This window comes from Zea mays, chromosome 4 (genome assembly GCF_902167145.1).
Source record: "Zea mays cultivar B73 chromosome 4, Zm-B73-REFERENCE-NAM-5.0, whole genome shotgun sequence".
Lineage (NCBI taxonomy): Eukaryota > Viridiplantae > Streptophyta > Magnoliopsida > Poales > Poaceae > Zea > Zea mays.
In genome coordinates, this window is record NC_050099.1 from 49,914,361 (window position 1) to 49,985,246 (window position 70,886).

A 70,886-nucleotide genomic window follows, 5' to 3' on the forward strand; every position below is an offset into this window, starting at 1 on the left:
TATTCACTAAGTGTAAATATTTACCAAACCCCATTAATCATAAGGTAACATCATCTTGAACCCACTTAAGTGAACCACTTGAGTCCAAAAAGTGCACAATTTATTCTTCATCTTTAAGTTCATTTATCATGTGAGGGTCCAAACTGCTCTTAACTATGAGCACGGCTGATATATCAGTTTTACACTCTACAGAGGTGTTACAAATTTACCCACAAGTCGTGTATCCCTTCTATCCTAGGTTTGCAAGACCCGTATTCACTACCGAGGTGAATGGCTATGGATCCATCGCAGGGTCTTCACAAAACATACTTAGTACAAAGCCACCCGCTAAGGTTCCCACGTCAGTATTGGTGACCCTCAGAGTGAGGTACCTTAGCCAAGAATACAACCCCATGTTAATGTGAGCTGCCACCAAACTACTACCACCCCCTCTTGTCCATATTTTAGGTAGGGTTGCTAAGAACTAAGCATATTAAGTTAATTACCAAAGCCAGAGCCATGATACCACTCATGATTGCACAATTATCTTGGGTGGTCACTCCATGTTCCAATTAACTCATATGATCTTGTTAATTATCAACAACGTAACTTCAACTTTGGAACATGAGCATCATTAAAGAGAGTGGCATCGTCAAACTTAGTTAAAAGCAGTAACACACTATTATAGCAAAGCATAACTCCTAGCTTGAACAAGGTATTAGGGTTGGTAAATACTATGCATTGCTAATAGGTAATCCCTTCAAATTATGCATATCACAAAAAAGTAAACTTAGTTGTCATGGCGCAATTGTGATCAAATAGAATATGTAGGGGCAGAAAGTCCACTTGCTTTCTTCACAAAATTCCTAAGGTTCTCCTTTAAACTGATCTTGATTCTCTATCACAGAAGCGTCTTCTAATAGCAAACATACAAAATAAAGAAAATATACAGCATTCAGTAAAACATACAACATTCAATAAACAAAAGAAGGTATAAATAGTTATATAAAATAAATCAAATTTTAGTTATGGTAAAACCGTTGTAAAAACTATCCTAAAAGGTTTGGGATGGTTTTAGGAAATTATCAAAACAAAAACCAACTTGTTTGGATCTAAACATTGGTAGCACCGCAGGGGCATCTTTAATTGAAATTCCTGAAATTATTAAGAAAGATGCTTCTACTTCTTGCTTTGATTTAATTTATGATTCTAACCCCTGCAACCAAGTTCTTGTTGAGAATATTGTTGTAGAAATATATTCGGATGAGGTTGCAAAGGAAAATGAGCAATTAAGGCAAGAAGTGGCTCGCCTTGGCAAGGCTTTGTATGACAAGAAATGCAAAGCCAAACAAATCCAACCTCCATAGGATAACACCACTGCGGGAGTGACGAGCCTATGGAGGGCAAAACCGTGATTTGTAGGTTATGCCACAAGGAAGGCCATAAGTTTTTCCAATGCAAGGCAATGACCGGGGATAAGCAAAGGCAAAAGCTCAAGCAAAAGCCAACAAGCAAAATTTCCAATACCTACATCAACAAGATGGACAAAAAACCTGCTACACCATATTTGATCAAGAAGAAAAAGAATGGAAAGGTGATAGCAATCAAGGCCAACAAGCAAGCCAACAAAGGAAAGGTGGCCAAACGCATCTGGGTGCCAAATGAAATAATTACTAGGCAACACCGTGCGCTCCTCGCCCTGACCATCTAAAGAGGGCTCGCCCTCATCTACAATAAGGGGAGTCGATGACACTTTGTCTAAAAGCACAAAGTACGCCAACTCGTCCTCAATATCTGAAGATGCCTCCTGATGAGGACACCACTCCCATACAAACAATGCATGGACCGACAACATGAGCATGTGCATGACAACTAAATCTCTAGGTTCGTTCTTACCAAGTCAATTGTGTTTTAGAGCTGACGCTTGGTGCCATGGATGTTTTGATGATTAGGAATCTTAAAGGACCAGCAAGTACTTGGGAAAGGACAAGATGTCAAGGAGGAGAAACTAGGATGTTCACAACAAGAGAAAACCAAGTATGACTCAACTTTGTCTCCACCTTGGAGTTCAAGACTAGTCTGCACTAAAATAGACGCCCATGATGCATCCAAAATCCGATTAGGTTGGGCTTTATATGGATGGAAGCTAAGGAGGTAAGATTTCCAACCCAACTAGAACCACCTTAAAATCATTCGGAGTCAAGGGAAATCGTCAAAACAAAACAACATTCAGATTCTTTTTTGGTTCTTCGACACCGTCTGTTGTGATATTGGGTCGTGTATCGTGTTGGAGCCCATTAGGGGAGCGACCAGGGGTCACACATGTCCCTAAACTCTATTTTATCAGCAGTAGTCACCACATTTGGGTTTGGGTTTTGCTTAGATCATGTCTGTCGTCGAACAGTGTCGTCGTTCATCTGTTTGTGAGACCCCACCTCGTGATCAATGCAGTTTTGATTACGTTCTTCCTGTTCTTGCTTGTGTTCTTGATTGCGCTTGCAAGGATAAGCCTTCATGGAAAGGTCACTCGTATGTTACATGTGACAACCAATGGAGTAGTGGTGTAGTGATTGCGAGGATCCGCTCACTCAGAGCCTTGGATCATGAACGTAGAAATCTCCACCCAATCAAGTTATCCTACCACACGGAAGATCAGGCCTTGCTTCCTATCAAGTGGTATCAAGATTTAGGTTGCCTGTGAGGTATAATCCTACCTTTAGATTTGCTTTGTTCATCCTATAACCCACAAAAAAGCTAAAGAGAAAAGAGTCCTAACATTAGATCATATCTTTAAAATCATTAGTGTATCCTGACCTACAAACTTTGCCTTAGCCTTTGCACAATGCAAACCATCCTCATCTGGATCCTTCTCCTTGACTTTGAAATCCACGAACATGAAGAAGGCATGTGGCACCATAAAGCTGGTCGCCGGTTCATGTTGGAGCAAGGATGGACCTACCCCTCGATCACAACCCCCTATATTTACTAACTCGCTGCCTAAGTGTTCGACGCAGAGCTGTCGATTGGTGAAAAGGTGAAGTCCGGCTTCGAGGATGAAGCCTTTGTTCGTAGACTATCACAGGAGTCGAAGGCCACTTTCCTCAGGAACCGCAGTAGATGGGCCTTCGACTGGCAAGGGGCCGACCTGCCAAGGCTAACGAAAGGCGAAGGCCACAACAGTGCCCACCATTAGGCGAGGACCACATGGTCGCACTCCTAGGTGAAGGCTGTGCAAATGCGAAGGCTTCAAGACAGCGTCCAGGACTTAGCGACTATGGACAAGCACTAAACTACTCTAGGCCCACCTATCAGCGACTGATGAGGGTGTCGATTTTGTTGTAACAGGGAAACTTGTACTTGTAGCCCTGTAATTACCCCATTGTACATTGTATGTCGGGAATATAGATGGTGGCCGGGGGTAAAACTATACTTAGGTCCACCAACTCCCGGCTACCCCTATAAATACCTCTGTCTTATAGATGGACAGGACACACTTGACAAGAAATTTACGCTCCTAGCTTACTTATATGTCGTGTCATCGGTTTTTCATCCTCACAGTATCCTATATTTTCTGAACAATAAAGGGCCCAAGTTAACGAATCTATTTTAGAATAGAGACATATATTGTAGCTATTAATTCTATCGGCGATTTACCGTGACAATGAAGCATGCTCTATGCACTAATCTGTAATGGAATACTGTCGGCGTTTCGACCCCGGGGGGTCCCTGGACCGACGAGTAAATTGTCGTCGCGTGCCCTAGCCCAGATGGGTCGGCGCGAGACGGAGCGCGAAGGGGGGGAAAAGCCAGAGGGAGACAGGCGTAAAAGGGGAAACCCGCGACCTTCGTGTTTGTCCCGCGCCTAGGTCGGGTGCGCTTGCAGTAGGGGGTTACAAGCGTCCGCGCGGGAGGGAGCAAGAGGCCTGTGCTCGCGCCGTCCCGTCCTTCCCCGCGCGGCCAACCCTCCGTAAGAGGGCCCTGGACCTTCCTTTTATAGGCGTAAGGAGAGGGTCCAGGTGTACAATGGGAGATGTAGCAGTGTGCTAATGTGTCTAGCAGAGAAGAGCTAGTGCCCTAAGTACATGCCATCATGGCAGCCGGAGAGGTTTTGGCACCCTGTTCGTGTGGTGTCGTGGCCGTCGGAGGAGCGCTGGAGCCTGGCGGAAGGATATCTGTCGGGGCTGTCGAGTCCTTGCTGACGTCTCCTTGCTTCCATAAGGGGGCTGAGAGCCGCCGTCGTCATGGAGCATGTGGTGCGCCATCATTACTTGTTTACCAGGGCGAGCCAGATGGGACGCCGGTCTTGTTCCCCGTAGCTTGAGTTAGCTTGGGGTAGGGTAATGATGGCGCCTCCTGTGACGTGGTCGGTCCGAGCCCTGGGTTGGGCGAGGCGGAGGCTCCTCCGAGGTCGAGGTCGAGTTTGTCTTCCGAGGCCGAGGTCGAGTCCGAGCCCCTGGGTCGGGCGAGGCGGAGACCATCGGCTGAGGCCAGGGCTAAGTCCGAGCCCTGGGGTCGGGCGAGGCGGAGTTCGTCGTCTTCCGGGGCCGAGCCCGAGTCCGAGCCCTGGGATCGAGCGAGGCGGAGTTCGTCGTCTTCCGGGGCTGAGCCCGAGGTCGAGCCCTGGGATCGGGCGAGGCGGAGATCGTCGTCTTCCGGGGCTGAGCCCGAGTCCGAGCCCTGGGGTCGGGCGAGGCGGAGTTCGTCGTCTTCCGGGGCTGAGCCCGAGTCCGAGCCCTGGGGTCGGGCGAGGCGGAGTTCGTCGTCTTCCGGGGCTGAGCCCGAGTCTAAGCCCTAGGGTCGGGCGAGGCGGAGCTTCCTATGGCGCCCAGGGCCGGACTTGGCCGCTGTCAGCCTCACTCTGTCGAGTGGCACAGCAGTCGGAGTGGCACAGGCGGCGCTGTCCTCTTGTCAGGCCGGTCAGTGGAGCGGCGAAGTGACTGCGGTCACTTCGGCTCTGTTGACTGAAGGGTGCGCGTCAGGATAAGGTGTCAGGCCATCCTTGCATTAAATGCCCCTGCGATACGGTCGGTCGTCATGGCGATTTGGCCAAGGTTGCTTCTTGGCGAAGACTGGGCCTCGGGCGAGCCGAAGGTGTGTCTGTTGCTTGAGGGGGCCCTCGGGCGAGACGTAAATCCTCCGGGGTCGGCTGCCCTTGCCCGAGGCTGGGCTCGGGCGAGGCGAGATTGTGTCCCTTGAGCGGACCGAGCCTTGACTTAATCGCACCCATCAGGCCTTTGCAGCTTTGTGCTGATAGGGGTTACCAGCTGAGATTAGGAGTCTTGGGGGTACCCCTAATTATGGTCCCCGACAGTAGCCCCCGAGCCTCGAAGGGAGTGTTAATACTCGCTTGGAGGCTTTTGTCGCACTTTTTTGCAAGGGGACCGGCCTTTCTCGGTTGCGTTTTGTTCTGATGGCTGCGCGCGAGCGCACCCGCCGGGTGTAGCCCCTGAGACCTCGGAGGAGTGGTTTGACTCCTTCGAGGTCTTAATGCGTTTCGCGATGCTTCGGCCGGTCCGGTTGTTCCCTCATGCGAGCTGGCCGTAGCCCGGGTGCACGGTCGGGTCCCAAGTTCTCGGGCTGGTATGTTGACGCTGTCAACGGTTTGGCCGGAGCCGGGTTTGCGAGAGCAGCCCTTGAGCCTCCGCACAGAGCGAGAGGACGGTCAAGGACAGACTCGACTTTTTTACATACGCCCTTGCGTCGCCTTTTCGCAAGGAGGAGGGGGGGAAAGCGCCATGTTGCCCTTGGAGGGTGCCGAACATGGTGTCTCCAGTGAGCTGCTAACGGGTAATCCGAGTGGACGCCCATGCCCCATTTGTTAGGGGTCGGCTAGTGGCCCGGAGGCGCGCTCCAAAAGTACCTATGGTGATTTGCCGGACCCGGTCCCCTTTTGACGTGGTCCGATGGCTCGATGCCTCCCTCTGATGGGATTCCGTTACAAAATCGTTCCCGTTGGTCTCGGAAATGTCCTAGGGTACCTCGGGAGCGTAGCCCGAGCCTTGGTTATGTATCGAACGTACCCAGGGTCATCGCTCGCTCTGTGTCTGAGGCGGCTGTCGAACCCTTTTGGGGGCCAGCCTACGAACCCCTGATCAGTAATGGGTGCGGAGCCCGAGTGGCCTGAGGCGGCCGTTGAACCCTTCCGAGGGGCCGGCCTTCGAACCTCTGACCAGTAGTGGGCGCGGAGCCCGAGCGCTCTGAGGCGGCTGTTGAATCCCTCCGAGGGGCCAGCCTTCGAACCTCTGATCAGTAGGGGGGCTCGGGGCCCGCTTCCTTCGCGGAGAAGGATCCCTTTCGAGGTATCCCCTTTCCCGGTCCCTATTGTAAGAGAGAGAAAGAGGAAGAGGAAAAGGATACGAAATCGAATGACGTGGCGCACCTTTTTTGACGTGGTCATTATGGCGGAGGTGAAGCGTCGCCTGCTTTGCCTGCCAAAGGCGCCGCAGAGTTAATGCGACGGGACGAGTGGTTCGTGGGGCAGCCGTTGTGCGTGCGTGAGCCGTTCGAGGAACGGGACACAGGCACGCCGTCTTCACGCCGTAGGAGAGGGTTCTCTCGCTGTCCCAGGAGGGGACGTGAGCGTGGCTGGCGACTTGACCGCTGCTTCCGCCCGCCTGCCACCGCCATTACTGTCAGCCCATTTTTGGCCGTATCGACCGTCACGCCTTCTCCCGCGGCTGACTGACCTGTGACCGATGTGCCGGGTTGGCACTGTTGGGTCGTGCGCAGGGTTGCCTCGAGTCGCGGTACTGGTTCCGCAGTCGAGGAGGCACGGTAGTGGCGCGAGTGGCGGTGCAGTTTCTTGCACGTAGCAACCGGCGCACCGGTTACATGACTTGTGGGCCTGGGCCACCATGCTGGACCCGTTGAAGTCAAAAGGGTGCGCCCCCTTGGTGCGGTCGCATGCCGCCTGCATGGCGGTCCGCCCTTTCACCCGCTGGTCTGGGCGAAAGTGGAGGAATGCTTGTAACCGCTGGGCAGTTGCGCGCACCTCGCGCGGCGGTTTGGCTTCTTCTGCCCTGGGCCAGCTTGCATGACGCGTGGGACCCAGCCCCCGTGTCGTCGGGGGAGGACCTTGGAGCGTGTTGGAGAAGACTCAGCCCACGATGGCTGAGAACGCAAGTGGGGAGAGTTGCCTTTAAAAGGAGGGTGACCCCCTTGAAAGGCAACCATGTCTTCGCGCTCCCCTTATGCATCGCGTCTTTCCACCTTCCGAGCCCCCGGATGGGGAACACTCATAGTCTTTCCACCTTGTCGTCGGAGGAACGCAACTTCGCGGAAGTTGGTACCTTTCAGCCATCGTTCGGCTTCAAGGATTTTCATCAGGCAGCCCGGCCGCATCCCCTCACCAGTGGTCACCCAAGACGGTGACCACCAGTTCGATGGTGGGGAGAAGCGAGCCGGGCTGCGATCTTGGTCCCGCCCTCAGCTTCAAGGATCTTCATCATCCTTGCTGGGGCGGAGAGCGAGGTGAGCCGGGGCTCTACCTCCCGCACGGGTCGGCTGGCCACCTCTTCTTCCAGCTTCTGGTGGTGGAAACCATCCTCCAGCTCTACGGAGGAGGCGTCCTCCAGCCATGCCGGGGAAGGCAAACTGTTGCTGCCCAGCTAGGATGCAACATTCCGTCCTCCTCCTCGCTTTCGTGGCGAGGACGGGAGCGAGGACCTGCCGGTGCGCTTTGGAGCGGTCCACGCTCGCCGGTGCGGCGTTGGTGGAGAGGCGGACGCCACCATCGGTGCTGACGTGGTGGCAGCTGGAGGAAGCTTCCCCACCGTCGAGGCCATCAGCGCCGCCTACGGACCGACCTCCGGCTCTTTGGCTTTAATGTCTGGTTCGCATCCCTTGAGTGGGGACACGAACGAGAGCCTTCTCGTGGCTGCGTCCGTCCTAGGACCATGGCTGCTGCTGCAGAGGTCGCTAGCGAGTCGCCCGGAGCTTGTCGCCCCATAGGCCCCCCGGTGTGGAGGTTGTTCATACCCGCGGGGACGGAACCGGAGTTCCGTTTGTAATGGCAACTTGAGTGCCGGTGTCTGTTCATTGTGGCTGTCGGGGCCTGAATACGTATGTATCTTCGGCACGGAGCCATGTTTTTTCCTCATTTCGAGCACTAGGACTCGCGTGTCGGCTAACTGAACCGCTTAACCAAGTGTGAGTTGCCTTGTGCGAAGGTGACGAGTGAGGTATCCGTATCCCGGAGGCGTAGGAGTCCCTCGGCTCGGTCGGCCTTGCCGCCCGAGGCTTCTCTTGCTTAGTTAAAGGAAACCCTCGGCCGCTCTTCGATGAGCCAAAGCTGGAGGCAGCGGTGTCAGCACGGACAGAGGCGGAGTTGGCTCGAAAAGATGACTTCGTTGGCCGAAGCCTGGCCGGGCCGTCCACTGGCGGGACCGACGCCGGAGTCGAGTTGCCGAGGCCACGAGCCGGGCTGATGTCCTCGGGGGAAGCTGGCTGAGGCTTCAGGGTGGCCGGCCAAGCTGTCTGCTCGAGCCGGATTCCTGGAGAAGACCCTGGCAGCGATGGCCCGGGCGCGGTGCTGATGTCGTCCTTCGGAGTGGAGATCCTCCGACCGCGTTGCCGTCCGAGGCTAGGTCGGACTTCGCCGAAGGTGTTGTTGACGCCGAGGGTGCTGCTGCTCCCCCTCCGTCGAGGTCCGAGCCTGCAGGATCGGTTTATCTTGTAGTGTGCGTATGTTTTCTGCGGCCGCCGAGGCCCAAACATACTGTCGGCATGTTGTAAAGCTGCGTTTCTTTTCCTCTTGTTTCGAGTATCTGGACTTATTTGTCGGTAACAGAATTGTTTGTCCGAGCGAGAGTTACTTTTCACGGAAGGTGATGAGTGAGGTATCCGTATCCCGGAGGCGTAGGAGTCCCTCGGCTCGGTCGGCCTTGCCGCTTACGTGTACTCTTACTAGTCCGTAGGATTCTACTATCGATATAGTCGAGAAGGCCCGAAAAATCATTTCGGCAGAAGAGTTTTCGAGCGTGAAGACTTGTTCGTTCCGCGGAATCACTTATCCGAGCGTGAGTTACTTATCGCAGAAGGTGATGAGTGAGGTATCCGTATCCCGGAGGCATAGGAGTCCCTCGGCTCGGTCAGCCTTGGTTGCTTACGTGTACTCCGTCGTTTTCAGGATCCCACTTTCGAAGTAGTCGAAAGGCACGAAAGACATTCTGGCAGAAAAGATCTTTTCCGAGGAAAATTTTGGCGCGGAGGGGGTTCCCCCCTTCTAGCCCCCGAGGGAGGGTCGGGCTTTGCCGAGGCAAGGCTGACCCTTCCTTGATGGTTATACTTTGTGTGTGAATGAGGTGTACGAACGACTTGAAAGCATCTTAAGGGTAGAAGAGACGTAGCTGTCGGATGTTCCAAGCGTTGCTGTAGACCTCGCCTTGACTGTTGGCCAGCTTGTACGTCCCGGGCTTCAGAACCTTGGCGATGACGAACGGCCCTTCCCAGGGAGGCGTGAGCTTGTGCCGCCCTCAAGCGTCTTGTCGCAGCCGAAGCACCAGGTCGCCCACCTGGAGGTCTCGGGACCGAACCCCTCGGGCGTGGTAGCGTCGCAGGGACTGCTGGTACCGCACCGAGTGTAGTAAGGCCATGTCCCGAGCCTCTTCCAGCTGGTCCAGTGAGTCTTCTCGGTTAGCTCGATTGCTTTGGTTGTCGTAGGCCCTCGCCCTCGGAGAACCGTATTCTAAGTCTGTGGGCAAGATGGCCTCGGCCCCATAGACTAGAAAGAACGGTGTGAAGCCCGTGGCTCGGCTCGGCGTTGTCCTCAAACTCCAGACCACCGAGGGGAGCTCCTTCATCCATCGCCTGCCGAACTTGTTGAGGTCATTGTAGATCCGTGGCTTGAGTCCTTGCAGAATCATGCCGTTGGCACGTTCTACTTGCCCATTCGTCATGGGGTGAGCCACGGCGGCCCAGTCCACCCGGATGTGATGATCCTCGTAGAAGTCCAGGAACTTTCTGCCGGTGAACTGGGTGCTGTTGTCGGTGATGATGGAGTTCGGGACCTCAAAGCGATGGATGATGTTGGTGAAGAACGCCACCGCCTGTTCGGACCTGATGCTGTTTAGGGGTCGGACCTCGATCCACTTGGAGAATTTGTCGATGGCGACCAGCAGGTGCGTGTAGCCCCCGAGTGCCTTCTGCAAGGGGCCGACGAGGTCCAGACCCCACACAGCAAACGACCAGGTGATGGGTATCGTCTGCAGAGCCTGAGCGGGCAGATGGGTCTATCTTGCGTAGAATTGACACCCTTGGCAGCTGCGGACAATTCTAGTGGCGTCGGCCACCACGGTCAGCCAGTAGAAACCTTGTCGGAAGGCGTTTCCAACAAGGGCTCGAGGCGCTGCGTGATGACCGCAAGCCCCCGAGTGTATTTCTTGTAAGAGCTCCTGGCCTTCGGCGATGGATATGCATCGCTGGAGGATGCCCGAGGGGCTGCGGTGGTAGAGCTCCTTCCCGTCCCCAGCAAGACGAACGACTTGGCGCGCCGCGCCAACCGCCGAGCTTCGGCTCGGTCGAGGGGTAGCTCTTATCGATGGAGATATTGCAGGTATGGGGTCTGCCAGTTTCGATTAGGCGCGACCCCGCTCCGCTCCTCCTCGACGCGCAGTGCCTCACCCTCGGGGGCCGAGGGTGCCTCGGGCTGAGCCAAGGGTGCCTCGGGCTGAGCCGAGGCCTTCTCGGGCTCGGACGCGTCGTCGGTCTTGACGGAGGGTTGATGCAGGTCTCGGGAGAAGATGTCCGGGGGAACTGTTGTCCGCCCCGAGGCTATCTTAGCCAGCTTGTCCGCAGTCTCGTTGTATCGTCGGGCAATGTGGTTGAGCTCGAGCCCGTAGAACTTGTCTTCCTGGCGCCGAACCTCATCGCAGTAGGCTTCCATCTTTGGGTCACGGCAGTGGGAGTTCTTCATGACTTGGTCGATGACGAGCTTCGAGTCACCGCGAGCGTCGAGGCATCGGACCCCTAGCTCGATGGCGATGCACAACCCGTTGACCAGAGCCTCGTACTCGGCCACATTGTTGGACGCCGGGAAATGGAGGCGCAGCACGTAGCGTAGGTGCTTCCCGAGGCGCGAGATGAAGAGCAGGCCCGCGCCTGCCCCTGTCTTCATCAGCGACCCATCGAAAAACATGGTCCAGAGTTCCAGTTGGATCGGAGCTGTTGGGAGCTGGGTATCGACCCATTCAGCCACAAAGTCCGCCAAGACTTGGGACTTGATGGCCTTCCGAGGGGCGAACGAGATTGTCTTGCCCATGATTTCCACCGCCCACTTTGCGATCCTACCCGAGGCTTCTCGGCACTGGATGATCTCCCCCAGGGGGAAGGACGACACCACAGTTACCGGATGAGACTCGAAGTAGTGTCGCAACTTTCGCCGTGTCAGGATCACTGTGTACAGCAGCTTCTGAATTTGTGGGTAGCGGATCTTGGTCTCAGAAAGTACCTCACTGATGAAGTAGACTGGCCTCTGGACGGGCAATGCATGCCCCTCTTCTCGTCTCTCAACCACGATCGCGGCGCTGACCACCTGAGTGGTAGCGGCGACGTAGATCAAGAGGGCTTCTCCGGCAGCGGGGGGGCACCAAGATGGGCGCGTTTGTGAGGAGCGCCTTCAGGTTCCCGAGGGCTTCCTCGGCCTCAGGGGTCCAAGTGAAGCACTCGGCCTTTCTTAAGAGGCGGTACAGAGGCAGGCCTCTTTCGCCGAGGCGCGAGATGAAACGGCTCAGAGCCGCAAGGCATCCCGTGACCCTCTGTACGCCTTTCAAGTCGTTGATGGGTCCCATGTTGGTGATGGCCGCGATTTTCTCTGGGTTGGCCTCGATGCCCCGCACGGAGACGATGAACCCCAAGAGCATGCCTCGGGGGACTCCGAAAATGCACTTCTCAGGGTTGAGTTTTACGCCTTTCGCCTTGAGACACCGGAATGTCGCTTCAAGGTCGGAAAGGAGGTCAGAGGCTTTCCTCGTCTTGACTATGATGTCACCGACGTAAGCCTCGACCGTTCGACCGATGTGTTCGCCGAACACGTGGTTCATGCACCTTTGGTATGTCGCACCCGCATTCCTCAAACCAAACGGCATGGTAACATAGCAGTACATGCCGAAAGGAGTGATGAAAGAAGTCGCGAGCTGGTCAGACTCTTTCATCCTGATTTGGTGATACCCTGAGTAGGCATCGAGGAAAGACAGGGTTTCGCACCCAGCAGTGGAATCCATGATTTGATCGGTGCGAGGCAGAGGGTAGGGAACTTTTGGACATGCTTTGTTTAGACCAGTGTAGTCTACACACATCCGCCATTTCCCTCCTTTCTTTCTCACAAGCACAGGGTTGGCGAGCCATTCGGGATGGAATACCTCTTTGATGAACCCCGCCGCCATTAGCTTGTGGATCTCCTCGCCTATGGCTCTACGCTTTTCTTCGTCGAATCGGCGGAGAGGCTGCTTCACGGGTCGGGCTCCAGCTCGGATGTCCAGCGAGTGCTCGGCGACATCCCTCGGTATGCCGGGCATGTCCGAGGGACTCCACGTGAAAACGTCAGCGTTTGCGCGGAGAAAGTCGACGAGCACTGCTTCCTATTTGGGATCGAGCTCGGAGCCGATCTGGATCTGCTTGGAAGCGTCGTTGCTGGGGTTGAGTGGGACGGACTTAACCGTCTCCGCTGGCTCGAAGTTGCCAGCATGGCGCTTCACGTTTGGCGCCTCCTTGGAGAGGCTTTCCAGGTCGGCGATGAGGGCCTCGGATTCGGCGAGGGCCTTGGCGTACTCCACGCACTCCACGTCTCATTCGTACGCGTGTCGATACGTGGGGCCGACAGTGATGACCCCGTTGGGGCCCGACATCTTGAGCTTGAGGTAGGTGTAGTTGGGGACGGCCATGAACTTGGCATAGCATGGCCTCCCCAACACTGCGTGGTAGGTCCCTCGGAACCCGACCACCTCGAATGTGAGGGTTTCCCTTCGGAAGTTGGAGGGAGTCCCGAAGCAGACGGGTAGATCGAGTTGTCCGAGGGGCTCGACGCGTTTCCCGGGGATGATCCCGTGGAAAGGCACCGCGCCTGCCCAGACCGAGGACAAATCGATCCGTAGGAGCCCGAGGGTCTCGGCGTAGATGATGTTGAGGCTACTGCCCCCGTCCATGAGGACCTTGGGGAGCCTGACGTTGCCGATGACGGGGTCGACAACGAGCGGGTATTTCCCCGGGCTTGGCACGCGGTCGGGGTGGTCGCCCTGGTCAATGTGATGGGCTTGTCGGACCAGTCTAGGTAGACTGGCGCCGCCACCTTTACCGAGCAGACCTCCCGACGCTCTTGCTTGCGGTGCCGAGCTGAGGCGTTCGCCACTTGCCCACCGTAGATCATGAAGCAGTCGTGGACCTCGGGGAACTCTCCTGCCTTGTGATCCTCCTTCTTATCATCGTCGCGGGCCCTGCCACCTTCCACAGGTGGCTCGGCCTTGTGAAAGTGGCACCGAAGCATGGCGCACTCCTCAAGGGTGTGCTTGACGGGCCACTGATGATAGGGGCACGGCTCCTTGAGCATCTTGTCGAAGAGATTGGCGCCTCCGGGAGGTTTCCGAGGGTTCTTGTACTCAGCGGCGGCGACAAGGTCCGCGTCGGCGGCGTCGTGTTTCGCTTGCGACTTCTTCCTGCCTTTCTTCTTGGTGCCGCGCTGAGTGGACGCCTCGGGGACATCTTCCGGCTGGCGGCCCTGGGGCTGCTTGTCCTTCTGGAAGATGGCCTCAACCGCCTCCTGGCCATAGGCGAACTTGGTGGCGATGTCCATCAGCTCGCTCGCCCTGGTGGGGGTCTTGCGACCCATCTTACTCACCAGGTCGCGGCAGGTGGTGCCGGCGAGGAACGCGCCGATGACATCCGAGTCGGTGACATTGGGCAGCTCGGTGCGCTGCTTCGAGAATCGCCGGATGTAGTCCTGGAGAGACTCTCCTGTCTGCTGGCGGCAGCTTCGGAGATCCCAGGAGTTCCCAGGGCACACGTACGTGCCCTGGAAGTTGCCGGCGAAGGCTTGGACCAGGTCGTCCCAGTTGGAGATCTGCCCCGGAGGCAAATGCTCTAGCCAGGCCCGAGCGGTATCGGAGAGGAACAGGGGGAGGTTGCGGATGATGAGGTTGTCATCGTCCGTTCCACCCAGGTGGTAGGCCAGCCAGTAGTCCGCGAGCCACAGTTCCGGCCTCGTCTCCCCTGAGTACTTTGTGATAGTAGTCGGGGTCCGGAACCAGGTCGGGAACGGCGCCCGTCGTATGGCCCGGCTGAAAGCCTACAGCCCGGGTGGTTCGGGCGAGGGACTCCGATCCTCCCCGCTGTCGTAGCGTCCCCACGCCTAGGGTGGTAGCCTCAGCACACCTTCTCGTCGAGGTGGGCTTGACGGTTGCGGTGATGGTGCTCGTTGCCGAGGCGACCTGGGGCCGCAGGCGCTGTGTTGCGCGTGCGCCCGGTGTGAACCGAGGCTTCCCGCATGAATCGGGAAGTCGCGGCGCGATGCTCCGAGGGGTACCCCTACCTTCGGGAGGCAGAGCTTTCAGCCCGTCGGACCGCGGCATCCTCCAGGAGATTCTTGAGCTCTCCCTGGATACGCCACCCCTTAGTGGTTGATGGTTCCGGCATCGCGCAGAGAAGTATTGCCGCTGCAGCCAGGTTCTGGCTGACCCCACTGGAAGCCAGTGGCGGCCTTGCCCTGACATCGTCGGCGATGCGGTGCTGGATGCCCAGGGGTAGATGACGCGCTTCTCTAGCCGGAGGTTGGCCTGCCCATTCCAGCCCGATGTCCCTGTGGAACGGCTCAAGTGTTCCTACTCCCTCGTCGAGCCTGGCCTGTATCTCGTGGATTTGCTCGAGCTGTGAGTCCTGACCCCCCACAGGGACTGGGACCACAGCTAGCTCCCGAAGGATGTCAACGCGAGGCGCAGGCCTAGGGGGATCACCGTTTTCCGGTATACCAAGATGGTTGCCTTCGCCGGGACCCCCTAGATCGACGTGGAAACATTCACGACTTGGGTCGTAGTCCTCGTTGTCGAAGCTGCGGCTACCGTCGGAACAATCGGAAAGGCAGTAGTCGCATGCGGTCTTGAAGTCCCGCATGGCACTGGGGTTACCAAGTCCGGAGAAATCCCAACAAAAGTCGGGGTCGTCATCTTCCTTGGAACCCGAGGGCCCGTAGGTCGAGACGGCTGTCAACCGGTCCCAGGGTGACTGCATACCGTACCCCGGAGGGTTTGGACTCGCCTCTATGAAAGCGTCCACCGAAGCGAAGTCGCTTGGTGGGTCGAGGCTGAATCCAAAAGGCTCGAGATGGAAATCGGTCGGTACCTCTTGGTCGGCGGGCAGTGACGAAGTCACGTCAGAGGCAGACTGCACCGTCGTCTCAGGTATGAGGGTGACGCCCAACAAGCCCTTCAAGAGCGTGCTGGCGTCATCCGTTCTCTTGGAGTTGGCGTGTTGCGGGGAAACGGCGCTCGTCTTCGTCTCAGACGCGCGGTCGATGCCCGACGTGTCCCCCGTTGGGGCGCCGGCGCTGTCGACTCGCTCGACAGCCGACGAGGTGCCGCCTCCTGCTTGGCCTTTGTTGCCCCGCCTCCTCCTCCGTCGACGGGGGAGGCGACGGGACAAACCCGAATGTTGTTCTTCCGCCACGTGGCGAAGACGTCGTCGATTCCGCCGCCGGCGGGCGGGTTGTCGGCCGCCATTGTCGTTGTCGCGTGGCGGGGGAAGGAGTATCATGTCGTAGCTGCCATCGAGGGACATGAACTCAAGACTCCCGAAACGGAGCACCGTTCCGGGCTGGAAAGGTTGCTGGAGACTACCCATCTGGAGCTTGACGGGAAGCTGTTCGTCAACACGCAGCAGGCCCCTACCTGGCGCGCCAACTGTCGGCGTTTCGACCCTGGGGGGTCCCTGGACCGACGAGTAAATTGTCGCCGCGTGCCCCAGCCCAGATGGGTCGGCGCGAGACAGAGTGCGAAGGGGGGGAAAAAGCCAGAGGGAGACAGGCGTAAAAGGGGAAACCCGCGGCCTTCGTGTTTGTCCCGCGCCCAGGTCGGGTGCGCTTGCAGTAGGGGGTTACAAGCGTCCGCGCGGGAGGGAGCGAGAGGCCTGTACGCGCGCCGTTTCGTCCTTCCCCGCGCGGCCAACCCTCCGTAAGAGGGCCCTGGACCTTCCTTTTATAGGCGTAAGGAGAGGGTCCAGGTGTACAATGGGAGGTGTAGCAGTGTGCTAACGTGTCTAGCAGAGAAGAGCTAGTGCCCTAAGTACATGCCGTCGTGGCAGCCGGAGAGGTTTTGGCACCCTGTTCGTGTGGTGTCGTGGCCGTCGGAGGAGCGCTAGAGCCTGGTGGAAGGACAGCTGTCGGGGCTGTCGAGTCCTTGCTGACGTATCCTTGCTTCCGTAAGGGGGCTGAGAGCCGCCGTCGTCATGGAGCATGCGGGGCGCCATCATTACTTGTTTACCGGGGCGAGCCAGATGGGATGCCGGTCTTGTTCCCCGTAGCCTGAGTTAGCTTGGGGTAGGGTAATGATGGCGCCTCCTGTGACGTGGTCGGTCCGAGCCCTGGGTTGGGCGAGGCGGAGGCTCCTCCGAGGTCGAGGTCGAGTCTGTCTTCCGAGGCCGAGGTCGAGTCCGAGCCCCTGGGTCGGGCGAGGCGGAGACCATCGGCTGAGGCCAGGGCTGAGTCCGAGCCCTGGGGTCGGGCGAGGCGGAGTTCGTCGTCTTCCGGGGCCGAGCCTGAGTCCGAGCCCTGGGGTTGGGCGAGGCGGAGTTCGTCTTCCGGGGCCGAGCCCGAGTCCGAGCCCTGGGATCGGGCGAGGCGGAGTTCGTCGTCTTCTGGTGCTGAGCCCGAGTCCGAGCCCTGGGATCGGGCGAGGCAGAGTTCGTCGTCTCTTGGGGCTGAGCCCGAGTCCGAGCCCTGGGGTCGGGCGAGGTGGAGTTCGTCGTCTTCCGGGGCCGAGACCGAGTCCGAGCCCTGGGGTCGGGCGAGGCGGAGTTTGTCGTCTTGCGGGGCCGAGCCCGAGTCCGAGCCCTGGGATCGGGCGAGGCGGAGTTCGTCGTCTTCCGGGGCCGAGCCCGAGTCCGAGCCCTGGGATCGGGCGAGGCGGAGTTCGTCGTCTTCCGGGGCTAAGCCCGAGTCCGAGCCCTAGGATCGGGCGAGGCGGAGTTCGTCGTCTTCCGGGGCTGAGCCCGAGTCCGAGCCCTGGGGTCGGGCGAGGCGGAGTTCGTCGTCTTCCGGGGCTGAGCCCAAGTCCGAGCCCTGGGGTCGGGCGAGGCGGAGTTCGTCGTCTTCCGGGGCTGAGCCCGAGTCCGAGCCCTGGGGTCGGGCGACGCGGAGTTCGTCGTCTTCCGGGGCTAAGCCCGAGTCTGAGCCCTAGGGTCGGGCGAGGCAGAGCTTCCTATGGCGCCCGGGGCCGGACTTGGCCGTTGTCAGCCTCACTCTGTCGAGTGGCACAGCAGTCGGAGCGGCGCAGGCGGCGCTGTCCTCTTGTCAGGCCGGTCAGTGGAGCGGCGAAGTGACTGCGGTCACTTCGGCTCTGTCGACTGAAGGGCGCGCGTCAGGATAAGGTGTCAGGCCATCCTTACATTAAATGCCCCTGCGATACGGTCGGTCGTCGTGGCGATTTGGCCAAGGTTGCTTCTTGGCGAAGACTGGGCCTCGGGCGAGCCGAAGGTGTGTCCGTTGCTTGAGGGGGCCCTCGTGCGAGACGTAAATCCTCCGGGGTCGGCTGCCCTTGCCCGAGGCTGGGCTCGGGCGAGGCGAGATCGTGTCCCTTGAGCGAACCGAGCCTTGACTTAATGGCACCCATCAGGCCTTTGCAGCTTTATGCTGATGGGGATTACCAGCTGAGATTAGGAGTCTTGGGGGTACTCCTAATTATGGTCCCCGACAAATACGAAATAATTAAAAATGTATAAAGTTAAAAATATAAGATGGCATCAAGGGAAAAATATTAGAATTAATCTCCACTAGTATGACCAATGCCAATTGGGCCTTTGACGACATCGCGACCTGGGGGCGTTTAGCATAAGACAAGGCTGGTGGGCTCCCGTTGCGTAGCCCTATACAAGACAAGGAGTGGGGACTAGTGGCTTAGGTTAAGAGGTTGGGAGCAGCTGCCTACAGTTCTCCACCTGAAACCCTAGACCGATTTAGATCGAGCGAGATTGTCAATAATTGGAAGTTCATTACCTTCACCGCCACTACTTCGAGCTTGTTTCCCTAACCGTTGCTACCATAACGCAGAGTTTTACCGACAAACAAAATGGTGTGACGCCAAGATTTAATCAATTTATCAAGGATTCCAAAGTTAATATGGATTGTTATAAAATTAACCTATGACTGAACATAGTAATCATGCATGTCGTGCAACAAAAAAAAATGGCAACACGTATTTTAACACTCACTCTATATATTAGGATTGCTGTCACTATCGTTGACATCTACTCGTGCCTCGAGCAAGGCCATCCAAGTTTCCATATAGTAAGAAAGCTAGAATATATGCTGCTATCCAATTAGAGAATAAGATGTCCTGGAACAACAACAAAAAAAAGGAAAAAATGATACGGTTCTCTCTACGAGATACATGTATAAATAGATGTTCCATGGAAGGAGCACAACAGACCAGTCACAGAAGCTACCAAGCTAGCTAGAGGTGACAAGCAGAGCAGAAGCCTTACATGTCAATAAGGGCCTGCCTCTGATAGCCAAGGATGACTTGCCTATGTCCTTTGTTTACAAAGGATCAGAATTGTGGACCTTTGTGTTGGTTCGTAGGCAGTCTCCTTGGCTAGCCTGAGTGGCCCCTATTGCTCATGCTAGGCTCAATCGAGACTCTTTGACTTGCTGCACACAATTAGACACAGGAGCCTCCTCGACCTGTGCATGGGTGCATACAATTACCGTGTGATTGGTTGCCCAGCTCTCAACGCCTAGGCTCCTCACGAGTGTTGACTGCGCCTGCATTTCTGATTGGTTGGCTGCACGGCTGCGCCCGGAATGTGCGGGTGCAAGCAAATCTATTTTACGCTCCTCGGCGGCTGCCGGCAACCAATCAAGAGGTTAGACACGACCTTTGTCATATGCATGTAGCTGTGTTTCAGTGTCCATGCATGCTCCATTCCTAGCATTTTCTGTTTGAAAGGGCAGTATAGCGTGCCAGTTTCTCTGGAAACAATCAGCAGCACACAATGTTCTTGACCTGATTTTTTTATCTATGCATGCACATGCACGCTGCAGAATACGTACGGATCTATAGTATGACCAGCATTTTGAAACAGCATCATGCCTTAATTGGTTCTCTCAGCTTTTGCTATTTCAGTCACATGAACTTTTTTATCTTTCAGAGCCAGTTGATCCCTTAAACCCGGAAACTTTTGCAAGAACATATATAGATCGCTAAACAGGACCTGATATAACTGCAACTTTTAGCTAGTTTACCTGCATCATGTCTTTGTTCATCTTGGGGGTGAAAAACAGCTAGCATCCAGTTTTAACTTGTGGTCTTTTGCCATGTGCGTTAATAAAAACGAAAGGGCCTAAAGTAGAGCAGATTAACATTTCGGTGTCTCGCCAATTTGCAGAAAGATGCTTCAGGCGGAGAGTTTCACTGCTCATCGTGTCTACTGATCTATTGTTATGTTGCTCGCCAGCCCCTTTGGTCACCGAAGTCCAAACCCTAAAGCTGTTCAACAAAGAGTTGTACTCCCTCCCTCGGTTCCAAAATAAAATTCGTTTTAACTTTTTAATTGATTCATACAATAATTGATATATTTGTTATATATATATATATATATATATATATATATATATATATATATATATATATATATATATATATATATATAAAACTAATATTTTAGAACGGGGGAGTAACATTTACAAACTCACACAAGTCACATGAGATGAGATCCAAGAAAGAGGTGTATGTTATGTGACATTCCAAGAGCTAGAAATGTATTTTAAAAGTTCATGGATCTAAGTTACATCCCTTGACAAATTTAGTTCCGTTTATCAATTGAACTCATATTAAAATCAGATGATCTAATCTCATGCCACCATCAAAGAAGGCACTTGCCATATAGACATGGGTATTTTCAAATGTATACCAAGTAATACATATAATTATAAATTCATGTATATGTAGCAATCCACTCGCTCGCGGCAGCTAGGGCTAGACAAAATACTCATGACTCATTAGCTTGGTCTGCCTCGACTCGACTTGTTTCAGTTTTGTCACGAACTAAGCTAGCATCTAATCTTGGTTTGTTAACGAGCTACCATTTGTCAGCAAAACAAATCCTCCATATATATTGGGTGAACTAAAAAGTGATTGGATGTATTAATTTGGTGTTGAATTGATGAGATATATGAAATTACGTGTGTACCCTTTTCTAGTGTTGTTGGCGTTTCGACCCCGGGGGGTCCCTGGACCAAAGAGTAAAATTGTCGCTGCGTGCCCCAGCCCAGATGGGTTGGCGCGAGATGGAACACAAGGGGGGAAAACCGCGGCTCGTGTTATCCTGCGCCAGGGGGATGCGCTTGCAGTAGGGGTTACAAGCGTTCGCGAGGGAGAGAGAGAGAGTGAGCATGTTCGTCAGCCCGTCCTCCCGCGCGACCCTCCTGCATGAGTGCCCTAGACCTTCCTTTTATAGAAGCCAGGAGAGGGTCCAGGTGTACAATGGGGGTGTAGCTATGCGCTAACGTGTCCGGCAGAGAGGTGACAGAGCCCTGTGTACATGCCAACGTGGCTGTCGGAGAGGTGCTAGAGCCCTGTGTACGCGGTGTCGTGGCCGTCGGAGGAGCGCCCGAGTCCTGTAGAAGCACAGCTGTCGGGGCCCCTGGGATGTTGCTGATGTCTCCTTGCTTCCGTAGGGGGCTGAGAACCACCGTCGTCATGGACGCACGCGGGGAGCCATCATTACCTACTACCAGGGCAAGCCTGGATGGGACGCCGGTCTTGTTCCCCCATAGCCTGAGCTAGCTAGGGGTAGGGTAATGATGTATCCCCCGCGGTGCGGTCGGTCCGAGCCCAAGGTCGGGCGAGGCGGAGACTCCTTCTGAGGCCGAGGCCAGGGTCGAGTGAGGACGTGATTCCTCCCGAGGTCGGGGTTGAGGCCGAGCCCTGGGGTCGGGCGAGGCGGAGACCTCCTCCTGAGGCCGAGGCCCAAGGTCGGGCGAGGCGGAGCTTCCTGTTGCGCCTGAGGTTGGACTTAGCTGTTGTCAGCCTCACCCTGCGGGTGGCACAGCAGTCGGAGAGGGGCGAGCGGCGCTGTTTTCCTGTCAGGTCGGTCAGTGGGAGGGCGAAGTGACTGCGGTCACTTCGACCTTGCCGACTGAGGCACGTATGTCAGGATAAGGCGTCAGGCGATCCTCGCATTGAATGCGCCTGCAATACGGTCGGTTGGTGAGGCGATTTGGCCAAGGTTGCTTCACAACGAAGCCTGCCCGAGCTGGGCTTCGGGTGAGTCGAGGGTGCGCCCGTTGCTTGAGGAGGCCCTCGGGCGAGGCGTGAATTCGCCTGGGACTACTGTTCCCGCCCGAGGCTGGGCTCGGGCGAGGCGAGATCGCGTCCCTTGAGTAGACGAAGCCTTGACCTGAATTGCGCCCATCAGTCTCTGCAGCTTGTGCTGATGGTGGTTACCAGTCGTGTTTAGGACTGTTGGGGGTACCCCTAATTACGGTACCCGATAGTAGCCCCCGAGCCTCGAAGGGAGTGTTGGTACTCGCTTGGAGGCTTTGCCGCACTTTTTTGCAAGGGGACCGGCCTTTCTCGGTTACACTTTGTTCCGGTGGGTGTAGCCCCCGAGGCCTCGGAGGAGGGGTTTGACTCCTCTGAGGTCTTAATGCTTTTCGTGATGCCTCGGCCGGTCTGGATGTTCCCTCATGCGATCTGATTGTAGCTCGGGTGCATGGTCAGGTTCCGAGTTCTCAGGCTGGTTTGTTGACGCTGTCAATGGTTTGGCCGTAGCCGGGTTTGCGAGAGCAGCCCCCGAGCCTCTGCACGGAGCGAGAGGACGATCAAGGACTGTCTCGACTTTTATCATACGCCCCTCCGTCGCCTTTCCGCAAGGAGGAAGGGGGGAAGCGCCATGTTGCCCTCGGAGGGCGCCGAACATGGTGTCTCCAGTGAGTTGCAAACGGGTGATCCGAGTGGACACCCGTGCCCCGTTCGATAAGGGTCGGCTAGTGGCCTAGAGGCGCGCTCCAAAAGTACCTGCAGGTGATTTGTCAGACCTAGTCCCGTTCGATAGGGTCCGAGGGTTCGATGCCTCCCTCTGGTGGGATTCCGTTACAAAATCGCTCCTACTGGTCTCGGAAATGTCCTAGGGTACCTCGGGAGCGTAGCCCGAGCCTCGGCCATGTAACGGACGTACCCAGAGTCATCTCTCGCTCTGCGTGCTCTGGGGCGGCTGTCGAACCCTTCCGAGGGGCCAGCCTTCGAACCACTGATCAGTAGTGGGCGCGGAGCCCGAGTGCTCTGAGGCGGCTGTCGAACCCTTCCGAGGGGCCAGCCTTCGAACCTCTGATCAGTAATGAGCCTGAAGCCCAAGTGCTCTGGGGCGGCTGTCGAACCCTTCCGAGGAGCCATCCTTCGAACCCCTGATTAGTAGGAGGGCTCGGGGCCCGCTTCCTTCACGGAGAAGGATCCCTTTCGAAATATCCCCTTTCCCGGTCCCTGTAGCAAGAGAGAGAAAGGGGAAGAGGAAAAGGATATGAATTTAAACGGTGTGGCACACCTTTTTTGACGCGGTCATCATGGCGGAGGTGAAACGACGCCTGCTTCGCCTGCCAAAGGTGGCGCTTGCCCTGCCAAGGAGTTAATGCGATGGGACGGGCGGTTCGCGGGGCAGCTGTTGCGCGTGCGCAAGTCGTTCGAGGAACGGGTGTTTCGCCTTCGAGTTTGAATTTCGCGGCGGGTTCGGGCGAAGTGTTGAACGGATCTCGCCCGGGCCTTTATATACCCGGAAGAGGGGCCGGCGGTGGTTCTTTACTCCGCTGCTCGCCTTCTGCTTTAGTTTCCGCAACCTAAGAGAATAGCCAGAGAAAAGAAAATCATGCACCTTGTCCCCTCCGCCTCCACCCCCTTCGTTCGGCGATGGCCGACAGGGTGACCGTCGTTTCGCCGCGCGATCTGTGGCCTCTCTCCACCGTCACGGTGGACGATCTGGAGGCCCTCGTCACCGATGGTTTGCTCTGTCCCCTCTCCGGTGACCCGCAGCCAGAGTGGATGGTCCCTACGAACGAGGCCATCCCGACTCCGCCGCCGGGGTATGTGGTTAGTTTCGTCTCCTTCCACGAGCGGGGGTTCGGAGTGCCAGCGAGCCGTTTCATGCGGGCGCTCCTGCACTACTACGGGGTGGAGCTGCACAACTTCAACCCCAACTCCATTGCGCAAGCGGCCATCTTCGCGGCGGTTTGCGAGGGTTTTTTGGGGATTGACCCCCACTGGGATCTTTGGACCCATCTCTTCTCCGTGGAGCTTTTTGCCTTGACGACAAGGGAAAAGAAGGTCCGCGTGGTGGTGCGGGCCGGTGGCTGCACCCTCCAGTTGAGGCAGGGGCGCGCGCAGCAGTACATCCCCGCCATCCTTGTGTCTTCGAACAAGGGGTGGCAGCGCCGGTGGTTTTACCTCTAGAACAACAACGAAAGGCTCCCGTCGTTTTCTCAACGAGTGGTGACTGCCGATGGCAGCAACTGGCGCTGGGGGGCCATGCGCGAGAAACAGGAGAAACTCCAGCCCCTTCTGGAGGCCTTGCAGAAGTTACCAGATGGGGGGCTCACCGCCGTGGGGGTGGTTGCCGCCATCCATCGCCGGAGGGTGCTTCCCTTGGCAGAGCGGCGGTTGCCGCTTTCGGAGATGAAGCCGGGGGTTGACTTGGAGGGTTCGCAGACGTCCTCGGCCTCCCTCTCTGTCGACGACCTGCGTAGGCGGGTAGCGGGCACGGTAGGGAGGCTGGATGCCGGTGCCCTTACCCTGCCCGTATTGCGTCCCGAGCATGGGTACGTGTCCCTGGTGAGTGTCCGCTCCTTCTCCTATCTTGTGCCGGGTTGCCTTTGATTCTTACCGTCGGGATTTCCGTTTGTCTCTAGGAGTTGGGGTTTTACAAGCCCTCTCTGCCACCGGTCCCGGAGGATGCGGTGGACCGAGCCGCGCGGAGGGTCGCCGCGGAGAAGAAGAAGGAGAAGAAGGACACGGAAAGGCCCGGGCTCGTGAGCGGATGCGGGCTCGGGACGCCTTGGAGAGGCGCCGTCGGAGGCAGGAGAGGGACGGGCTCCCGAGGGAGCCGTCGCCGGAGACGCCTGACGACGATGATGATGACGATGATGACGAGGACGACGACATGGCGGCCCGCCTTGGCCTTAGCCCAGATCTGAGGCTAGGCCAGGGGTCGTTGATCCAGCCTCCAAGTGGGCTGGAGCCATCGGTATCTGGGGCCGGGACATCAAGGTCCCAGTCCGAGGAGCGGGGACAGGCTGAGGGGGTACTTGACCCCTTGGCCGAGGTAGTTGAGGTGACTCCGGGGAGTCAAGCCAACCCGCCTGTCCCCCAAGAGCAGTCGCCCATGCCGGCTGTACAGGAGGTTGATCCTCGGGCCGTCGTGATGGCGCCTGGGCAGGCCATCCCTTCGGCGCCCCGGGCGTCCGAGGCGGGAACGGCGCCGAAGCCGGCAGCGGGGCAAACCTCGGCAGTGCCTGCGGGGACCGAGGCCCGAGGGGCCTCCCCGCAGGCACGATTGGCCTTGGTCCGGAGCGGGTAAGTATCTGAGGATAGCTCTGTTTTGGCTCTTTCTCCGTGTGTCCTGATCCTGCTTTATCTCTTCCTTTCAGCAAACGGAGGCAAGGTTCGGCCGGTCTGGCCCCCCGGAAGGCCCTTAAGACAGTGCCGGCCTCTGCAGCCAGTGCCGCAGCGCGCCACGCTGGTTGGCTGGCCTCCGCACAAGACGCCCTCGAGCGGGGGGCCCAGGCGGCACGAGTTGCCTTGGGGCAAGCCTCCTAGGCTGACCCCTTCATCGGGGCGGCCATCGTGTTGGGGGAGCCTGCTGGCGTGGCCGCGGCCCCGAGCCCACCTGACGTGTTGCCGGCACCGGCACCAGCTCCTGCCGAGGCCGTCGCTGTTTTGCCCATGGAGCCACCCGTCGCTGTTGATGCCAGGATGGCTGAGGTGCCGCTGCTCGAGGTCATCTCCGACCTTCCCAGTCTCGGCCATAAGGAGAGGGCGGCCGCCGTTGCCGAGGTCGGTGATCGGAAGCCCGCCTCCTTAGCCGAGGGGAGGCCCAGTACGTCGTCAGCGATGGTACCCGATGCGTCGACTGCAGGGGGTCCCGACGCCTTGGAGGAGGGGCACGCAGAACCGCGACCCTTCTTGGGGTGCGGCGACCTTATCCCCGTGCGGTGCGACCCCAATGAGTGGTGTGGGCAGGCGCTCCGGTTCTGGACCCGTGGCGCCTCGAAACCCCTCTTTGTCCTTGACGACGAGCGGGAGGAGCAGTCTCGGGACGAGCTCCGTGAGTATGCCGAGGCGGCGATGGGGTTGCTTCGGTCGACCATGGAGATCCTTTCCAGGGACGTTCCCAGGGTCCTCCAGGTAAGGATTTTAGGCATACCTTTCGCGTGACTAGGGCATTCTTTGTAACACCCTGCTTCCCTTCCTCAGGCACTGACGGATGTGAGCACCGCCAAGTCGTTGTTCATCCGCCGCGAGACCGACGTCTGGGGTTCGCTGCGGTTCCTGAGGGTCGCGCTTGCCGAGGCTAATGAACGCCTCGCCCAACGGAGCACCAAGGTGGCGGACCTTCGGCTACTCTGTGATGAGCTGGAGGTGGAGGCAGACGTGGCGCGAGCAGAGGCGGTGTCGGCACGAACGGAGGCACATCAGCGGCAGTTGGAGCTTGGCCAGGTCATTAGCGAGCGGGACCAATCTCGGAGCCAGGCTGCCGAGGCTGTAGGCCGGGCTGAGGCCCTTGGGGGTCAGCTAACCGAGGTGTCTGCTCGGGCCGGAGCCCTTGCGGAGGCCTGGCCGTGGCCGTCGGGTCTGCTCAGTCCGCCCAAGCCGCAGCCTCGGAGCAGCGTGCCCGGGCTGAAGGTATGTTTCGGTCGCTTTGTGACTTCGATTCAGCTTCATTCTTCAACTCGTGTCTGAAGAATTCTGTTTGGCTGTCTGCAGAGTTCGAGATAGATCTTAACGAGTCCGTCAAGGCACTTGCCCAGGCGGCTGAGCAGAAGGAGGCCGACCGCGTGGCCATGTCCGAGGCTATCTCGGTCTTTTGCCAGGTCTTTGGCCTCGATGACGTCCCCTCGGGTAGCTCCCCCCAGAGTCGCCTGCGGGCCTTGGGTGGCCATGTGCGCAACAGACTCCGCGGGGCGCTGCATCACAGCGTTAGGTGGGCCTTCGCCGTGCTCGCTTCCCACTACGACATGGATCTGGAGCGGGTCAGCGAGGGGTACTGTCTACCCGACAAAGATGAGGCTGCCTTAGCCGAGGTTCAGAGGCTTGACGCGGCCATCACGGGCCCAAGCGCGGAGTTGGCGTCCTCCTTCGAGGTGGAGATCCTTCCACTTGCGTCGCCATCTGGGGCCGGGACAGATCTCGCCGAGGGTGGAGACGATGTCGAGGGTGCCGCTCCTCCCCGAGGCGATGTCTGATTCTACCGGAGCAGTCTGTTTGGAGCATGCATGTGTTTATCATGGCCGCCAAGGCCTAAACACCTTATTGTCGTGTTATAAAGCTGTGTTTCTTTTCCTCTCGTTTCGAGTATCCGGACTTGTTCGTCAGTAGCAGAATCGCTTATCCGAGCAAGAGTTACTTTTCGCGAAAGGTGACGAGTGAGGTATCTGTATCTCGGAGGCGTAGGAGTCCCTCGGCTCGGTCGGCCTTGCCGCTTATGTGTGCTCTTACTCGTTTTGCAGGATTCTGTTATCGATATAGTCGGAAAGCACGAAAGTCGTTTTGGTAGAAAACTTTTTCGAGGAAAATTTTGACGTAGAGGGGGTTCCCCCTTCTAGCCCCCGAGGGAGGGTCGGGCTTCGCCGAGGCAAGGCTGACCCTTCCTTGACGGTTAGACTCTATTTGTGTATGTAAAGAGAACGAGGTATATGAACGACTTGAAACATCTTAAGGGTAAAAGCGACGTAGTTGTCGGATGTTCCAAGCGTTGCTGTAGACCTCGCCTTGATCGTTGGCCAGCTTGTATGTTCCGGGCTTCAAAATCTTGGCGATGATGAACGGCCCTTCCCAGGGAGGAGTAAGCTTGTGGTGCCCTCGGGTGTCCTGCCGCAGCCGAAGTACCAAGTCTCCCACCTGGAAGCCTCGGGCCGAACCCCTCAGTCGTGGTAGCGTCGCAGAGACTGCTGATACCGCGTCGAGTGTAGTAAGGCCATGTCCCGAGCCTCGTCGAGCTGGTCTAGTGAGTCTTCTCGGCTGGTCTGGTTGCTTTGGTCGTCGTACGCCCTTGTCCTCAGGGAACCGTATTCTAAGTCTGTGGGCAAGATAGCCTCGGCCCCATAGACTAGAAAGAACGGTGAGAAACTCGTGGCTCGGCTTGGTGTCGTCCTCAGACTCCAGACCACTGAGGGTAGTTCCTTCATCCACCGCTTGCCGAACTAGTTGAGGTCGTTGTAGATCCTCGATTTAAGTCCCTGCAGAAGCATACCGTTGGCACGCTCCACCTGCCCATTCGTCATGGGGTGAGCTACGGCGGCCCAGTCCACATAGATGTGGTGGTCCTCGTAGAAGTCCAGGAACTTATTCCCAGTGAACTGGGTGCCATTGTCGGTGATGATGGAGTTCGGGACCCCAAAGCGATGGATGATGTTGGTGAAGAACGCCACCGCCTGCTCGGACCTGATGCTGGTTAGGGGTCGGACCTCGATCCACTTGGAGAATTTGTCAATGGCGACCAGCAGGTGCGAGAAGCCCCCGGGTGCCTTCTGCAAGAGACCAACGAGGTCCATACCCCACACAGCAAACGGCCAGGTGATGGGTATTGTCTACAGGGCCTGAGCAGGCAGGTGTGTCTGTCTCGCATAGAATTGACACCCTTGGCAGGAGCGTACAATCCTAGTGGCGTCGTCCACCACGGTCGGCCAGTAGAAGCCTTGTCGGAAGGCGTTCCCAACGAGGGCTCGAGGTGCTGCATGGTGACCGCAAGCCCCCGAGTGTATCTCTTGCAATAGCTCCTGTCCTTCGGCGACGGATATGCATCGTTGGAGGATGCATGAGGGGCTGCGGTGGTAGAGCTCCTTTTCATCACCCGGTAAGACGAACGACTTGGCGCACCACGCCAGTCGCTGAGCTTCGGCCTTGTCGAGGGGTAGCTCTCCTTGGTGGAGATATTGCAGGTACGGGGTCTGCCAGTTTCGATTAGGCGTGACCCCACTCCACTCTTCCTCGACGCGTAGTGCCTCACCCTCGGCGGCCGAGGATACCTCGGGCTAGGCCGAGGCCTCCTCGGGCTCGGGCGTGTCGTCGGTCTTGACGGAGGGTTGATGTATGTCTCTGGAGAAGACGTCCGGGGGAACCGTTGTCCACCCCGAGGCTATTTTAGCCAGCTCATCCGCAGTCTCATTGTACTGTCGAGCGATGTGGTTGAGCTCGAGCCCATAGAACTTGTCTTCCAGGCGCCGAACTTTATCGCAGTAGGCCTCCATCTTCGGGTCGCGGCAGTGGGAGTTCTTCATGACTTGGTCAATGACAAGCTGCGAGTCGCCACGAGCGTCAAGATGCCAAACCCCTAGCTCAATGGCGATGCGCAACCCGTTAACCAGAGCCTCGTACTCGGCCACATTGTTTGACACCTGGAAATGGAGGCGCAGCACGTAGCGGAGATGTTTCCCGAGGGGCGAGATGAAGAGCAGGCCCGCGCCGGCTCCTGTTTTCATCAGCGACCCATCGAAGTACATGGTCTAGAGTTCCGGTTGGACCGGAGCTGTTGGTAGCTGGGTGTCGACCCATTCAGCCACGAAGTCCACCAAGACTTGGGACTTGATGGCCTTCCGGGGAGTGAACGAGATTGTCTCGCCCATGATCTCCACCGCCCACTTTGCAATCCTACCTGAGGCCTCTCAGCCCTGGATGATCTCCCCCAGGGGGAAGGATGACACCACAGTCACTGGATGAGACTCGAAGTAGTGTCGCAACTTTCGCCGCGTCAGAATTACCGCGTACAGTAGCTTCTGAATTTGCGGGTAGCGGATCTTGGTCTTAGATAGCACTTCACTGATGAAGTAGACCGGCCTCTGGACGAGCAGTGCATGCCCTTCTTCTCGTCTCTCGACTACGATCGCGACGCTGACCACCTGAGTGGTTGCGGCTATGTATATCAAGAGGGCTTCTCCTGCAGCGGGGGGCACCAAGATGGGCGCATTTGTAAGGAGCGCCTTTAAGTTTCCGAGGGCTTCCTCGGCCTCGGGAGTCCAAGTGAAGCGCTCGGTCTTCCTTAAGAGGCGGTACAAGGGTAGGCCTTTTTCGCCAAGACGCGAGATGAAGCGACTCAGAGCCGCAAGGCATCCCATGACCCTTTGTACTCCTTTCAAATCTTTGATAGGCCCATGTTGGTGATGGCCGCGATTTTCTCCGGGTTGGCCTCGATGCCCCGCTCGGAGACGATGAACCCTAGGAGCATGCCTCGGGGGACTCCAAAGACACACTTCTCGGGGTTGAGTTCACGCCCTTTGCTCTCAAACACTTGAATGTCGTTTCAAGGTCAGAGAGGAGGTCGGAGGCTTTCCTCGTCTTGACCATGATGTCATCGACGTAAGCCTCGACCATTCGGCCGATGTGCTCTCCGAACACGTGGTTCATGCACCTTTGGTATGTCGCATCTGCATTCCTCAAACCAAATGGCATAATAATATAGCAGTACATGCCAAAAGGTGTGATGAAAGAAGTCGCGAGCTGGTCGGACTCTTTCATCTTGATTTGGTGATACCCTGAGTAGGCGTCGAGGAATGACAGGGTTTCACACCCAGCAGTGGAGTCCACAATTTGATCGATGCGAGGCAGAGGGTAGGGAACCTTCGGACATGCTTTGTTTAGACCAGTGTAGTCTACACACATCCTCCATTTCCCACCTTTCTTTTTCACAAGCACAGGGTTGGCTAACCATTCAGGATGGAATACCTCTTTGATGAACTCTGCAGCCATCAGCTTGTGGATCTCCTCGCCTATGGCTCTGCGCTTTTCTTCGTCGAAACGGCGCAGAGGTTGCTTCACGGGTCAGGCACCGGCTCGGATATCCAATGAGTGCTCGGCGACATCCCTCGGTATGCCGGGCATGTCCGAGGGACTCCACGCAACACCTTGGCATTTGCGCGGAGAAAGTCGACGAGCACTGCTTCCTATTTGGGGTCGAGCTCGAAGCCGATTCGGACTTGCTTGCAGGCGTCGTTGCTGGGGTCGAGATGGACGGACTTAACCGCCTCTGCTGGCTCGAAGTTGCCGGCGTGGCGCTTCGCGTCAGGCACCTCCTTGGAGAGGCATTCTAGGTCGGCGATGAGGGCCTCGGACTCGGCGAGGGCCTCAGCGTACTCCACGCACTCCACGTCGCATTCGTACGCGTGTCGGTACGTGGATCCGACGGTGATGACCCCGTTGGGGCCCGGCATCTTGAGCTTGAGGTAGGTGTAGTTGGGGACGGCCATGAACTTGGCGTAGCATGGTCTCCCCAGCACCACGTGGTAGGTTCCTCGGAACCCGACCACCTCGAACGTGAGGGTTTCCTTTTGAAAGTTGGAGGGAGTTCCGAAGCAGACAGGCAGATCGAGTTGTCCAAGGGGTTGGACGCGCTTCCCGGGGATGATCCCGTGAAAGGGCGCCGCACCGGCCCGAATCGTGGACAGATCGATTTCCAAGAGCCCGAGGGTCTTGGCGTAGATGATGTTGAGGTTGTTGCCTTCGTCCATGAGTACCTTGGTGAGCCTGGTGTTGCCGATGATGGGGTCGACAACGAGCGGGTACTTTCCTGGGCTCGGCACGCAGTCGGGGTGGTCACCCTGGTCGAAGGTGATGGGCTTGTCGGACCAGTCTAGGTAGACTGGTGCCGCCACCTTTACCGAGCAGACCTCCCGACGCTCCTGCTTGTGGTGCCGAGCCGAGGCGTTCGCCACTTGCCCACCGTAGATCATGAAAAGCCGTGGACCTCGGGGAACTCCTCTGCCTTGTTGCCCTCCTTCTTGTCGTTGTCTTGGCCTTTGCCACCTTCGGCCGGGGGCCCAGCCTTATGGAAGTAGCGCCGAAGCATGACGCATTCCTCAAGGGTGTGCTTGACGGGGCCCTGGTGATAGGGGCACGACTCCTTGAGCATCTTATCGAACAGGTTGGCCCCTCCGGGAGGCTTCCGAGGGTTCCTGTGCTCGGCGGCAGCGACAAGATCTGCGTCAGCGGCGTCGCTCTTTGCTTGCGACTTCTTCTTGGCCTTCTTCTTCGTGCCGCGCTCGGCAGACGCCTCGGGGACGTCTTCCTGCTGGCATCCCTGAGGCTGCTTGTCCTTCCGGAAGATGGCATCGACCGCCTCCTGACCAGAGGCGAACTTGGTGGCGATGTCCATCAACTCGCTCGCTTTGGTGGGAGTCTTGCGGCCCAGTTTGCTCACCAGGTCGCGGCAAGTGGTGCCGGCGAGGAACGCCCCGATGACATCTGAGTCGGTGATGTTGGGCAGCTCGGTGCGCTGCTTCGAAAATCGCCGGATGTAGTCTCGCAGGGATTCCCCTGGCTGCTGGCGGCAACTTCGGAGATCCCAAGAGTTACCAGGGCGCACGTATGTGCCCTAGAAGTTTCCAGCGAAGGCTTTGACCAGGTCGTCCCAGTTGGAGATCTGCGCAGGAGGCAGATGCTCCAGCCAGGCTTGGGCGGCGTCGGAGAGGAACAGGGGGAGGTTGCGGATGATGAGGTTGTCATCGTCCGTTCCACCCAGCTGGCAGGCCAGCCGATAGTCCGCAAGCCACAGTTCCGGCCTCGTTTCCCCCGAGTACTTAGTGATGGTAGTCGGGGCTCGGAACCGGGTCGGGAACGGCGCCCGTCGTATGGCCCGGCTGAAGGCTTGCGGACCTGGTGGTTCGGGTGAGGGGCTCCGATCCTCCTCACTGTCGTAGCGTCCCCCATGCCTGGGGTGGTAGCCTCGGCGCACCTTCTCGTCGAGGCGGGCTCGACGGTCGCGGCGGTGGTGCTCGTTACCGAGGCGACCCGGGGCTGCAGGTGTTGCGCCCCGCGCGCACCCGGTGTGGACCGAGGCTTCCCGCATGAATCGGGAAGTTGCTGCGCGATGCTCCGAGGGGCACCCTTGCCTTCGAGAGGCAGAGCTCTCGGCTCGTCGGACCACGGCGTCCTCCAGGAGATTCTTGAGTTCTCCTTGGATACACCGCCCCTCGGTGGTGGATGGCTCCGGCATCGCTCGGAGCAGTATTGCCGCTGCAGCCAGATTCTGGCCGACCCCACTGGAAGCCGGGGGCAGCCTTGCCCTGGCATCGTCAGCGATACAGCGCTGGACGTCCCGGGCCTGATGACGCGCTTCTCCGGCGAGTGCTCGGCCTGCCCACTCCTGCTCGATGTTTCGCCAGAGCTGCACAAGTTGTCCTGTTTCCTCATCGAGCTTGGCTTGCATCTCGCAGATTTGCTCGAGCTGTGTGTCCTGACCCCCCGTAGGGACTGGGACCACAGCTAGCTCTCGCAGGATGTCAACGCGAGGCGCAGGCCCAGGGGGATCGTCATCCTTCGGCATACCAAGGTGGTTGCCTTCGTCGTGACCCCCTAGATCTACGTGGAAACATTCGCGACTTGGGCCACAACCCTCGTTGTCAAGGCTGTGGCCATCATCGGAGCAATCGGAGAGGCAGTAGTCACATGCGGTCATGAAGTCTCGCATGGCACTAGGATTACCGAGTCTGCAGAAATCCTGACCAGAGTCGGGCTCGTCTTCTTCCTCGGAACCCGGGGGCCCGTAGGTCGAGACGGCCGTCAGTCGGTCCCAGGTTGCCCACATATGGTACCCCGGAAGGTTAGGATATGCCTTTATGAAAGCGCTCACCAAAGCGGGGTCGCTTGGTGGATCGAAGCTAAATCTAAAAGGCACAGGGTGGAAAACGGATGGTACCTCTCGATCGATGAACGGTGACGAAGTCGCGTCGTGGGTGGACTGCACCGTTATCTCAGGTACGAGGCTAACGCCCAGCAAGTCCTTCGCGAGCGTGCTGGCGTCATCTGTCCGCTTGGGGCTGGCATGTTACGGGGAAACGACACCCGCCGTCGTCTCAGGCGCGAGGTCAACGCCTGACATGTCCCCCGCTGGGGTGCCGGCGTCATCGACTCGCTCGACAGCCGATGAGGTACCGCCTCCTGCCTGGCCACGGTTGCCTCGCCTCCTCCTCCTGCGGCGAGGAAAGCGGCGAGACAAACCCGGATGCTGCTCTTCCTCCATGGGGGGAAAACGTCGTCGTGTCCGCCGCCGCCTGGCGAGCTAACGGCCGTCGTTGTCGCTGTCGTGCTGCGGGGGAAGGAGTACCATGTCGTAGCTGCCGTCGAGGGACATGAACTCGAGGCTCCCGAAGTGGAGCAGCGTCCTGGGCTGAAGAGGTTGCTGGAGACTACCCATCTGGAGCTCAACGGGAAGTTGTTCGTCAACACGCAGCAGGCCCCTACCTGGCGCGCCAACTGTCGGCGTTTCGACCTCGGGGGGTCCCTGGACCGACGAGTAAAATTGTCGCTGCGTGCCCCAGCCCAGATGGGTTGGCGCGAGATGGAACACAAGGGGGGAAAACCGCGGCTCGTGTTATCCTGCGCCAGGGGGATGCGCTTGCAGTAGGGGTTATAAGCGTTCGTGAGGGAGAGAGAGAGTGAGCCTGTTCGTCAGCCCGTCCTCCCGCGCGACCCTCCTACATGAGGGCCCTGGACCTTCCTTTTATAGATGCCAGGAGAGGGTCCAGGTGTACAATGGGGGTGTAGCTATGCGCTAACGTGTCCGGCAGAGAGGTGCCAGAGCCCTGTGTACATGCCAACGTGGCTATCGGAGAGGTGCTAGAGCCCTGTGTACGCGGTGTCGTGGCCGTCGGAGGAGCGCCCGAGTCCTGTAGAAGCACAGTTATCGGGGCCGCTGGGATGTTGCTGACGTCTCCTTGCTTCCGTAGGGGGCTGAGAACCACTGTCGTCATGGACGCACGCGGGGAGCCATCATTACCTGCTACCGGGGCGAGCCTGGATGGGACGCCGGTCTTGTTCCCCCGTAGCCTGAGCTAGCTAGGGGTAGGGTAATGATGTATTCCCCGTGGAGCGGTCGGTCCGAGCCCAAGGTCGGGCGAGGCGGAGACTCCTCCTGAGGCCGAGGCCGGGGTCGAGTGAGGAAGCGATTCCTCCCGAGGTCGGGTTGAGGTCGAGCCCTGGGGTCGGGCGAGGCGGAGACCTCCTCCTGAGGCCGAGGCCCAAGGTCGGGCGAGGCGGAGCTTCCTGTTGCGCCTGAGGCTGGACTTAGCTGTTGTCAGCCTCACCATGGTGGGTGGCACAGCAGTCGGAGAGGGGCGAGCGACGCTGTTTTCCTATCAGGTCGGTCAGTGGGAGGGCGAAGTGACTGCGGTCACTTCGACCTTGCCGACTGAGGCACGTGTGTCAGGATAAGGCGTTAGGCGATCCTCACATTGAATGTGCCTGCGATACGGTCGGTTGGTGAGGCGATTTGGCCAAGGTTGCTTCACAACGAAGCCTGCCCGAGCTGGGCTTCGGGCGAGTCGAGGGTGCGCCCGTTGCTTGAGGAGGCCCTCGGGCGAGGCGTGAATTCGCCTGGGACTACTGTTCCCGCCCGAGGCTGGGCTCGGGCGAGGCGAGATCGCGTCCCTTGAGTAGACGAAGCCTTGACCCGAATTGCGCCCATCAGTCTCTGCAGCTTGTGCTGATGGTGGTTACCAGCCGTGTTTAGGAGTGTTGGGGGTACCCCTAATTACGGTACCTGACAAGTGTTAAATTGGTCTAGATTAATTAGTAATTGATCATATTGTAGTATATATATGCATATTGTTTTTTGACTCACAAGCTAAACGAGCTAACTAAAGCTCGCAATCGAGCCGAGTCGAGCTAACTTTATCTTAACGTGATAGCTCGACACTAGTACAAAGAAGCTTTATAGAGGCGGTTCTAAATATATCTTTACTGACGTGTTTAGAACCGCCAGTGCTACAGCCCAATAGAAATAAAAATTTATATAGCCAGTTGTTTATGTTTCCTAAAAAAGATTAGTACTAACGATTTTCTTACCTCAATCGTCAGTGGAAATTGATTTTCACTAGAAGTTGTGTTAATTAAGAACCGCTAGTAGAAATCGATTTCCACTCGCGATTGAGGTAAGAAAATCGTTAGTACTAATCTTTTTCCGGAAACGTAAACAAGGTTTTAAAAATAGAAAAATAACATTTTAATTAGGGGAGGCCTCACCCGCCTAATTCGCGGCATTTTTCGCGCAAAACTCTTTGCACGCTATGCATGCCGGTCAAAATCGAACCCCCAACCTTACCCTCATGTATAGCTTGCTCTACAACTCAAGCAATCGCTTACTTCATGTCTACATACTATTTTTGTTGCCCACATATTATAGCACAATGAGTGTAAATTGATTGCATGAGGCCGTAAACAAATTCAAACAAAAAAGTTGTCAACTACAAAGTTGAATAACTTTTAAAGTTCTACAACTTTTATTTTGCTACTTTTTGAGTCCAAGGTCATTTGCAAAATTTGCATTGTAAATTTGTCGAATTAAGATGCAAATTTTGAGAGCTGAAATAATTTCAAATAAAAAGTTATCAACTACAAAGTTTCGTAACTTTTAAAGGTCTACAACTTTTTTGGGTGCTTTTTCATACGAGATCATTTTTAAAACTCAAAAAAATAGGATAATAATGATTTCTAGTGTTGGTTTCTTAAGAAAACTACATGCAGAAATCATATTTATATAGGAGATTCCTTAAGAAAACCCCTAGTAGAAATCATGGATTTACATGCGATTTAAGGAACCACCTATACAAATATGATTTCTATAGGTGATTTTCTTAAGGAAACCGTGTGTAGAAATGCACGATTTGCAATGATGGATTTTTAGAAAACCGCATATAAAATGTGTTTTCACTGGCGGTTCTTGAGTTGAGACGACAATTTTTTCACAGGCGCTTGATAACTAAAGCCGCCTGTAAAAATTAGATGTTATCATAGATCGACATAGAGCCGTTTTGTACTACTGCGAGGTCAATCGAGCTAAGCGGGCTCGTTATCCAGCCCTATCAGTGGCTCTCTCCGACACCCGTTGGCTTCTAGTTTTGTGTGTGACTAGTGGCTGACGCGCGCCTTGCGCGCGTTATGTCTGGGTGTAAATCAGTATTGTTATGCAAATAGAACACAATTGTAAATACTGATATGAATTCTAAATTGTTTATAGTCAAAAATACTGCATTTATCACTTACCTTTGGATAGTAGGTTGCACAGTTTAAAGGCTAATTGGACAAAAATGATGACATATGTATTTTTTTTCCTTGAACACGCACTTAACAAAAGTTTAGACTCAAAGATGGACCAAATACAACACCTCTTTATGGAGGCCAGTAGCAGGCATACAAAAAAAGGTCCATCAAAAAGAAAAATAGTTTTGTCTATCATTCATGGTGGTCCTTATGGTTTTGTCTATCATTCATGGTGGTCCTTCTGGATTGTAAATTCTTTGATGCATAGTGGTTCCTGTTTGATCATGTAAAATGAATGGTAAAATTGATAAAATTGTACCATTCACCGATACAATTGATATAATCGTGTCATTCATTTTATTGTGGTTGATACAACTTCGTTGGTGTGATTCCTGTTTTGTCATTCAAATGATTCCTGTGATTCATTTTACCATTAAACCTGTATCAACTTTATCGGTGAGGTGAATAGAACGTGTGTAGGTATGTATATATTCATTGAAAGTATTTTTTTGTACTGGATGTTAATTCTACTATGTATGTGTATATATATATGTGTGTGTATTTGTAGTAAGCAAATATCTGTATTGATCGGTAGGGAGTTAATTGTATAGAAGCTCACCTTTTTGGAGGAGATTGAAGTGGAGGGTCAACCTTCTTTTCTTTATCTGTGAGAGTTTCTTGTAGCTGGTATAGAATGAAATGAGTGAGCTGTATAAAGAAGTCTGATGTAATGTATGTGCGACTATTGTTATTTCTAATGCAATGTAAACAAAATTTTAATAGACACTGGTCCACACACATTGTTTTCTAATGTATTGATAGTTTATAAAAGCATACGAATGTTACCCTTTTTGTTTAATGTTTAAGATAATTGTTCACTTAATGAAATTATAAAGAAATAGCTTGTTCAACATTTATTCTAAAAGAGTGATGCATTGTAGATGATCTGGTAAGCATTGTTTATGAAGATGCTAGGAACAAAATTGAAGGCTCTTGATTGTATTTTCCCCAAAAAGTGAGAAAGGAAAAAATAAATAGGAATATATGTGTGGTTGTTGTCTTTCCTGACTGATTTCAGTGTACATTTCTTTACTGACATAGTTTTTTCATCCTTTCTTAGTTGCATAGAATAGATATGGGAACATTGTGTAGGCACAGAAGCATCCTGTAATTTGACATTTACAAAGTAGTTAGTATAAATTGAAAATCTTTATTTCGAGTAGAGGTTGTAGGAGTTGCTACTTGATCGTGCAGTTAGCATTGTTCATTGGTGCAAATGATTGATGCTATTGTCACCTATGGAAGATATTCTTGCATTTGGTTTGCCAAAATATAATATGTAAAGATACAAGATTTTTTTTGACCAATATGGTCCAGAATAGCAGGTATTGCGTGGAATCGCCTGCAGCTTTAGGTAATCATTCAGATTATTTAGAAAAAATCATAGATGATATACTTAGAGTTTTTTTCTTTTTGGTTGATGATTCTCAGATTCGTAGTTAATTATTTTATTTTTCGTATGATGAAGTGGATAAGTAGTAGCAATAACATTGTAGCAATGAAAATATGAACCAGCTAATCCATATATAATATCAATGAAATTTAAAGTGGTGAGCGTGGAAAACTTGCAAACCTTGACATCCCTGCACTCGAGAGGTGGCTTTAGATTGCTTTGGATAAAATTTTTGATACGATTGGCTCGTTTATGGTGCCAAAAAATGGATAGAGACTACAGAATGTGCTGCCCTCTTCCGCTTCCGCCCCTTTGGCAGCTAAAGCTTTGCTCCCACGCCTAAAATACATACAAAATGAGAAGAACAAAATAATCAATTTATTTCAGCGTATGAACGAAGGAATATGGATTATATAAGTCTAGAAGCAAATTGAAAGAAGATAAAAAAATACCTTGATCCGGCGGTTCGCAAATCGCAAGCAGCGATTGGTCACACATGATCCTAGCGCTGGTAGCCGATGACCCCTGTGTTCAATGATTGAGGCCCTAGTGATGTACGCAAATGGTGCAGGCCACAGGAGATGAGAAAGTGGACATCGCATTCCCCACTAAAAAATGGCCTCGCGCGACAGAGCTCGAGGAGGCGGCGGAGGTGGAGGAGCCTACAAGCGGCAGCGGTGCAGGGGACAGCGGGAAGCGGGCAATAGCGGGCGAGACGGCGATGGCGGTGGCATGCTGAGGCTGAGCGTGCGGCCGAGTGGGAGCGCCGGAGAGAAGCCTACGGCAGTGGTGGTGGGGGCGTGACGCGATGCGAGGAGGGGGTGCTTCTCCTACCTCAGATTGGGTCCTCCGGGCGCACACACGTGGGAGGAGGACGAAGCACCAAGGAGCAGAGGCGACGACGCTCGCGGGGTCCAGAACCTTCACGACAAACGGAGACGGAAGACGCCGGACACGGTGGTGACGTGTGCGTGGGGTGCGGGCGGACACCAAGATGCAGGTTCACTAAAATGGAGATTCTGGGCACAACACTAGGGAGGCGCTCTTGCTCTCGTGGGTTCTCGAACCTTCACGGCACATGGAGACACCGAGCCGCTAGGGAGCGTCCACGAAAAATCCGACGGCCACCTGAATTTCAGACGACGTGGATGGTCTAGCCGACGCCGTTTTTGTTCTGCTTTCATAATATAGATAGATAGATATAGATAGAAATGTCGTGGCATCGTTCGTCATGCCCTATAAGCTTCTCACTGCCGCCATCTGCCCACACGTGCGACGCGCCCTCACCGTCGCTCTCGCCTAGCTGCCCGTCGATCCCTCGGTCCCTTCATCGTCATTTGTCGAGCGCCATCTCCTTGCCTTGGACGATTGGACCACATCGCCCTTCATGTAATATTATACATACCAACTTTTTTATTCTTAGCAATTTTAAATACCTATTTTTTAAATCCTAGATCCATCATTGGCCACCATATGGTGGAACGAAACATAACTTAGAAAATTCATAGTAACTAGTTCGATCTCCAAGGGAAAACATGGGAATAGGTGAAAAATCTTACATTCGATATATGTTACATTTTTAGACATATGATGAAAACAAAACTTAAAATGGTAGGTTTAGCCTTTTTTGGGACGTATGACAACAAACTACTTAAAGCCTAGTTTGACAACCCTATTTGTTGGGGGCCTTCGTCTTTCGAAGGTCCTCAAAAACACGGCTAACCATTTATTATCAACATATTACTAAATATTACAGGAGCTTCGGAATCAGAATAGCCTCGACGCAGAACGGTGAAAGCGCAACGAAGTCAGTTTCGTCACAACAACACAGAAAGATGATACAAGAAGAACGTGTTATCCAAGTTGCTAAGGGCGAAAGACAATGTCGTCCCTATGATATTTGTAAACTTTGTATGTAATTTATGAGGGTATGAATGTAATATCGTACAAAGTTATACGACTCCCTATAAATAGATGAACATTGCCTGTATAAAAGTACCTTTTTTGGAGGACGGTGCAATTGCTGTGTAATTCTCTCGCTACGATATCTTTGTTGTGATTCTTTCTGCAATTACCGAAGGTACAATTGTAAAGTTAATTTATGAAAGGAGGAATATATAAAGAAGATATCTTGTTGGAATTATTAACTCTTTTATATCCTTTGTACGTTCTTTAATTCACTTAAACTTCTTTATGAAGAAGGTTAACTATTTTTTAACACTGTGTTGCCTTGTTTTAATTATTTATAGTGATAAACAAGTGATCAACACTATTTTTCAAGTAATTTTTATTTTCCCTAAGAAAATTTATTTATTTTCCTTTATGAAAATAAAAATCACTTGAAAAATAGAGTTGTTAAACTAGCCCTAAGACAATAATGATGTTGGACCGGGACATTATGAAAAAAAAGGAACTATAACAAAAATAGCGTTAGGAGGGCTTGAAACTCGACATTATGGTTATTGTTAGCAGCCATACGTTTTGGCCATTTGAGCTATTCGAGCAATTTGCTTCCAATAATTCAAGTTTTTACAGACTTAATGGTTATGCACTAGATGATGTAACGTTCTCGGTTCTCCCCTTCCGTACCGCCAGTCGGTACTTCAGTTATTAGTCAGCAGATTGTGAAGAAACAGCTGTCTCCAAAGCGAGAAGACGAAGAAAGGGGAAATCGAGAGATGAGCTACCAGAGAGTCCCTCCCGAGGAACCCTACCCTCCTCCAGGCACGCAATTTCTTCACCCCCATCTCCTCAATTCTTTAATAGCACTAGTATCCGTAACTTAGTATCTGGTTCACTAGATTGGTCTGTTTCTTCTGCTATTCTAAGTCATCACAAGAACAAAATCCAGCTATCATTCATGGTAGTCAACCGTTCTTGATTGTCACGGTTCATACTGAATCCTGCAAACCTGCTGCGAAGGATCAGCCCCGCTGTTGCTAATCCTGTTTCTATGGTTACTCCGTGCTCGCTTCCTCAAGACGTCACTGTTCTTGCGAGCTGTGAATGTGATAGCTCCGAAGATGCTGCTACCGATGCCATGCGCGAAATCTTGTCTGAATTGAGTCTTGAATTCGTGATGCCATAGTTTGTCTCACTACAATTTCAGGACATCCTCGATCTCAGGCGCACCCTTACCCACCGCCACCAGATGTGTACCCGCCTCCCCCTCGGGGCCATGGACATCCACCACCACCCCATGGCGTGTACCCGCCGCCGCCGCAGGGTCCTTACCCCCCACCACAGCAGCCTCCACCGGGGTACCAGGGCTACTTCAACGACCAGCAGCGTCCTTACTACCCGCCGCCGCATGGAGAGCATCAACACAACCACCACCAGGGAAACCAGGGTAGCTCCTCTGGGTTCCTCAAAGGATGGTAAGAACATGCCGCAAGTGCTTGCTTGATGTTCAATTTTTCCATCAATCATTTCATTCTGTGTTAGTGCATCGCTTATTGTTTGAGATTAGGGCCTTTGGTTCAGTCAGGTGACTAAAGTACAATGTTTAGTTCCAGTGACAAACTATGTATAGAGTATTCTCTCTGTTCCATTATAGTAGTTGTTCTAGGTATTCAATCACCCACATGAAATATTCTCTGAATCAGGACACAAGTGGGCTTATACATAAACAATTCTATGAATTTAGACAATCCCAAACACTGCTAAGACGACCAATATAATGGGACACAGGGAGTATTAATTAGTGTGAATAATGACTGCACTACCTCTATTAAATGGTCCCAACATCAAGGACAATAAAGAGAGGGAGGGCAAATACTAGGGTAAAAATCCCACTTTTAATCACCCTTTGGTAACTAGAGGACTAAACTTTAGTCACCTTCTTTTAGTCATCATGTTTGTTTCTTTAGGGATTAAAAGTGACTAAAGTTTAGTCATTAAACTTTGGTCACCCTGGACCAAACGGTGCATAGAGGTTGCTGTCTCGTATCTGTTGGGATGAGAATGAGACCTTGGGCTAAGATAATACAACGCTCAAACAGGATCTTATTGCTTAGCCTGAGTTTCAGGCAATCAGCAGTTTCTAGCGTTCTCCAGAAGAGAGCGAGATCCTTGTAGCATTATTCATTTTTTGGCCCCCCTGTACCAGTGCTAGTATATATATAGAGTTATACACACTGCTGTAAGAAATGGTGCAATTTTACTTTTGCTGTCAAGAACAAGTCTATCTTCTTCTCAGTAAGAAATAAGCACTTGCATATGTTCAGTATTTAGTGGCCTTAAATTATTGTCAGGAGGAAATGAGCAGTCACATACTGTTTTTTTTTTTTTTTTGAGGATGGAGTCTTAGGGGTTCATTTAGTGATTGTAAGGCAATTTTTGCTTATGTATGAATGTGCATCCCTTGACACAGTAAATTCTGCTAATGCAAATCTGGCCAAACAGACTGGTGATGAGTTACACAGTTGTACACCATAATAACCAGGGCTACAAGGCACATGACCTGGGGCTAGCTAGGAGTCTAGGGCATAGCGATTTAACTCGAATACTCAAGAGTCAGGATCAAAGAAAATGCAATGAGCATTAACAAATCGAACATGTTATTCAGTTTCTTCAGCTTCTATCTCGTGTAGATCTGCCTCTCATCTTGTTCTGTGTCGTCTGCAGTTTGGCTGCTCTCTGCTGCTGCTGCGTGCTGGAGGAATGCTGCGGCTGCTTCTGAGACGTGAGATGTCCGGGAATCCGATCGCAAGTTATCGTCGCTAGCATTCGGGAGCACCCCAGTTATTATCATATAATAGTAACTGTGCTTGTAAATAATCTGGAGCAGCAGTGTTCATGAGCTCCCAGCCCCGCATTTATATTCTCATAATTTGTAGTACGTTCTATGATTTATCCGAAAATAAAGGACTCTATATATGGGATTCTAAATAAGGTATTTGCATATTTCATGGGATTCAAACAGTTTTTTTTTGTCCGTAAGGCGCATTTCCGGCCGTTTGGACACGTGATAAAATCATCTCACCCATATTCTTCTGTATTTTTTTATAATTACCCTACTAGCCCCCTTGTCTGATGATTGAAACCTATTCGCTTGGCTTTAATATGTATCGGTGTCTAATACTTTTACAGTGTTTTGTCTCTATGGATTGCAACTATAGCAATTCAAACATCTGGCTTTAATCCGAAGCGAACAACCTAGGCATGTGTTGGTGTTTGTGACCCGACCGCGCACCACGATGTTACCCACGTGATGCTTTTGGGTAGGACGGCGTCGTTGACTGCGACTCGATAGTATGTGCGGGGCACGTCAAACTTGCACGAGGGTTTATACAGGTTTGGACCGCTTAGAACGCGTAACAACCTACTTCACGTTGAGGTTGTGTACTGGAATTTCTCTGGAGTATGAAGGTTACAAGTGAGCTATGATAATGATCAGGTGTTGTTGATGAGGGTGGGTGTAAAGTGAGACGGGATGAGATGATTTTTGTAGGGTCCCCCTTGGCCTTATATACACGACCAGAGAGTTATCATTTACAAATTGCGATCACTATCTGTTCTACTCATCTCCTCCATTATCGCGGGTTGTAGTCCTACATATCCGGAGTCCAATCACCTTCTCAGCCGGGTCATCGCCTAATGCATAGCTCTTTAGGTGTGCGCAACTGCATCACCCGAGATATCAGTGCTTCGACAGCGCATAACTCAGACGCCGGTCTTGTTTTCTTGGATCAAGTTCGCCCAACTTGATTATAACCTGTTGACCCATCCCGCAAGGCAAACCATAGGGAAGCCCATCAGGCGGCCTATGACATGTTTCAGTGTTCGTGGGGACCCGGAGGATATCTATCCCCCACAAGCACCCGAGGCTCAAGCCAACTTTTGAGATTAGTTGACTCGAGACTCTGAGGAGGAATGATGCCCTTTGTTTTCCTAAACTTTTGAAGGCAATTTTGTTCCATCCCTGTATAGTGCACCCAATGGGTGTAGCCCCTAAGGTTTGAATTGATTTGAGCATCAATTAGTTCAAAGGTCTTCACAATCTGCTTTTGAGTTTAGCCTTGTCTTATTTTTGTATCCATTAGGTGCATAGCCCCCGAGCTTTGAATTGATTTGAGTATCAATTAACTCAAAGGTCTTCATAATCCGCTTTTGAGTTCAGCATTTGATTTGTCTTTGTTTCATTCATCCAATGGATGTAACCCCCAAGCTTTGAATTGATTTGAGCATCAATCAATTCAAAAGTCTTCACAATCTGCCTTTAGAAAATTTATAAAAATCATGGCCGACTGAGATTTGCTTAATTGAACCAGTGTCGACTGATACCTGGCTGACTGAGACCTGACCGTCTGGACTCAAACCGATACAGGTCTGGCTGAATTGCATGCGACCGCTGACTAGGTTCCAATCGATAGAAGTCTGGTTGACTCCAGTTTGACCAATCTCGAGTTTGTCATTTTGTAACTTGTGCGGATATCTCATGGATCAGGCTACTGTAGAAAATCCTAAAAAATCCAGTCTGTACACCCAATGGGTGCGCCCAATGAGTGTGTATGTTGTCTTGACTCAAAATAGTAACATGACGCGACAGGGTGTAGTAATGCGCCTGAGCGGTTGGTATTACTTTTCCTTGGTGTCGTGTTACGCCAATGGGTGTAAGTGAGTGGCACAAAAAAAGATCCCATTCCCGTGGCCTCCGGCAAAGATTATTTTACATCACGTTTGGCTCGAGATTTTAAAATTTTTCCTTACGGGAGAAACATTGGTGCTGTTGTAACAATAGTGATGGAAAAGGACCACCAGGAGTCCGCACGGAAAAAGCGGAAGGCGTCGCTACGACTTGTGGACCCACGATGCGAGGCGAAGGTGCCGCGCCATAGCGTGAAGGGCTCCACTGTGGCTGTTGTGATGCATTCGCCTGTGGCGCTTGCAACGGTTGCCAGGAGGGTGCCTGTCACAACCCAACCAAGTTATCGGGCACACGTACACCAATCCTTGCCCTCAAGGCCTTGGATGGTTATGTAGGTGAATCGGATAACTTATTCGGGGTGCCGAGTTTCGATGAACTCGTTCATTCCCAAGGACCATTCACCATAGTTGCAAGTATTACAATAATCCCACAAGAACATACACTTTAATACAGGAGTTGAGCGGAAGACTTTTACAATAAGATAATATACATTAACATACTTTTAAAGTATCCAAACCAAGTAGTATGTATTATTATTACATGCCCGGGGTAGATTCAAGTGCTAACTTATTACAACATCTGGGAAGAAACTATCTTCCCACAGTACACACTTAATAAACATAAGCAAAAGTAATAGCCTCCAGTGTGAGTTTTAGCAAAACTCAAAAGGTGTTAATAGTCTCTCCTGCAGCAACAATGGGAATAAAACCCTGAGTATGCAATTACTCAGCGAGACTTACCCGACTCAAGAAAAGACTCTCAAGGGTATGCTGGTTTGTTGGGAATCAAGGTAAAGCTTACCAAATTTCAAAGACTCGTTTTTGTAGAAAAGCTTACTAGTAGTGGATCCTTATGCCAAAATTTTACTTCACAAATTAAGTACTTTTCCTGAATCTAGATTTGCCTGATCTAGAGCATTCACTTGTCCTACACTAGCTTCATTTTAGCAGCTTTAGTTTCACTTGCTATCTACGATGAGGGTCGAAGATCCAGTCTTCATATCCGAGAAGTTCAGCGATCCGAATCGATTAATACTTAGCTAGGGATCTCCAACCACACGACATATGTAGCACTTAACCCTTGCATATGTCAACTTGCACCCGGGTTTCTCAAGACCAGAATGGGTTCACGCGACCCGAGAGCACAATACCCCACCATCCAGCCACTTACGAGGTGGGCACACGTTACTCCCGCCATCTCCCCACTCCCAGTGAGTGCGAGCTGTTCTGGTCCGGCCGAGGCTAAGCTTACCCATGATGAGGCATGTGGCCAGTTAAAGGGTCCTAGATCAGCAGGCCAACAATCATGCAGTCCTTAAACGACACATACTGGCGACCTTTCCTGCTCAACGTTTGGTCTCACATTAAACTATTTCTGAAAACCTGGTACCTGTCAGAGGTACCCTTCTGAAATGATGAAGTCATCAAGGCCTTTGATACCTTCATCACTCCAGTCTCTTTTCTTTGTAAAAACGTGATTCATACATCAAAAATTTTTGTTCCTTGTCTATAAGCATACTAAGCATATCTAGCTTTTCAAATCAGGTATCAAGGACGATAATCAATAATTGAAGGAAGTTATGCAGCAAAGGTTTCATCATTCAACTCCTACTACCTAATGCATCATATAAGTGATAAAAGTTTAAAAACAACAAGGAGGTGGAAAATGCACCAGGGCTTGCCTTGATGTGGAGGAGAGTCAGGCTCTTCTACTAGGATATTGCAGTTAGCAGCAAACCCTATCGGGGCACCTTCTGGAGGACCTTCAGAGACAACTTCAGTTGGAGCAGTTTCAGATGTAGGAGTAGACTCCTCTTCCACTTCCACTTCGAATTCTTCTTCTAGGTGCTCTACAAGTCATATAGAAGTATATGAATGCTCATGTAATGATATGCCATGCAAACTCGCATTTAGCGAGAGGTGGAAAGCTCACGTATTCTTAACTAAGGATATGACAATTACACTCATGTTTCTCGGTAGTATAGTCTTTGCCCAAAGGGATCAAATTAAGATTACTTTAGAGAATCAGAGAACCATATATATATATATATATATATATATATATATATATATATATATATATATATATATATATATATATATATATATATATATATATATTAAAGTTGATCAACTTGCTGCTTAGTATTTTGTATAACTTGAGTTTGACATAACCCTAGATTAGTATCAAAACTTAGGGTTTATAATATTTCTACTTAACTAGTTTCTAGTTCTCTGGGTAAAACAGCTCCAAACAGGCTCTAATTTTAACCAGGGGCTGTTCCAAGGGTATATAACTTTGCCACAAATTTTTATAATTTTTGGACCTATGGTTTTATTTCTAAAATTCTTTTAAGCATCTTAAGGGTTCTTTTAAATAAGCAAAACTTTACTTGTTGCTGTAAAAATCCTACAACTAATTTTTACAGGAACTACATATTTTTATGGACTGTGAAAAATTGGATTCACTATTTTATCATTTTTCTACAGTTTTTAATGTAGTTTACTAGTTGACGAGAAAAAGAAAAAGACAAAGATGCAACAGCGATGGGCCGAAACCAACGGGCTTGGCCCACGAACTCAGAGGAAATGGCCCCCGCACAGGCCGCACGCGCCCGCGTTACACATTTTGCACGAAGACCCCAAGGTATTTGAATAACCAATAAAGAACCCCAGGTACTATTCACGTATCTCACTGACAATTGCACATAGGACCTCGGCTTCCCTTCTATTCACAAACTCCGGTCCATGGTCGAATCCCGACGAGCGTCGGCCATCCGCCACTTAGACCCATCGACAGCGACCATCTCCGATGAAACCGAGCCTACCAATGTGATTCTCGAGACTTACATCCTATTTCCCCTAAGTTAATCGACGTTAAACCATCTAGGGCCTCACTAGCCACGTTGATGACGGATCGACGAGCTCCGGTGAGGTGTATCGAGGTTTCGAGCACGGTAGGGTTCAATCCAAGGTCACTACGAGTACTAGTAATACATCAGACATATGATGCTCACCTAGGTTTATTGAGAGCACCTAGAGGGGGGGTGAATAGGTGATCCTGTAAAACTTAAAAACTTAAGCCACAAAACTTGGTTAAACGTTAGCACAGTTAATGCCAAGTGGCTAGAGAGAAGATCTTGCACAATACGATAACCACAAAGAGTTCAACACAGAGAAGACACAGTGGTTTATCCCGTGGTTCGGCCAAGTACAAAACTTGCCTACTCCACATTGTGGCGTCCCAACGGACGAGAGTTGCACTCAACTCCTCTCAAGTGATCCAATGGTCAACTTGAATACCACAGTGTTATGCTTTTCTTTTCTTATCCCGTTCGCGAGGAATCTCCACAACTTGGAGCCTCTCGCCCTTACACTTTTGATGTTCACAAAGAATCACGGAGTAAGGAAGGGAAGCAACACACACAAATCCACAGCAAAATGTGCGCACACACGGCCAAGAATCGAGCTCAAAAGACTATCTCAAGGTTCTCACTAGAAGGAGCTCGAATAACTGAGAATGACAAACGAATGCGCAAAGACTGAGTGTGGATGATCAGGAATGCTCTTAGGTTGCTTGGTATATTCCTCCATGCGCCTAGGGGTCCCTTTTATAGCCCCAAGGCAGCTAGGAGCCGTTGAGAGCAAATCTGGAAGGCCATTCTTGCCTTCTGTCATCGGGCGCACCGGACAGTCCGGTGCACACCGGACACTGTCCGGTGCCCGATTTCCTTCCAAAAATGGCGCAGTCGACCGTTGCAGATCTGGGAGCCGTTGGCGCACCGGACATGTCCGGTGCACACCGGACAGTCCGGTGCCCCCTTCCGACCGTTGGCTCGGCCACGTGTCGCGCGCGGATTCCGCGGCCGACCGTTGGCCCGGCCGACCGTTGGCTCACCGGACAGTCCGGTGCACACCGGACAGTCCGGTGAATTTTAGCCGTACGCCGTCGGCGAATTCCCGAGAGCGGCCACTTCGCTCGAGGCAGCCTGGCGCACCGGACACTGTCCGGTGCACCACCGGACAGTCCGGTGCCCCAGACCGAAACAGCCTTTTGGCTGTACACAGCCAACTCTTCTCTTTTCTTCTTCTTTCTGTTTCTAATACTTAGACAAGTATATTAGTACACAAAACCAATGTACTAAGACTTAGAAACATACCTTTGCTCTTGTTTTGCACTTTGTCCATCCATAATCATGAATTCACATTTAAGCACTTGTGTTGGCACTCAATCACCAAAATACTTAGAAATGGCCCAAGGGCACATTTCCCTTTCAGTCTGGAGGAGCTACGGGTTGGCCGGTCGACGTGGACACTACCCTCAACAACATTCATCGAACGACACGACGGTGTTCCAGTTAACCCTGTGCGGTACAGTTCAAACGGGCAAGCGCATAAGCTTCACCATGAGCTATAGACTGCGAAACACGAGTTAAACAACTATGACTAACCTTAGGAAAGGCTAACCACACGGTTGCACCACTCGGCGGCGTTGGTGACCACCGATGGGGAAAAACCGGTGTTCTTGGCTACCAACGGTGGAATAGGGGAAACAAAGGGTGTCTTGGGTGCGTAACGGAGAGGCGGGACTGAGAGCAGGCTCAATTTAAAGGGAGTCACCACGACGGTGGTCAATTTGACTGCTGAATCACGGCGGCGGCGATAGCTCGAGGAGCTCCATGTTAGCCTCAACAGTGTCCACAGGCCAGGAATGTGGCGGACTTACCGCGAACCCTTTACGGCGGTCCAACACGAGAGCCTCCAACCACCTACGTGGACGACTGGAGCGTTCGGTGGCTTGCTACGACGGCGGTGGATGAAGCATGGTGAGGACACATGGTGTCCATGGCTAGAGCGGCAACTCGATCACTAAACCCGAGCCAGAGATCTTTTACCACTTCAATGATTCACGTCTCCGTGGCACCAATCGTGGCGCGAGCTCGAATCACGGCAGCGGTCACACGGAACTCAATCTTGTTCAATTCACTGTTGACGCCAAACTGAATTCTGAGTGTCTGACAAAGCAATTTGAGGAGTCCTTTTCTCAAATTTTTATGTGACAACTTATTTATCCAACTACATCAAAGTTGTTGTCCATCATGCCAGCTTAAATTTTGTTATAAGGTTCTTGCTCACACCTTCACTCGATCAAGCGCAATTTGGTTCCAAAGTTGATCTAAAGCCACTGTCGGTCTACTTTCAGACTAACACACGACTGACAGCCCAACTTCCAGGCCATTTTGCCCCAAAATTTGTACAGCTCTAGTGCTCAATCACTTAATCAAACTTGGACTACTTTAATATATCTACAAATTTGTTGTAGTGACCCATGACAAAATCTTCATAGATCAAGTGATACAGAGATCTAAAGTCAGCACCAAATTACTGTTTTTCAGAGTTAAACATTTGGGTGCCTTTGGGACCTTTTTGCAATTTACTCCAATTTGTTCCATAGCACATGGAAATCTCCAAATACAAAAGTTTCCTAGTTTTTATTACTCTACCACTTTGATATATGCACTTTGGTCCAAAAGTACATAGAAATTTGAGTCACCTCATAAAGCACTAATTAGGGTTAGGGTCCATATTAGGATTTTAGTGTTATAGGGTTTATGTGCCACTCAAACACTCCAAGTTTAGTCTCTTTTGAACATTTCCACTAATCTTTGAGTTCATACTCAAATTGATATCTCGTACACCCACATACTTCTAGTCCTTGGGTAAGCACCCTATCCTAGGGTTAAGGATCAATTCAAGTCATCACATCACAACTTGTTTTGAAATTTTTACCTAGTGGATGCACTCTAGGTTTATCATACATAATGAAATACTAGTGCAAATGATGTCATGCCAAAGTTTTAGTTTTGGTAACACCAAAGGTGTTACATCCTTTCCCCCTAAAAATAAATCTCGTCCTGAGATTAAAGCCCGAGGCTAAGTAATGGAAAAGGAAACGCGTCACAATCTCATTTCCTTATTTCTGTTACAAGGCAGGGGTGTGGGGGCCCCGGGTGGTTTGCATTAGAGATATATTACAACAAACTTAAGACATACAGGATTCTAAAAACTTAGGAAACTAACTCTTTAGAAACTCTTCGGATTCCCATGTAGCTTCGTCTTCAGAATGTTTATTCCATTGCACTTTGTAGAATTTGATTGTTTTTCTGTGGGTAACCCTTTCATGTTGATCTACAATCTTAACTGGGTGCTCGGAATAAGTTAAATCTGGTTCCAGATTAATATCATAAGCTTCTACCACTTTGTTAGGTACTTGAAGGCATTTCTTTAATTGGGATACGTGAAATACATTATGTATGGCTGAAAGATGTTCGGCCAGCTTCACTTTGTAAGCCACGGATCCACACTATGCTAGTATTTCAAAAGGGCCAACATATCATGGTGCCAGCTTTCCCTTGATGCCAAAACGAGTTACTCCCTTCATAGGTGAAACTTTCAGATACATAAAATCGCCAACTTGGAAATATAAGGGTCGTCTTCTCTTATCTGCATAACGTTTGTGACGATGTTGTGCAATCTTCAAACGGTGTTGAATAAATTTCACTTTCTCTTCCGCCTCCTTTACTAAATCTGGTCCAAAGAAAAACCGCTCACCGGGTCCTGACCAATTCAGTGGAGTTCTGCACTGCTGACCATAAAGATCCTCAAAAGGTTCCATCTTGATACTCTCTTGGTAACTATTGTTATAGGAGAATTCAGCCAATGGCAAGCACTCATCCCATTTTCTGGAATAAGCTAACACACATGCCCTTAACATATCTTCCAAGATTTGATTCACCCTTTCGGTTTGCCCACTGGTTTCGGGATGACAGACTGAACTATGAATTAGCTTAGTATCAAGAGACTTGTGGAAGTCCTCACAAAATCTAGAAACAAATTGAGGTCCCCGATCAGACACTATGGTCTTAGGCACCCATGCAGACTCATAATCTGAGCAATGTATAGTTCGGCATGCTCCTTGTAGCTTCAGTGATCCATCAAAGTACATCTTCGAGACCTCCACTGACTTGGGGTTTTTAGGGATCTACTACTCAGTCCATTTTGATATGAAATTCACTAGAGCTTGGGTCTTGATCATTGTGCGGGGTCAAAACTCTATGTCATGAGCTCCAAGTTCGCATGCCCACTTGGCTATCCTCCCTACTTCTTCTCTGTTGCGGAGTATGTCTCCTATCATGAAGCATATAATCACTATGACTTTGTGATCATCGAAATAGTGGCATAGCTTTCGCGCAGCGAGGAGCACTGCATACAACATCTAGACACAAGGATATCTGATTTTGGAGGGCCCAAGGACTTCACTAATGAAGTAGACGAGATGTTGGACTAGATATGCATGCCCTTCTTGTGCTCACTCGACTACTAACATGGTGCTTACCACGTGAGTCATGCATAATATGTATAGCAGTAGGTCTTCGACTGGTCGGTCGACAGTAGCTCGGTTGGGTGGCTTGAGAACTGGTGGTCAAGAATTTCTTGAGTGCCTCTAGTGTTTCTTGGGCTTCGGGAGTCCACTAGAATCTGTCCACCTTCTTGAGGAACTTATAGAATGGCATTCCTCTCTCGCCGAGCCATAAGATGAAGCAACTCAGTGCTGCCATGCAGCCAGTAAGCTTATGGACCTTCTTTTATGATCGCGGCGGTTCCATCCTCAGAATGGCTTCAATCTTCTCTGGTTGGCATAAATTCCTTGGTGACTAGCGATGAATCTAAGTAGCTTCCTGGTTGGTACCCTGAATACACATTTCTATGTGTTAAGCTTACAGCGGTAGTGCCTCAACATGTTGGAAACCTATTGGAGATCATCGATAAAATTATCTGGGTTCACGCTTTTGATCACCACATTTTCAATGTAAGCTTCCACCTGCTTGCCCCATTGGTTGGCTAAGCATGTTTGGATAGCTCGTTGATAAGTTGCTGCAGCGTTTTTGAGGCCAAACGACATGGAGGTATAGTAGAAGCCCCCAAAGGGTGTGATGAACACAATATTTTCTTGATCTTCCTTCGCTAGACTTATCTGGTGATATCCCAAGTAACAGTTGAGGAAGGAGAGCACAAAGCAGCCGACCGTAGAGTGGACCACCTGGTCTATTCTAGGGAGCCTGAAGGAATCCTTTGAGCAATGTTTGTTGAGATTGGTATAGTCGACGCACATGCGCCAATCAACTTTATTCTTTTTAAGTACAAGAATAGGATTCGCAAACCACTTGGGGTGCATTACTTCTCTAATGAAACTCGTTGATACTAGGCGAGCTAACTCGGCCCGTATGGCTTCTCTTTTGTCGAGCGTGAAACAACGTAGCTTCTGTCGGATCGCCTTTGCTTGAGGATACACCTTCAGTTTGTGCTCGGTCAGCTCTCTATGGACTCCCGACATCTGTGGGTTGCCACACGAACACGTCCCAATTGTCTTGTAGAAACTGGACGAGCGCGCTTTCTTATTTGTTAGTGAGGCTAGAACTGATGATCATCGTCTTGCACTCGTTGAAGAAACCAAGGTTAGCTCTCTTGGTTTCTTTCGTCGACCGCATAGTGGTAGCAGTAGATGCTTCATTTGTGGGGATTGTGTGGTCATCCCCTGGCGATGCGTCGTCGTATGGCGACGGAAGTGCTATCGAGGGCACAACAGTGAGGGCCGTCTAGATAGCCCCCCTGAAAGCATTCCACAGCTCCCTGGAAGTCAGCTCAGACGGTGATGATGCCGTAAGGTCCAAGTTGAGTATCATGTACGGGTAGTGCGGGATGGCCATGAACTTGGCCATGATGGCATTGCACCCGTAGTCGAACCGAGCTACCGCGAAGCATAGGAACTCAGTCCGGTAGTTGTTTGGAGCGCCAAAGGTGACCGACATGAATAGGTGCCCTAGCGGGTACCCTCCTTCAGTCGGTACGATGCCAAAGAATGTGGTATCATACTAAATGAAGTCGACAGCCAGGATCCCCAGGGCCTGGAGTGACATAGGGAAGGTGACATTGATGTTGCTGGCACCGTCCACCAGAACCTTCTTGACTTGGCTCTCTTGAATCACAGGGTCAACGAGTAGAGGGTACTTGCTAGGGTGATCAAAGTTGAGCCACTGGTCAGCTCGACTGAATGTGATGGCATGTTCTGACCAACAATACGGTGTCGGGGTATTGTTGGTTGCCACCAAGACCTGTTGATCGGTGAACTTCTACTGCCTTTCGTTCTCCTGGGACCCATGGCCCCCAAAGATGACATTGGCCTCCCTGTCAATGTGCAAGAAGGCACCACCACCACCCCCACCCTGCTGATGTGGTTGTTCTTGTTTGGTAAGTTTTCCTATGGTGGTGGGGATAGTGTTTGGAACAGTCGATCGTGGTCGATAGAGTTCTTGTAGTCCTTGCAATTCCGCAGGGTGTGGTGCATCTCCTTGTTGTACGAGCACTAGGAGTCGAGGATCTCATCTAGTGTTCGCACATTGCCTCATGGCGCACCATGGGGCCGAGCCGCTGGGGGCCTGACGGAGTGTAGATCTTCTATGGGCCTCTTGTCCCAGCGCTTGTCCTGCTGCTGGTTCCCATCCTTCTTTGGTGCCGAGGGCGCATGCTTCGCGTGGCCGATGAGGTCCTAGGCTCGTTTGTTGACGGTGATGTAGAGGTCCGCCTCCTAGAACAGCTTTTCTGAGGTGGCGGGTGCTTTCTGGAGGATGCCCCGGACGAAGGCCAAGTCGTTAGACCCATGGTAGAAGTCCTCGATCACGGCAGCCTCCACGATGTCGAGGATGCGGTTCCTCATAGTTTAGAAACGCCTTAGGAACGAGCAGAAGGTCTCGTCGCTTTGGTGCTTGATGGACTTGAGGTCCCAAGGCTGCACCGGGTTGTCAGAAAGGGATTGAAAGTTTGTGACAAATTGACGGCTGAAGTCGTCCTAGTCATCAATGTAGTGGTGAGGGAGATGTCGGAACCATTGCAGCACATCTATTCTTGCCTGAGGACAATGGGGAAGTACGCTGTCACGACGTCCTCTGTTGCCTCGGTGGCCCGGACGGCAGTCGTGTAGACAGCCAACCAGTCGCCTGGACGACAGTCGTGTCGACGTTGGAGACCTTGAGGTTTGGTGGCCATAGAATTTCCTAGAGCCGAGGGGTAAGGGCCGAGACTCAGCACGTCCCTTGGTCCTCCCAGCGATGGTCATGATGAAGGTCCCAAGGAGGCGAGTGACGTCATGCGTCATGTCACCTCTCTCGGGCTAACCGGCCTAGAGCCGGGCTTTTCGCAGAGGCTGATGCCGACTCATTTCTGGTGGCACCGCTGTGCGCCGGTGCACCATGATCTTGGTCATACTCTTCATGTTGCCTCATCTCCACCTCACGTTGACAATTGCGTGAAGCGTTGACATTGCTCCACGCATCTCACCGACTATTGATGGCGCGGCGTAGATCGTTCATTGGATGAGCGAGGGGAAGAAGATGGTTCGCCACCTAGGTGAGGATCTGCCGATAGCCTTCCGCGCTTGGGGTGCGCAGCAAGACGTTGGCAATTTGAGCTAGGAATCCCCCAACTTCACTCAGCGTGTTCCATGCCCGAGCGAAGTCAGGTAGTAGGTTCCGAGGAAGAAGCGGGTTCTCGCGGCGGAGACTGGCGTCCTGCTCAGCTTGTTCTCGTTCGTGCTCCTAGGCCTGGCGACGATTGCGGCGTCGGGAATTGTAGCGCTCTATCGTAAGGGGTTTCCCCCACTTTAGAGGCTTCGTCCTAGGAGTTGGGTTGTGCAGGATCCCATTGCCTGGCTTCGTGGTGACGTCGTATGTTACGATGCGTGCTCTGACACAAGCATGCATCGTGCTGAAGGGATCCTCCCCAGTACGGTGGGCTCGTATTAGGAGACAGCATGTCCTCTACTCTTCCCTGGATGAAGAGGATGTCCGAGGAGAAAGAGCTTGGTGCGATGCTTCGTGTTTCAGCCATCTCCTTTGAGGGCAGAGTGGTCAGAGTGATTGTCAGCCATGCTTCTGCGGCTATGCCAGTGTCGGGGGGCACCTGATTCTCTTTGCGGAGTGATCTAAGTCCATGCCCGAGTGGGTGATGTGGACAAGGGGGGGGGGGGGGGGGTCCACCACGATAGTGGTGCAGCCTTAGTTGGCCGAGCCACAGGCGTCACAGCGACCCTAGGCCCACCCGACGCAGGTGCAATTCTGCGCGGGTCGGAAGCCTGCCGAGGTTCTCACGCTTCAGAGTTCATCGGTGTAGTTCTTGCTAGCATTGGCGAGGCAATCTTGCTACCGCCTTTGGTTCCACCAGAGAAGATCTCTTCCTAGATGGGTCTGCAATGTGGTGCAGGATGCCTTCCTGATGTGCAATGCAGGAAAGGGATCTGAAGCAGAAGATCTCTAAAGGTGACCGGGATGTTGAATATGATAGCCATGGAATCATCGTAGATCAATGTCGCACACCCTACCTGGCGTGCTAGTTGTTGTAGTTTGTGACCCGACCGCGCACCATGGGGTTACCCACGTGATACTTTTGGGTAGGATGACATCGTTGACTACGACTCAATGGTATATGTGGGGCACATCGGACTTGCACAAGGGTTTATATAGGTCCAGGCCGCTTAGAACGTGTAACACCCAACTTCCTGTTGAGGTTGTGTACTGGAATTTCTCTGGAGTATGAAGGTTACAAGTGCGCAACGATGATGCTCTGGTGTTGTTGATATGAGGGTGGGTGTAAAGTGAGACGGGATGAGATGATTTTGTAGGGGTCCCCCTTGGCCTTATATGCACGACCAGAGAGTTATCCCTTTACAAATTGTGATCACTATCTATTCTACTGATCTCCTCCTTTATCGGGTTTGTAGTCCTACATATCCAGAGTCCAATCACCTTCTCATCCAGGTCATCGCCGAATGCATAGCTCTTTAGGTGTGCACAACTGCATCACCTGAGATATCAGTGCTTCGGCAGCGCATAACTTGGACACTGGTCTTGTCTTCTTCGATCAAGTTCGCCCATCCTGATTATAACCTGTTGGCCCATCCCGCAAGGCAAACCATCGGGAAGCCCATTAGGTGGCTTATGACACGTTTCAGTGTTCATGAGGACCCAGGGATATCTATCCCCCACAGCATTAGCTTGGACCTCCAATAGTTCCAAGACCTATGGAATCACTACCTAAAAAAGAAGCATGGGAAGTACTTCTAAGTGGTTGGGCAAAAATGAACACCCCAATCCCTGTTTGGTTTGTCGGAAAAGGATTTTGAGAATCAACAAAACAAAGGCATCACAAAATCTCCTAGGACCTTAGAAATAAGAATGATGGATTCAAATGGGTCATGTATGAGTGTATGGAGCAGCTCGATAGGGCAACAAAGAGGCTTTCTTAACTAAAATGGCCCACTCTTGTACTTGTGAAACTTTGCCTTACATCATTGGGAGTGATTTTAATATCATGAGACGCCCGAAATATAATAATACAAATAATTTTCTCCCTAAATGGCCTAAGTTATTTAATGTGGTCATTGAGGTACTTGACCTTAAAGAAATTGAGTTGTCTAGACACCAATATACTTGGGCGGGACCTAGTGATGATCCAACTTATGAGAAGCTCGATAGGATTCTCATGAGTACGAAATTGGAAGAACGATTCCCCCTATCAGTTGCCGAGCCAAGAGATAAGAGTCAATCCGACCATAATCCAATTATTCTTAACACTCGATCACTCACCCATGATAATAAACCACTTCTTTTCAAATTTGAGAGGGGTTGGTTTTTGAGGAATGGCTTCTTCGAGATGGTGCTGGATATTTGGCAAATTACGGTAAAGGGAAACACTCCAATTGTGAAATGGCAGAGCAAAATTAGAGCTTTACGCTAGCACCTTAATGGTTGGGCCAAAAAATAACTATACATTATAAAAAAGACAACAAGACACTGATCTCTATGATAGACAAAGTTGATAAAAAAGCTGAAACCACCACTCTTTCCGATAATGAGATCAATATGAAGCATTAACTTAAAAAACGATTAATTCCTTTGCTATGAGAAGAGGAAATAAAGTGGTATGAAAGGGCAAAAGCTAAAACACTTCTAGATGGAGACAACAATACTTGTTTTTCCACCTAGTGGTCAATGGAAAACACCGTAAACAACAAATCTTCAAATTAGATCAAGATGATGGTGTCATAGTAGGTGATGATCATCTAAAAATATACATCACCAACTACTACAAAGGAATATTTGGCCCATCGGATGAAAATGGTTTTACTATGATTGAGGACCAAATTTATGAAATTTCACAAGTGATGGAAAGTGAGAATGATATTCTCATATCACTATTCATGGAGGATGAAGTCAAGCATGATGTTTTCCAAATGGAGCACAATAAAGCACCTGGCCCAGATGGGTTCTAACCTGAATTCTACCAAGTGTTCTGGGAGATCATAAGCAAGATCTGTTGGCTCTTTTCAAAGATTTTCATGAGGAGAGTCTACCGCTCTTTATTCTTAATTTTGGGATCCTGACTCTACTTCCCAAGACTTAAGACACCAAGCAAATTCAACAATATAGACCAATCTGCCTACTCAATGTCAGCTTTAAAAAATTTTCTATAGTTGCCACAAATAGAATTATTAAAGTGGCAGGGATGGTGGTAAGTCCATCTCAAACGGAATTCATACCGGGTCGAAATATTTTGGAGGGTGTGGTAATTCTTCATGAAACAATCCATGAACTGCACACCAAGAAACTTAATGGGGTCATCTTCAAGATTGATTTTGAAAAGGCCTATAACAAAGTTAAGTGGTCTTTCCTCCAACAAACATTACGTATGAAAGGGTTGGACACAAAGTGGTGTAGATGGATTGATAACTACGTGAAGGGAGCAAGTGTTGGAATAAAGGTCAATGATGACATTGGCCATTATTTCTAGACAAATAAAGGATCGCAACAAGGTGATCCCATGTCTTCTATTCTTTTCACTATCATAGCAGACATGTTGGTCGCTCTAATTAAAAGAGCAAAAGCGGGCGAACAGATTAGCGGAATTATTACGCAGCTTGTGGACGATGGCTTGTCAATTTTGCAGTACGCTGATGACACCATCATTTTCATGAATCATGATTTAGAACAGGCAAAAAACATGAAGATATTGTTAATTGTTTTTGAATTATTGTCTAGACTAAACATTAATTTCCACAAGAGCACGATTTTTTGCTATGGCACAGCCAAAGAGTTTGAAGATTAATATGCTGAACTTTTTGGCTGTGAAATCGGGGATTACTCGTTTAAATACTTGGGGATAACTATGCATCACAAAAAGCTTCGGAATAGTGATTGGAAAGTGATAGAAGATAGATTTGAGAAGAAGCTCCATTGTTGGAAGGTGAAATATCTATCCTATGGTGGTAGACTAACATTGGTAAACTCGATCCTTGGTAGCCTTCCTATGTTTATGATGTCTTTCTTTGAAATACCTAAAGTCATAATGACAAAATATATAATTACATATCTAGATTCTACTGGTAAGGTGGAAATGACAAAAAAATGTCTAGCCAAATGGGACATATTATGTCGTCCAAAGAATCAAGGAGACATTGGTATTGCTGACATAGAAACCAAAAACAAATGTTTGTTAAGTATAAATTTCACCGACTCGTACTAAATAGCGAGCTAACGAATCTCCTTTTTGCCATTGAACTTTCCAATCGAATTGATTGTAAGACTCATAAGGATCAATTTTACGAAGATCCCATTGTATTCCAGAAGCTCGTAACATTGGTCCCGATAAGCCCCAATTTACAGCTTCTTCTCCGCTAATAAAACTGACTCCTTCAAATCGTTCTAAAAATAGGATTTTGTGTAGTAAGTTGTTTATATTCAACAACTCCTTGTAAAAAACAATCACAGAAATCTAAACTTTTATCCATCCGTCCATAAGGGAGATCAACAGCTACTCCTCCGATGCGAAGGTAATTATGCATCATTCGCATACCTGTAGCCCTATAGCAGCTTCAAATATATCATATACCAATTCTCTCTGAAAATGTAGAAAAGGGGAGTCTGTGCCTTGGGATCCGCCATAAAAGGTCCAAGCCATAACAAATGAGAAGCTATACAGCTCAATTCTAACATAATTACTGTAATATAGATGACACGTTTGGGTATTTGAATATTCTTTAAGAATTCGGGTGCATTACCGTTATTTCTTTTGTAAACATAGTAGCTAAATAATCCCATCATGTTACATAAGGCAAGTATTGTATAATACTTCTGTTTTCTGCCATTTTTTCCATTCCTCTTTGTATTCCATTCCTCTGTGTAATTACCCTAATATGGGTTCGCAATCAATAACATCTTCACCATCGAGAGTAACAATCAGTCGAAGAACACCATGCATTGATGGGTGTTGAGGGCCATATTAACTATCATCAGATCTTTTCTTTTAAGAGATAGACTCATATCCTTGTTCTTATTCATTATTCCATGAAAATGGATTATTCAATGAATTTCTCAAATCGAGGCTCATCAAAATGCAAAATCTAAGACTACTAATAAAATAAGAAAAAAAGAAATAAGAAAAAAATAGAATGATTATATTACTTCTCCCAAATACCTAACTGACTCATTAATTTCTTATAATGTACTCTATTTTTCTTTGCCAAATAAGCCACCAAACGTTGATGTTTTCCCAAAAGTCTTCGTAGACCTCATTCCGATGAAAAATCTTTTTTGTGTAATTCTAAATGTGAAGCAAGTCTCTGTATCTTATTGGTGAAACTGAATACTTGAAATTCAACGGAACCCCTATTTTCGTGTTTTCTTCTTTAACCATAAATCAACAAATTTTTCTACCTCCTTTCTTTTTCATGTATTTTTCTGATCTAGAAAAATAAAAAAATTATGTCAGTTATTTTTAAGTTATTCTAATCTCGTACACACAAAAAATTTCAATTATTAATCTACTGTTGGAATCTAGAATTTGGATTTATTTTATTGATGCAAATTGGATTTGGATACAAGGGTACATTCTTTTTATTTTAGATAGAAGAAATATTTCTTCTATCTAAAATAAAACAATTTTGCTGATTTATTTATTGCTATATCCAATTTATAGAATTGATATACCATTTAATTGATATCATCAGCGAAATGAAACACAACATATGCATCCATCTTTGGGCTCGAGAATTTCACGGGATAGAGATATAGTATAAGAAATAGGCTATTAAGTAACTCTAAATGAATTGTGGATACATCTGTATCCTTAACATACTGAAACGACTGCCATTATTCATATCAAACCAATACGATTCATAAAAGCTAAATCTTGTAATCAATGGTGGGCCAATAATGATTTTTTGCATATGTATTAAGACGCTTGGTCTAATTTCTAAAATGTTCAGAGTTTTTTATGTTGTTTTCATTGCAAAATAATGGATCTCCTTCCGTAACTTTCCAATTACGAGTACGAGAATTGAAAGACATGAAAATTCTCAGTTCTCTACGGCGTTTAGGAGATAGATCGAATATTTTCAGGAAGAAGAAAATCAAAAGAATATTTTTCTCTATTCACTACCATTCCACGTCTATTAGTTTATTTTCTTCTTTAATGCAATAGCTATAGTTTGATATAGAATCCATTTCTCAAAGTAATTGAAACTACTCTCTTATAGGAAATGGTTCGAAAATCGCTATTCCACCTTTTAGGTTTAGGTATCGTGATAAGTGATACCTATGACGATCATGCATTTCAGTCACATTTAGATCCATTTTTTGAGTCCATGATATAACCAAATTGGATGGATCTTCCACCCGTTTAGCTAAGAAAGAATAGATGCAGAGGTGGATAGTAGATCGATATGAAGATCATGAGCTGCCCCATAATGAAAACGCCGGTAGTCACGAATATCTCCTTCCCTAACCCAAGATTGGAGAAATAAAATCTAAGAGGGACCTATGGAGAATGTGGTCAGAAATCCATGATAGAGTCTGACCACAACGACCAAATTAATTATCCTCATCGAGAACTTAAGCTACTTTAGACTACTTAAGTAGAAAAGATTTGAAAATCATGGCATGGGTCTCCTTTTTTCTTTCTTTAGAGTTTTCTATATGCACTATTTCTCAATGTTTCGATGAGAATTTCTTTACTTTCCATATATAGAAAGAGATAGACTATAAATGACATCTCTTATGTCAATAAGCCAAAGGAATGGATATTAAATGATAGGAAGTGCTAAGAAGTGAAATAGAATGAAATAGAGCCACTTTGGGCTTCCCTATGAAATGACGCATGGAACGGAGCCACTACGAAGAAATTATAGGAGTTACAAAAGAAGCTTCGGACTCATTGTTCATGGGTTGAGAGCGGGAATTGAACTCTAGGAGGTCGAATCTCCCCTTGTTCCTTAGTAGCTCGGTGGTAGAGCGGTTGGCTGTTAACTATCTGGTCGTAGGCTCGAATCCTACTTGGGGAGATTTGATTCATTCTTTAATGTGAGAATAAAGAATTGAATTAAAATGCTTGCTCTGACCCTTAGGAGTAGGTAACATGTTCGCTATCCTTGTTTCTATTGCATTCTATCTCATCGTATCACATTCGATTCTACTATTCCACTTCGACAAAAGGAAACAGCATACCCAATTTCAATAGCTTTATGTCCGCTATTCTGATCATGATTTTCCTACCCTTAGGGAGAAAGTAAAGGTCCTTCCCCTTTGGAAGGCTATCGATGAGGAGGGATTCAAACCCCCAACATCGTGGTTCATAGCCACGTGCTCTAATCCTCTGAGCTATAGGCCACCCCTTCTCTATTGGATCTCTTCCCGGGGATACCCCCCCAAAAGGAACCTTCTTCTCCTCAGCCATTTCATTTCGGGTTCAGAAGATGGGAAAGCGCCTTTCTCTTTATAAGAATAGTGCGTTCTGAGGTGTGAAGTGGGAGAGAGGGGATGATTGAGGTTTTGAATAAGAACCTTTGCATTTTGGATATGGATCTTTTTCGTATTTCAAAATAGTGAAAAAGTCAAATAAGAGGTGTTAAACTTTTTATCATTCTAGCATCGAGCTATTTTGCCGCAGGACCTCCCCTACAGTATCGTCACCACAGTAGAGTTTAACCACCAAATTTGGGATGGATTGGTGCGTTCTTCTATGCCTAGGACACTAGAATATCGAACCATGAACGAGAAAAGGCATGACAGAAATATTGGCTAGTAATTGTGAAGTCCCAATTCTTAACTGGAAGGGACACCAAAGGACTCTGTCGTCTCTCTCTATTTATCCAAGAGATGGAATGGCAGAGCTTTTTTGGGTTTTTTCATCTTTTCTTTTCATCAAAGAATTGAACAATGAAGATAGATGGCAAGTGCCTGATTGATTTGATCAGGTCGTGTAGGAACAAGGTTCAAATCGTTCATTCGTTAGGATGCCTTAGCTGCATACATCACTGCACTTCCACTTGACACCTATTTAAATGGCTCGTCTCGCCACTACCTTATCCTATTTTCATACTTCAATCGCTCCATCCTGTATGGGTGGAGAATCTGTCGCTGTCTCGGCTGTGCTACTGGAGGCTCTAGGGAAGTCGGAGGAGAGAGCACTCATCTTGGGGTGGGCTTACTACTTATATGCTTTCAGTAGTTATCTTCTCCACACTTGGCTACCCAGCATTTACCGTAGGCACAATAACTGGTACACCAGAGGTGCGTCCTTCCCGGTCCTCTCGCACTAGGGAAAGGTCCTCTCAGTGCTCTAACGCCCACACTAGATATTGACCGAACTGTCTCACGATGTTTAGAACCCAGCTCACGTACCGCATTAATGGGTGAACAACCCAATCTTTGGAACAATCTACAACTCTAGGTGGCAAAGAGCCGACATCGAGGTACCAAACCTTCCTGTCGATGTGGACTCTTGGGGAAGATCAACATATTATCCCTAGAGTAACTTTTATCCATTGAGCGATGACCCTTCCACTCGGCACTGTTGGATCACTAAGGTCGACTTTCATCTCTACTCGACGGTGAGTCTTGAAGTCAAGATCCCTTCTGCCTTTGCACTCGAGGACCAATGTCCGTCTGGCCCAAGGAAACCTTTGCATGCCTCCGTTGCCTTTTGGGAGGCCTACGCCCCATAGAAATTGTCTACCTAAGACTGTCCCTTGGCTCGTGGGTCTGACACAAGGTTAAAATCCAAGCTCTTCTAGAGTGGTATCTCACTGATGGCTTGGGCCCTTGGAAGGGGGCCTTCTTCGCTTTCCACCTAAGCTACACAGGAAAAGCCCAAAGTCAATCCTAGGGAACAGTAAAGCTTCATAGGGTCTTTTTGTCCAGGTGCACGTAGTTCGCATCTTCACAGACATGTCTATTTCACCGAGCCTCTCTCCGAGACAGTGCCCAGATTGTTACACCTTTCGTACGAGTCGAAACTTACCCGACAAGGAATTTCACTACCTTAGGACCATTATAGTTACGACCGCTGTTCACCGGGGCTTCGGTCACCGGCTTCCCTGTCATCTGTTCACCAACTTCCTTGACCTTCCAACACTGGGCAGGCGTTAGCCCCCATACATGGTCTTACGACTTTGCAGAGACCTGTGTTTTTGGTAAACAATCACCCAGGCCTGGTCACTACGACCCCCTTTTGCAAGGAGCACCCATTCTCCTGAAGTTACAGGGCTATTTTGCCGAGTTCCTTAGAGAGAATTGTCTCGCGTTCCTAGGTATTCTCTACCTACCCACCTGTGTCGGTTTCGGGTATAGGTACCCTTTTGTTGAAGGTATTCGAGCTTTTCCTGGGAGTCTGGCATGGGTTACATACTTCAGCGCCGTAGCGCCTGGTATGAGCCTCATGGAGAAGCATTGCTAGTGCACGAGGCTCATACTTCAACGCTGCAGTGCTTGGTACTCGGACATCGGCTCAAGGAATCTTCTCTACCGCTTCTTACCCTTAAAAAACAGGATCACTATGTGTCCTTAAACCTATAACCATCTTTCGGCTAACCTAGCCTACTCCGTCCCTCCGTACCAACAAGGGGTAGTACAGGAATATTGACCTGTTGTCCATCGACTATGCCTTTCGGCCTAATCTTAGGCCCTAACTCACCCTTCGTGGATGAACCTTGTGGAGGAAACCTTAGGTTTTTGGGGCATTGGATTCTCACCAATGTTTTCGTTACTAAAGCCAACATTCTCACTTCCGCTTTGTTGACCCTCTCTTTCGCGTTTGCTTCCCTTTAAGGCGGAACACTCCCCTATTGATGCATTTTAACATCCCAAAGCTCTGGCAGATTGCTTAGCCCAGTTCATGTTCAGCGCAAGGGCGCTTGATCAGTAAGCTATTATGCACTCTTTAAAGGGTGCATGTTTCTAGGCAAACCTCCTGGCTGTCTTTCCACCCCCACCTCCTTTATCACTAAGCAGTTATTTAGGGGCCTTAGCTGGTGATCCGGGTTGTTTCCCTCTCGACGATGAAGCTTATCTAGTTATCCTCCATCGTCTCACTGGCCAACCTTGACCCCTATTATTTTTGGGTCATATCTAGTATTTAGAGTTTGCCTCGATTTGGTACCGCTCGCTAGCCCGCACCAAAATAGTGCTTTACCCCTAGATGTCAAGTCAACTGCTACGCCTCAACGCATTTTGGGGAGAACCAGCTAGCTCTGGGTTTGAGTGGCATTTCAACCCTAACCACAACTCATCCGTTGATGCGTCATCATCATTCGGTTCGAACCTCTGCTTAGTTTCATCCAAGCTTCATCATGGTCATGAATAGATCACCCAGGTCTGGGTCCATAAGCAGCGACAATCGCCCTATGAACACTCGCTTTCACTACAGCTCTGGTGGGTTCCATTTCCTTAACAAAGCCATTGCCTATGAGTAACCGGCTCATTCTTCAATAGGCATGCGTGTAGAGATCACTTTCCCCTCCCACTGCTTTGGAGCTCAGCACGGTTTCACGTTCTATTTCACAACCCACTAAGGGTTCTTTTCATCTTTCCCTCATGGTACTACTTCGCTATCAGTCACCCAGAAGTATTTAGCCTTGCAAGGTGGTCCTTGCTGATTCACACGGGATTCCACATGCCCCATGCTAGTCGACTCAGAGCGTAAGCTAGTGATGCTTTCGGCTACTGAACTTTAGCCATCTAGGGTGTGGCACTCAATCGCTTCGCCTAGCAGCACAACGCTTGTATTGCTCTCCCACAACCCCGTTTTCACGGTTTAGGCTGCTCCCATTTCGCTCGTCGCTACTACAGGAATCACTTTGGCTTTCTTGTCCTCTGGCTACTAAGATGTTTCAATTTGCTAGGTTGTCTCTTTCCTGCTCATGGATTCAGCAGGTAGTTCAAAAGGTTCACCTATTTGGGAATCTCCGGGTCTATGCTTATTTTCAACTCCCTGAAGCATTTCGTCACTTGCTACGCCCTTCCTTGTCTCTGGGTGCCTAGGTATCCACCGCAAGCATTTCCTCTTTTGAACCTCGCCATTGACATTAAGGCTATGTGAAAGGGAAATAGTCTCAAACATTTCCTATAATCGATTTTGGTGTTTGACGACCATCACAAACCTTTTAGACTAACCAGTTTGCCTAGTTGATCATTTCACAGATGCATAAGTTCATCTACAACCATTCTAACTCGACTATCCGGAATACCGTAGATTATTACGGACAGGAGAAGCTTTTTGGAAAAACACCTAAGCGCGGACCGTCCGGGCCCTTGCGGCAGACCGTCCGCTACACTAGGATGACCCTCGGACAGGAACACTGCGTAAACACAAGTCAACACTACGGACCGTCCAATGAAGAAGCGAGCACCGTCCGAGACCAAGCGCAGACCGTCCGACCTCAGGCGCGGACCGTCCGGTCGGTGAAAACCAGAAAAACTCGAAGGTGACGGGTTCGGTAAAATGTATTTTTAGCATCCTCGCGGACCGTCCGGGGTGCACGACCGGACCATCCGCGACTGTGGTACCTGACATCTGATGACGCATTTAATGCAAAGTAGTTGTTGATATAGCTGTTACTGCTGACCATTGCGATTTCAGCCGTTGATGTGCAGGGGCGGACCGTCCGGACCAGGGGCGCAGACCGTCCGCGGTCGGCAGATAGGGAGCAACGGCTAGGAAGTAGTTGTGGGCTATAAATACAACCCCAACCACCTCCATTCACCACACCCAAGCACTCCAATCCTTCACATTCAATACAAGAGCTAGCAATCCATTCAAAGAGACAATCAAAGCTTCCAATCTCTCCAAGTTTCACAATTGAGACAAGTGATCATTAGCGATTAGTGACTTGAGAGAGAGAGTGATCTCTGTGTTATTTGTCGCTCTTATCGCTTGGCTTTTGCTATCGTGCTTTCTTCTTTTCCCATTCTTATTCTCAAGTGACTTGTAAATAAAGCAAGAGACACTAAGTGTGTGGTGGTCCTTGCGGGGTCTAAGTGTTCCGTTGATTAAGGAGAAACCTCACTCGGTCTAGGTGACCGTTTGAGAGAGGGAAAGGGTTGAAAGAGACTCGGTCTTTGTGAGCACCTCAACGGGGACTAGGTTCTTTGAAACCGAACCTCGGTAAAACAAATCACCGTGTTCATCCGCTTTATTTCTTGGTTGATTTGTTTTCCCTCTCTTTAGGACTCGGATTTAATTCTAACGCTAACCCCGACTTGTAGTGTGTGCTTAAGTTTGTAAATTTCAGATTCCGCCTAACCACCCCCCCTCTAGGCGACTTTCACTATGCCATCCTAAGGTGCTACTAAATGGAAGGATCTTATCAACGATCAACGTCCATGAAGAATCTTATCAACATCCACCACAGGGTAAACCACAGCATCTCAGGCCTCCCTGACAGGTTCTACCATAGAGGACAACGATAGGCAATAACTCCCCCAACACAGCTTACAACTTTCATCGTACTTTACACTTCAAACGATAACTCTTCTCAAAATCCCAAAACAAAAGGTGCTGAGTTGGAATCCCATTCTAAGGATTCTTGTGGTTCCGGGGAATCCAGCTATAGGGGAATCCACCCGACTCTTTGATCTTAACTTAAGAATGTTGGTTTTAATAACGAGTGATTGGCTTGTCTCCACCCCGTATGAACTACGAGATCACCCAAGGATGCCTTCAGAGTCAGGGGTAATAGTCTTTTAAATTACTTAATGAGGATGGCTTGTGGAAAAGTCTAGTCAGATATAAATATCTGAGTACAAGATGCTTGACACAAGCTATGATCAAACCACATGTTTCTCATTTTTGGAAAGGTATTATGAATGTAAGTGACCTTTTCTTAGCATGTGGATCATTTATAGTTAAGGATGGATCACAAACTAGGTTCTAGGAAGATATTTAGGTAGACCAACAACCTTTAAGTGAGATGTATCCAAAACTTTACCAGATTGTATGCCACCCCCATGATACAATTGAGACAATTATGTCTACAACATTGTTGAATATCTCTTTTTATAGGGCGTTGGTAGGGGATAAACTCAACGAATGGCAAAACCTAATGGATTAGATTGCCCAAGTCAATTTAACAAATGAAAGAGACACATTCTCTTGGAATATACATATGAGTGGAAAATTCAATGTCCATTTTATGTACAAGGCAATGATGGACTAAAATGTCCCTTTCAATCATAAACTAATTTGGAATTGAAAGTGCCATTAAAAATCAAAATATTCTTATGGTATCTTCAATGAGGTGTGATCTTGATAAAGGATAACTTAGCAAGAAGAAACTAGAAAGGAAGAAATTTATGTTGTTTTTGTAATAGTAATGAAACTATTCAACATGCTCTTTTTGACTGCCACCATGCCAAAACCATTTGGAGGGTAGTGCATGTAACTACAGGTTTAAGCCCACCTAGATCAGTATCACATATGCTTCAAGGGTGGCTAATATAAGCCACCCTAAAAGAGAGAAGCCTAATTCTAGTTGGGGCAGCGGCATTATGTTGGCCTATTTGGTGATGCCGAAACGATATTTGTCTTAACAATGCAAAATATAATTCTTGTTTGCATGTTGTATTCAGGGGAACATACTGGTTGCGGTATTAGGCATTGCTGCATCCTGAGGAGACAAGACCAAGTTTTCGCTCAATAAGCTCTAAGTTGGAGGTAGCAGCGTTCGAGCACTTTGCCAAATTTGGATAGAAATTTAATAATAGACTTTATCCCTCTTGATTATTGTATGCCCTTTCAAGCAAGCCAGTAAACCGGATTTTGTAATAAGTGAACGCTATGTGTGGAAACGCAGAGGCAAGGACCCTGTTCCAATGTCAAAAAATAGAAAAAAAAACAAAAACTCCTAGGAGCATCCGGAGCCTGCAAAGTACTAAAGCGAGTAGCATCTGCAATAGTAGGAGTTATATCAAGATATGAAGTAGGCTCATGCATAGTGTTATGTGCAATTGTTATCTTACCTACCTGTTGGGACCGATTGATATGTGGTCGAGTGGGCCCAAGCAATGGGAGGTAGGAAAGCTCTTGTGCTCAACAATACAACAGGTAGGGGCAACATTGTTGTTCAGCGTGTCCTATCAATGTACATTGCGAGGTATTTATAGGTAACCAGGGTGAGTTTGACATGCCCTCCTAAGTACGATTATGCCCCCGGTTACCTACGTCTTCCCCAGAATATTCCCCCCTTAGGGGTCATTACAGGTCATTACAGTGGAGTTAAGTACAACCTGAATAAACACACCATCACCCCTACCCTAGGATGGGGCTTACATGTTTGGCCGAGTAGGCCAGCAGGGCGCCGCGTGGCCCCATTCCTCAATCCAAGTGGACAGGAGCGACTGTCTTCGCTTGGGGCATAGGGTCTTCGAATCTTGCCAAGGCTTGCACTCAGAGTCATGGCAAGTGAAGTCTTAATGAGCCACCACTTTGATCGACTGGTCCCTTTGCCCCCAAGTCTTCGTCAGTTCTCCAACACTACGCTTTGCTTCCTGTAATTGATGTAATCTGCTCAGTTTATATTTAAAGTAGACCGAGCGAGGGGGCAGACGGCCTTCGCTCCAACACTACCGTTGATTACTTGCTTTGATTCTTGAGGGATATCAAGGAAAAATAATTAAAAATATGATACCTTCATCCCTTCAATTTATGAAGGGTCGAATATGCGACCAGTGGGGGTGAATGGAAGTCTGTAGAATTTTTGCACTCAATAAACTTTTTTTTGAATCCAAAAGTCATACCCTGACCTCCAAAAACTCCAAATAGCACACAAAAAAGGCATTGAAAAGTTTCTGGGACAAACACGAGCCTAACAAAACAAACAGATCGCAAAATGGACACCAAACAGTCTGAAATGACCCAAACTGAGTTGCCCGCTCAGCTTGTTTTTAGCACTTTGAAAATCAGTTTTTAAATGTGAAACTGATCCGAACGGACTCCGATTGAGCTAAACTTTTTGCACATATTTTAACAAACGAGTTTCCAAGGTGTGCGCAAACTTGAACTCAAACGGATTTGTAATTCAATCATAGATCAGAAAAAGCATACTAGAATTTGGGTTTAGTTTAGGGATCTCAAAACGAGTTTAGATTAGGTCACAATCACAAACTACGCAAACTAGATAATTGTAGTGGTCCAAAGATTGTATCTCACCCCCAACACAATCCCCAAATCAACCCACAACTGAAGGACCCTAAGGTTCTTCCAAAATTCAAAGAGAGAAGGGAGGAGAGGAGGAAGAACACAATTAAGTGCAAACTTGGATCAGATTCAAATTGATATCAAAAGCACCATGTATCATGTGTGGATACAACCAAACTTCCTCATAAAATCATAAGAGCACAAATGTGGATTTTAAAATATCTGCAGGTCTCAGAGCTAAAACTACTGCAACCTAGAGACTAGAAAACATGGTTTTCTAAACAAGTGTCTAATGAGGTAGCCAAAAAAGATAACTAAACCAATCGGCCCTCCCACAACTTATAGGGGGTTATTTCCTTAAATTAAACTACCCCTAGATACATAGAGCCTATCCACTCAGCTAGGGGCAAAATGGACCAACTTCTAGGTTTTTCATCTGACGGCCATGCATTATTCATGAAGTTGCTTCGTCTCGATGCACCCTTCGTGATGATGCCACATGCCGCCTCTGATTCTCACCGGAACCGCACCACCGAGTTTTGAGGCCCAAACTCAACGAAACTAGCACTCCATAGCGCTGGGTGGTTTTGAGGCTCAACCACCAAAACCTCTGTGAGTAGCGTACTCCATACGCGTCCCCCACATCCTAGACATGTGTCCCGCTAGTCCTCGACCACGCTGGTGACAGGATCTGCTCTACTGTGTCCTCGCTGGTGTGTGTCCTAAGTATTAGTCACCATGGCTAGTCACTTGGCTTCTCTAGTCCCTCGATCAAGGCCTAGCGCTCATCCTTTGCCGCT

At 50.3% G+C, this 70,886-nt stretch overlaps 2 protein-coding genes, 1 long non-coding RNA gene and 2 other non-coding genes across 5 annotated transcripts; 3 read left to right on the top strand and 2 right to left on the bottom strand.

Annotated features, from left to right (window-relative positions):
* Positions 1–18,375: 18,375 nt before the first annotated feature.
* On the bottom strand, positions 18,376–38,704 carry LOC100383927 (uncharacterized). Its single transcript, NM_001176546.1, has 4 exons — positions 38,313–38,704; positions 38,041–38,199; positions 37,027–37,091; positions 18,376–19,017 (listed from the first exon to the last, which is right to left on the bottom strand). Exons 2-4 carry the CDS (start codon positions 38,046–38,048, stop codon positions 18,791–18,793), a joined length of 300 nt encoding a protein of 99 aa, NP_001170017.1. The 5' UTR covers positions 38,049–38,199; positions 38,313–38,704; the 3' UTR covers positions 18,376–18,790.
* Positions 18,471–19,725, top strand: LOC115032954 (MIR169hHG). Its single transcript, NR_163722.1, has 2 exons — positions 18,471–19,038; positions 19,561–19,725. It is a non-coding gene; the product is annotated as an MIR169hHG (long non-coding RNA).
* On the top strand, positions 18,662–18,789 carry MIR169h (microRNA MIR169h). Its single transcript, NR_121087.1, has one exon. It is a non-coding gene; the product is annotated as a microRNA MIR169h (primary transcript).
* On the bottom strand, positions 18,663–18,790 carry MIR169e (microRNA MIR169e). Its single transcript, NR_121092.1, has one exon. It is a non-coding gene; the product is annotated as a microRNA MIR169e (primary transcript).
* Positions 38,705–40,422: 1,718 nt separating the features above from the next.
* Positions 40,423–42,726, top strand: LOC100283994 (uncharacterized). The gene is made up of 3 exons (NM_001156892.2): positions 40,423–40,584; positions 40,970–41,237; positions 42,487–42,726. The coding sequence occupies exons 1-3, from the start codon at positions 40,539–40,541 to the stop codon at positions 42,539–42,541; spliced, it is 369 nt and encodes a 122-aa protein (NP_001150364.2). The 5' UTR covers positions 40,423–40,538; the 3' UTR covers positions 42,542–42,726.
* The last annotated feature ends 28,160 nt before the right edge of the window (positions 42,727–70,886 follow it).

Bases quoted from the DNA above. Each gene is read 5' to 3' on its own strand.
- LOC100383927 (NM_001176546.1), bottom strand. The intron at 19,018-37,026 runs GTGAGCTTCTAT...GGTTGCCGGCAG, and splicing joins CTTCAATCTCCTCCAAAAAG to CCGCCGAGGAGCGTAAAATA.
- LOC100283994 (NM_001156892.2), top strand. From the start codon at position 40,539: ATGAGCTACCAGAGAGTCCCTCCCGAGGAACCCTACCCTCCTCCAG. The intron at 40,585-40,969 runs GCACGCAATTTC...CTACAATTTCAG, and splicing joins GGAACCCTACCCTCCTCCAG to GACATCCTCGATCTCAGGCG. The intron at 41,238-42,486 runs GTAAGAACATGC...TGTCGTCTGCAG, and splicing joins TCTGGGTTCCTCAAAGGATG to TTTGGCTGCTCTCTGCTGCT.